Raw genomic sequence first — 65,948 nt, 5'->3', positions numbered from 1 at the left:
TTACTATAACTATATTTGTATAATTTTTTTTTCACTGTGTCCATTTTTTAGACAAGTGAGAGTGAGAGTTTTTGGTCATTAAAACATGTTAATAACTAAAAACATTTTTGTACAATGTATGTTTAATATCATATATTTAATATTATGAAGCTTCTGTATGATTTTAATTGACAGATATTTTTAAGAAGGTGAGGAGCACTGGGGCCAAATTGTTTTTACGTCTTTAAAAACTGTTATGTTAGATAATTGTTTATTTATATAATTGATAATTGTTAATGGGATTATTTGTGCATTAGTAACTTTAAAATTAGTAATGGGGTACCAAATTTGTACTTTCATTCTAGGAAACTGCTGTAAATTTAGGCATATTAATAGGCAGTTTTAATGAAATTGAACACTATTAAGTGAGAACTGTGTAAAGTAAACAAGCATCCACCAGCTCAATCAATAACACCAACAGCTGCATTTATCTTATTAAAATAAAAAAAACTTCATGCTGAAAGTTTACTGGATCATGGTGAGAGAATCTCACTCATGATGGGACACACAAGCAACAGGTTGCCGTTCACAAGGCAAGCGCGCCACCTATAGGCCAACAGCTATCATGACCAATGGAAAGCCGATGTTGCCTCATTGGCAATGCCTTTCTTACAGCCAAACAAAAGCAGCTAGATTTGTTTTTCCTAAAGAAAGTATCAGTGCTTGAAAGGCAGCAGAGGAATAATTAAAGATTTAGTTATGATTCCGAGAAGAAGGTAGAAATGAGACCCTGCTGTGCTGACATGACTGTGGTTGATTTAAATAAATTATTATTATTTCAATATTATAATCTCATCAATAATTATTTAGTATTATATTCAATATTATATCTGATAATTTAACCATTCTTATTCTATAATATAGGCCTAAATATAATATAATAAAAGTTGAGGAAAAGGAATCATTTAGAAACTTTTCCACCGATTTTTTTAATTTAAGAAGAAAAATTCATATAATAACAGTTATTTTAGAAATAGCTCAAACAGGATGTCACCTTTATAAATATAAAAAAAATAGTATTTAAACAATTCTGAAGTATTAAAGCAATATTACAAATAGCTATCCCTTACGTAGTTTTAAATTATTAGTTATATTTAATTAGTCATTATTTATCACCGATTCATATAAGCTGTTTTATGTAAATCCTTATAATAAATAACAAATAAGAATTAAAGGTGGAGTAAGTGATTTCTGGTAGCCAATGTTGACATTTGAAATCACCAAAACAAACACGCCCCTTCCCCAAAAGAGTCTCGCCCCTATTTTGATAGCTACGCCCCACATATAAGTATGGCAACGATTAGTTCTGTGAAACAAAGCAAAACTCATTATAATCAGTGATGCTGTCTACACTGGATGCCGCGCCGCGACACGACAAATCCCCGACAGTAAGCTGCTGCCACGTTCTATTTATGACATATTGACACAAATGATTTTCAGTGGTCGCTTTGTCACGTCCAGTGTAGTTCTCTTTTTTTCTAAAGTTTTCCTCTTTTGTTTTTTTATGCGCCATCTCTATCTTTCTGTTGTCGCTTGGCTAATGTCCGTTATGTGCATTGATGAGCGCTCTCTCCTCTGCATCATGAGTAGACACGCCGCTTACTGCTGATTGGCTACAAGTTTGTTTTGGTACTCAGCCCCGACTCGTTTTCTAAAGCGTTTTTGAAAAATTGCACATACCCCACCTTTAATAAGAGTTCTTTTTGTCAAATATTTCATATACAGGCTTACATTGCCATACAAATAGTGCATAAAGTCTGCTATAAATATTAATATACTAAAAATGAATATTAGAAATATTCAGAAGCATTAAAACAATGTTACAAATAGTCCTGTCGAACAACATTATGTAGTTTTAAATCATTATATTTAATCATTACCAATTTATATAAACAATAAAAAAGGCTTAAAATAAATTAACCAAATTTATTTATTAATAACAGCTTTTGACCATTTTTTTTGACAAATTATTAATTAATAATCCTTATTTCTGACAAACAGCTCATCAACAAGCTTCTATTGCAGTACAGAAAGTGTGAGTCTCCTTTCTAAAACCTGCCCTTCTGGCATCACCGAGTTTAGGTTTGTTTGCAAAGTGCAGTGAAGTCACTGAGGGGCCACTCGTATCTTCCAGGCTGCCCTGTCACATCGCGTCGCATCTTACAGCCCTGAATCTGACCCACCTCTTCCTCCCTCTCGCTCTGTTTTCTGTCACATTGAGATAACCCCGGCTCTTTATGTTGTAAAGCGCACAGCTGATATCGACTGATTTAATCAATGTTCGCTGTATGTTTGTGTTCGGATAAACAGTCGATAAATCGGACTCCTCACGTGGTATGATAATATGAGCCAATGACCCAGCCGTGACCCCCTATCAGTCAGCCTCTTTATGTCATGTTTAATCCTAAAGTACTCTCATTACTGTAATGGTGCATTCTGAGTGTGTGTGCTTTTGGGAACCTGGGGGCAAAATTTCAGAACGGATCACCAGTAGCACAGCCAAACCTGACAAAACCATGAACCAAGAAAACAAGGGTTCATAAAAGGCACTAAATAATGTCTTAATGAATAATTAGAAACACCTAAAGGTGTAGCTTGTTCTATGAACAAAAGATTTAAATAGGAAACCTAAAAAGGACATACATATTTGTGTCTCTGTCTCTGTGTGAATGACGTTAAAGAAGTGATGGTTAAGGGAGACCGGGGCAACTGCAACAAGATCTGTTCAGCATGCAGAGCGATAACACTTATTCAGTACATACTCAGTAGTGTTTTCTCAAAAAACATTTTACTTTGTGAGAAATTTAAGATTTCATATTTGTTTTGGATGTCAAGCATAGACATTGGATGAATTTAAACTGAAATGGCTTAATAATATTAAAAGTAAATATATACAATTAGTCCCAGTCTCCCCTGCTATGTAGTTGATTCTATGCTACAAAGATCCTGCATAAAGCATAAAAAATAATTATTATCCTCAATTATTCTTAGTATTATTCTTATATCATATGCTGTTTGTGCACATTGGACATCCACTATAGTCTTTCTAAATGGAAAAAAATAGATAGGCTTAAATTTTACTTTGTGAGACATTTAAAAATGTTTTGTTGTTGTAGTTGTTTTTTTTTTTTTTTTTGGGATGTCAAGCAAGTTTGAATGCATTTCAAATAAAACTGCTTAGTTATATTAAAAGTGAATATTAAAATAATCCCATTCTCCACTGGCTATAGTTTTTGAACTATATCTTGATCCTGGACCCTTCTATTTTAATAAATGACCAAAAAATCCTTTCAATAAATATCAAAAATAATAATTAGACTAAAACTAAATATTTTACACACTAGTCATGGGTACTCTATTTCAAATAATAGGCCCTAACTATTTAGTAATATAATATGAAATTTTCTGCCTGAAAAAGAAATTTAACAAATTATATATAGCCTATATTATATTATAAAAAATCTATGTATATATTTAAAATGTTTTTAATGTCAAGAATAAAGTTTTTCGATGAATTTCAACTGAAACTACTCAGTAATATTAAAAGTGAATAATAAATTAATCCCAGTCTCTTCTATGTTTGGTATGAAGATCATGCAAATAAAGCATAAAAATAATTATTATTCTCAATTATTCTAACTCTAAATATTTCCCACGCCAGTTATGGACACTCTAAATGACACCATACAATTGACTATTTTAAAAAATATGAAATAGTTTAACATTTTTAAGTTAAGTTTACGAGTTTAAGTTACTTTTTTTTTTTTCCTCAAGCAGACTATAGTTGATGTCCAATATGTACAAGCCGCTTGATTTTTTTTTCTCACAAAGTTAAATTAAGTTAACTTTGTGAAAAACATAACAAAATACTTTAAATTTGTTGAATGTCAAGCATCCACTATAGTCCATATATTTCAATGGCCTGCTGAATGCTATAGACTAGCTCTGGAATAATCAGATAATAAAGCTGGTTTTGTTCACGGAGACATAAGAGATCACCGGTTCTAGAAAAAGTGTGTATGAAGAAACAACGTCCATAATCCTGCAGCTCATCTCTCTATAACACTGAGCAAGCTATTATATACAGGTACATCTCAAAATTTGAATATCATGAAAAATGTCAATATTTTTTATCACTCATTTCAGAAAGTGAAGCCCATATATTATATAGATTCAGTACACAGAGTGAAATATTTCAAACCTTTATTTATTGAAATTGTGATGATTATGGCTTACAGATAATGAAAACCCAAAATTCAGTATCTCAGAAATTTAGAATATTACATAAGATCAATAAGAAAAAGGATCTTTTAAACAGAAATGTCAAGCTTCTGAAAAGTATATTCATTTCTATGTACTCAGTACTTGGTTGGGCCTCCTTTTGCATGAATTACTGCATCAATGCGGCGTGGCATGGAGGCAATCAGCCTGTGGCACTGCTCAGGTGTAATGGAAGCCCTGGTTGCTGTGATAGCAGCCTTCAGGTCATCTGCACTGTTGGGTCTGGTGTCTCTCATCTTCCTCTTGACAATACCCCATAGATTCTCTATGGGGTTCAGGCCAGGCGAGTTTGCTGGCCAATCAAGCACAGTAACACCATGGTCACTGAACCAGCTTTTGGTACCTTTGGCAGTGTGGGCAGGTGCCAAGTCCTGCTGGAAAATGAAATCAGCATCTCCATAAAGCTTGTCTGCAGAAGGAAGCATGAAGTGCTCTAACATTTCATGGTAGATGGCTGCGTTGACTGTGGACTTCAGAAAACACAGTGGACCAACACCAGCAGATGACACGGCAACCCAAATCATCACTGACTGTTGAAACTTCACACTGGACTTCAAGCAGCTTGGATTCTGTGCCTCTCCACTCTTCCTCCAGACTCTGGTACCTTGATTTCCAAATGAAATGCAAAATTTACTTTCATCTGAAAAGAGGACTTTGGACCACTGAGCAACAGTCCAGTTCTTCTTCTCCCAGGTAAGACGCTTCTGACGATGTCTCTGGTTCAGAAGTGGCTTGGTAGCCCTTTTCCTGAAGATGTCTGAGCGTGGTGACTCTTGATGCACTGACTCCAGCTTCAGTCCACTCCTTGTGAAACTCTCCCAAGTGTTTGAATCAGTTTTGCTTGACAGTATTCTCAAGCTTGCGGTCATCCCTGTTGCTTGTGCACCTTTTCCTATCCAAGTTCTTCCTTCCAGTCAACTTTGCATTTAATATGCTTTGATACAGCACTCCGTGAACAGCCACACCTTTCAGTAATGACCCTCTGTGACTTACCCTCTTTGTGGAGGGCGTCAATGTTCGTCTTCTGGATCATTGCCAAGTCAGCAGTCTTCCCCATTATTGTGGTTTCAAAGAACAAGAGATACCCGGAATTTATACTGCAGGGATGGTCATTTATTGAAACTCAAATGTAAATATTCTAATATTTTGAGATACTGATTTTTGACTTTCATGAGCTGTAAGCTCTAATCATCAAAATTAAAACAAAAAACCTTTGAAATGTTTTACTTTACATGTAATGAATCTAAAATATATGAAAGTTTCACTTTTTTGAAATCAGTTACAAGAACTTTTTCATGATATTAAATTTTTTTTAGATGTACCTATAGAATAGATCAAAACTAAATTAGATCCGTCTTTATGTACTGTCAATATTCACAAGGCATACTGAATGTGTAGACAGCCTTTCGATTGACTTTGTATAACTCTAAGACCAAACAAACTGAACAAGTTCATTTTTAATGTTACATGCCAGACTGCTGCCCTTTATATAGTTTTGCATTTATACACATTTCAAGGTCACAAAGTTTGACCACAGACAGTTTTCCAATGGAACAGACGATCAAAAGAATATGGATTTTTCAATGAAACAAAGTATATGAAGAACACAGGAACTGCTGTATTGTAAATGACCCAATAAGTAATTTCAATATATATTTGATATATTTGGGTACTGATGTGAAACAGCTCCACCATGAAACCATCAACACGTTCCAAGATACCAGAAAATTAACCACGATAAACCATAGCATTGGTACCGACATGAATTGTTGCCACTCTTTGCATTGCAACTGAATTCTTTAGTCAGTAATTTTGCAACTTCTATACTGTAAAATTCAATCATTTCAGGAAACTGCAACTGTAGTTTGCTTAAAAATTGCTTTTAATCATTTGTTCAGATAACTCTGTCACTAAACCAAGACTGCCCATGTTTTCACAAGGGCTGAGCACATCTACCGACAAATTATGATTGTTACTTTATCACATCCTTTCTAAACAGTCATTGTTGACTCATAAAGGGCAAAGCAGAATGAACTTTTGTATCAATTTACGTAACAAAATGGGAAGAATTAAAAGCACAGCTGTACACTAAAGTTAGTTTCAGTTCTTCCTCCCGAGTGCACTGTCAAACAGAGAGTGACAGACGCAGAAATAGAGGGATCTAGAAGAGCAGACATTAACAAGAAGCTTCAGAAATTATGTGGAATTTTGAAGCAGACGAAAAAATTTCAGGTTGGATACATTCACTTTTTTCTCGCTTTAAAAATTGCCAAAACATTCTAAACTCTCAAAATTGATTTTTAATCTACTGGATAAGCTGGGTAATAAAATATGTTAGATAAAAGTAAGCTGGTCAGTCCAGTGATACTAGCACAGTAATGTAGGAAATTAATTACCTGAAACAATGGTCATACAAAAACATGGCTGCCTTTTACTAATGCTGTAAATACAGTGTATGAAACAGAAGAACAACTTGAAAACTTCAGTTGTTGCCTCTTAGATTCTGAGGAGGAGAACACCCTGTCTTCAGAAGATGAAAGAGACATTGAGGTAATTTCTGCTTAAGTCTGAGAGCACTTCTTAATCTACATTATTAAAAGACAGTATGTAAAACAGCATGCAGCACGTATTGATAAGTGTTTTAAACATATTTATGATACGACACAGTGAGCTCTACTGTATGCCACACATTTTGGTTATCTGCTAATGCAAAACTTCTGCATTGTACAATATTTTCCTTACTGCATATTATAAAAATAGTAAGAGCTATATGTAAGTGAATCAAATCAACCTCTTTGGAGGCCCTCTCTTGTCACAACTACAAGATGCAATATGATAAATACATCTGCAATTGAGAGATCCTCAAAAACTATATAAAGTTGCACATAATGATTCAAAATATGTCCTGTTATGCTAGTATGCAATGATTTTCTGCAGCAACAACAACAACAAAAACTTGTTAAGTGCTTCACCCATGTGTCAGTTATGGATTTTGTTTATGCAATGAAGTTTTAAAATGTCTTTTTATCATTCCATAATCTGCTATACAGTGTGAGATTCTGGAGAAAGAGCGAGATGAGGCGAATGAAAAGCTGTCAAGGATGGAGGAGGGTGAGATATCAGTCTTTTGATATTGCAATACCCTCTTATTTCAACTCATTTACTGGAATGAGTCATTCACTATGAAATCCTTACCTTTTATTCTTTCAAAAACCTGATTTATGAAACTACTTTCAGCCTCTGCTCAACTGCTTAAGGAGCTGGATGTGTTAGAAACGCAGTTTCAGATTGAGCGATCGTGCAGGGAGACCGCAGAGGCCTTTGCACTGAAGGTAGGTTCACTTCCCTTTTCTCACAAGTCTAACGGCTTGTATTTGTTCTGTTGATTATTTCACATCCCCATATCGATTACAAGCTATGACGTTCTCCAAGTCATTAATCCAACACTCTAAATTAAGGCTTTTATTGGCATATGAAGAATCTTTAAAGGAATAGTTCACCCAAAAATGAAAATTTGCTAAAACTTTACTCACCCTCAGGTCATCAAATGTAGATGAGTTTGTTTCTTCATCGGTACAGATTTGAAGAAATTTAGCATTACATCATTCGCTCACTAATGGATGCTCTGCAGTGAATGGGTGCCGTCAGAATGAGAGTACAAACAGCTGATATTTCTACATCACAATGTTCCACAAGTAATGCACACCACTCCAGTCCATCAGTTAATGTCTTGTGAAGTGAAAAAAGTACATGTTTGTGAAAAACAAATCCACCATTAAGGCATTTTAACTTTAACTTTTAACTGCCCAAAATACAAGTCCATAGTCCAAAAATGACAGTTCCGCAGTGAAAAGTCACCCCTCGTTGTCCTCTCACATTAAAATCCATGCACATGTTTGTTTAGAGCTGCTTTGGACTTATAAAAGGTGCTTGATCTGTGCATATTTCTCTCCTGATTCAGACAAGATGATGTTTTCACTGGAGAAAGCAAAATTATTGATGGAGTATTTAACCCGGAAGCAGCAGTTTTAAGTTAAAAATGTATTGATGATAGATTTCTTTCTAACAAGCACACAGCCTTTTGCTTCACAAGATGTTAATTGATGGACTGGAGTGGTGTGGATTATTGTGATGTTTTTATCAGCTTTTATGACACCCATTCACTGCAGTGGATCCATTGGTGAGCAAGTGACGTAATGCTACATTTCTCCAAATCTGTTTCCATAAAGAAACAAACTCATCTTGGATGGCCTGAGGGTGTGTGCATTTTTACCAAATTGTCAGTTTATGTATTCTTTTAACATCCATGGAACCTTTCCATTCCACAAAAGGTTATTTTTCAGTGGAAAAATTAATTTAGATTTAAGAAAAAAAATGCTTCTTTTCAGAACTGCTCACTGAAAGGTACTTTAAGGAATCAAAAATGGTTCTACTATGGCATTGCTGGAGTCTTGATTTAAGAGTGAAGGACAGATTATGGGCCTGGCCAATGGTGCCATACACGGTTCACCTTTAAAAATGATATAGTATATTGTTCGTATTGGATTAATAAATAAAGGGGCAAGTGGTATTGAGGCTGATATTGGTAATAGGTATCATGCCACCCTTTCTCAATTTTTGAGACCTTTTAACCCACAGGTGAATAAAGATTTCAAGACATTAAAGAGGCAAAGCCAAGCTATACTTCCCCTGATTCCAGAAATGCCAGAAAACTTTTCCATCCTGAACCTGGACCCCGAGGCTGATCCCAGCTCTGAAACGATCCCTGAGGAAGAGAGCAGTGAAGATCTGCTACTCATGAGTCAGAATCAAATTAGAGGTAGCCTAATTTCTAAAGAACACAAGCATTGAAAGCAGTCAAAAATATGCTTTCCCATAAACATGTCCAAGAATAGAAAAAGTGAAGATTTTGGCTCATATAATTCTGCAATCTGTTTGTACAGAACTACAATCATCTGTAGACCGGTTACTTGGAGAAAAAATTCAACTCACTGCACAGGTGGAGCTTCTTAAGAAAGAGAAGGACAATTTGAAGGAGAAGGTATAATGGCCTAGTGCCTGCATATGAGACATGCATACAGTTGTGGTCATAATTTCTGATAAAACAATTAACTCTTTGCACCAAAATGGTAATGGCAACTATGTTAACAGTGTTTCTTCATTATAGGGATCTTTATGGGTCTCGTCAGTGCCCTACTTTAATTATATGTAGGTTAAAATACTCAAATATTGAATTTGATTAAACTTTAAACTCTTATTCCATTCTTAAGTTGGTGTTGGAGGTCGGAGAGAAAGAGGCCCTTCTGAGGAAGCTCAGTAAGCAGAGCAAGACTGTGAATAAAATTAAGAGAGGTGAGTCAGCCGAATATATTCTACCATTAATTAGCACCCACAGATCAAAAGATTCATGGTAGTTTCTCTGTGTTCATGCTCCAGTGTCCCTGCTGGTCACAGAAGAGTTTACAGAGATCTCTCAGAAGCTCGAAATGGAGCAAGGACTCAGGCAGCATGCCGAAGTGTTTGCACACCAGGTACTCTTTTGAATAGGTGCTTTCACTCGCACTGCTTCATCTGCAAATTTAACATTTGTTTTTGTTTAGTAGCCAAAATGCCAGCAAATCAGCTACAGCTCAAGTTTGATAACTGAAAAAAAGTCCTGTTTTATGTGTGAACAAAGCTATAAACGTTAACCGTTTGAGCATATACAAGTTTAGGATGCTCCGACATATGAGGTCCAACACAATCTCATGGCAACAATCTTAATCTTACATTTTTGTACAATCTGCTTACGTCCCCACTGATGGGTAGGTTTAGGGGTGGACATTCACGCTTGCATGCTTTTTTCTAAAATTATTTGTTTCTATATGAATCACATTATACGAATTTGCCACCACGTAAAATAGTAAAAACATTTTCAACATGAAAGCCAAACACAATGTTATGAAATAACTTGTGCAATGACTCCATGCAGTTTAGGTGTAAAGTATGAGTAGTCAACAGGTAATTCGAGTAACCAAATACAATGCTGAAAAATCTGTCATTTGCAGCAACAGCATTTAAACTGCAGTGCCTAAAAATCATCATAAGACTGTAAAAGAATCAAAAATCTGATGCAGAGTGCACAGTAAAAAGGTAACAAATCATAGAAAAACAGGCAGGTTTTGTGTGTGAAGAAACTCAGCTTACCATAAACTCAGCTACTGTACTGATAATCAAAAACCAACTAAAGTGTACTTTATTCATAACTAAGCAAATATTTAATGACTACAATGCTTATTTTTTCGCTATAAATGGAATAATAGATTAAAGACAGACGTTTATTAATTAATTTACTACTTTTCAAATGCCTTTAAGAGGCCATTTTATTCTTTCAAGCAACCACCAACCGCTCGCAGGGGTTCATGGGATATCAAAAGTGGCAGGAATCAGTTCAATAGACAAACATTGGACTGCCACATGTCTTGAAGCCTTTCTACTCTAGTCTACGAATATTAAGTCTCTTTTACGCATATCCTCTGTTTATCGCGGTGAAGACGCTGAACCCAACAGATAACACGGAAATACACTATAATCAATATATTTCACAATATAAACCGGCAAACAAATACTGGAGCGAACGACTCACCCATTGGCGGACGACTGTCAATTTCACATACAGTGAGAGGCAGAAAAACAGTAGCCTACTTTAGTCTGTAAATCTGACTTAATTCGCTTGACTTGAGTGGTTTGTCGATATACTTTGGGCTCATTTCCGTTTCGATGTAGCCTTAGTACGATCGCCTTTCCTCGTGTACATTAAGTTTTATGACGATAAAGTTTTAATAATTCTCAGTAATAACCGCTCTCCATAACAGTTTTATAATTGTGTCCGTTATCGAGAAAATGTTGCTGAAATCCCGGAGCCATAGTTTTACAGAGAAACACTTGGCGAAGTTTGAATTGGACCATTCAAAAGAGAGTGCAAAATTGGACACTATAACAATATCAATAAAAATTTTCATTATTTTTTTATTTTTTTTAAAGTTTGTTGCCTCAAGGCAACATTGTACCACAACGGACAAATTTTAAACATTTGACATTTGCATAAAACAATAAATATATTTATTGTTAACATAATTTTTCTTTAACTAAATACTTGAACAGTTAGTTTTATCTAGTTTTTAATGTATTGCATATCTCATATTTATTAAAATGCAATTTCATATCCAGCTGTTGCTCTCAGGCAACATTGTACCATCGTGGATCACAAGTATAACCAAACCATCATATCAGTTATCATTTACATTTACATTTAGTCATTTGGCAGACGCTTTTATCCAAAGCGACTTACAATTGGGGAATACAAAAAGCAATTCATCTTGAAGAGACAATCAGAGGAAGTGCTCGTAACACCAAGTCTCAGTCATTGTTCAAATAAGTACAAGCTAGTAAGGGAGGGAGAGAAAGATAGAGGGAAAGATTAAGTTTTTTTTCTTTTTTGAGTTTAGGATGAAGTCAAGTAGTGCCGAAAGAGATGAGTTTTCAGTTGTTGCTTGAAGATTGCCAGGGATCTGGCGTTCCGGATAGGGGTGGGAAGATTATTCCACCAGCCAGGAATGGTGAACAAGAATGTTCTGGAGAGTGATTTTGAGCCTCTCTGTGATGGTACCACAAGGCGTCGCTCACTAGCAGATCTCAGACTTCTGGAGGGGATGTAGGTTCGTAATAGTGAGTGGAAGTAGGAGGGTGCTGATCCTGTGGTCGTTCTGTATGCAAGAATCAGTGTCTTGGACTTGATGCGAGCTGCCACTGGTAGTGCAAGGAGATGAAGAGAGGTGTAACATGCACTCTTTTGGGCTCGTTGAAGATCAGTCGTGCCGCTGCATTCTGAATCATTTGTAGAGGTTTGATTGTGTTTGATGGCAGACCAGCCAGAAGAGCATTGCAGTAGTCCAGCCTAGAAACGACAAGGGCCTGGACAAGAAGTTCTGCAGCATGCTCTGTCAGAAAGGGCCTGATCTTTCTGATGTTGTGTAGTGCAAACCTGCAGGATTGAGCAGTCTTTGCAATGTGCTCTTTGAAGGTCAGCTGGTCATCAAAGATTACACCAAGATTTCTGACCGAAGTTGATGGGGTAATCATTGATGAGCCTAACTGAATCGTGAAGTCATGCTGTAGAGTCGGAGTAGCAGGGAAGACAAGAAGCTCTGTCTTTGCCAGGTTGAGCTGTAGGTAATGTTCTTTCATCCATGCCGAGATGTCCGCCAGGCAGCCTGAGATCCGTGCAGCTACCGTTGGGTCATCTGGTTGAAAAGAGAGAGAGAGCTGTGTGTCATCGGCGTAGCAGTGATAGGAGAAGCCATGTGCATGTATGATGGGACCCAGCGATGTAGTGTATGTGGAGAAGAGGAGGGGTCCAAGAACCGATCCTTGAGGAACTCCAGTGACCAGTTGATGTGGTTTGGATACCTCCCCTCCCCAGGCCACCCTGAAGGATCTACCGGTGAGATAGGATACAAACCAGCGAAGTGGAATCCCAGTGATGCCAAGTGATGAGAGGGTAGACAGGAGAATCTGTTGATTGACAGTGTCAAAAGCAGCAGAAAGATCCAGCAGAATGAGGACTGATGATATGGAATCAGCCTTTGCAATTCGCAGGGCTTCAGTGACTGAGAGTAGCGCAGTCTCTGTTGAATGGCTACTCCTGAAACCTGACTGTTTAGCATCCAGTTTGTTGTACTGTGAAAGAAACAGTGAGAGCTGGTTGAAGACAACTCGTTTGAGTGTTTTCGCTACGAATGGAAGGAGAGAGACAGGCCTGTAGTTTTCTAAAAGAGAAGTGTTTAATGTAGGTTTTTTTATCAGTGGGGTTACCCGAGCCTGCTTGAATGCTGTGGGGAAGATGCCTGTGAGGAGAGATGTGTTGATAATGTGTGTGAGTTATCATATCAAAACATTACAATCAGAGTTGTTTCAAGGTAAAAAATAAAAAATCTTATCCTAATATGCACCTTATCCTTAAAAGCATGCACATACACACAAGCACATGCATGTAAAATCTCTTTCTTCACTAATGACACCTCACTGCTTGTGAAAGCTGAGAAAACAATTCCTCTCAACAGAAAAATTTAATTATGTGCAGATATCTGAATTACTATTTTTTGCCAAAATGCAAATACATTTAGATCATTCTAACTCATTTCCTTACAAATATCATATACTTGTATTACAACCTGAATGGCCTCATGTGATTCCATAACGGTACAATGTCGCCTTGAGGCAATTTCCTAAAATAAATATTATACTATAATAATATTTATATAATAATTTACTAAAATTATATATAATGTAACATTTTTGAAAATACTTCGTTACTTAAAGGATTAGTTCACTTTTAAAAAAACTTTTGCTGATAATTTACTCACCCCCATGTCATCCAAGATGTCCATGTCTTTCTTTCTTCAGTCAAAAAGAAATTAAGGTTTTTGATGAAAACATTTCTCCATATAATAATAATAATAATAATTCATTACATTTATATAGCGCTTTTCTGCTTTTCTAAGCACTCAAAGCGCTCTACATTGTGAGGGGTGGTTTTCTCCTCGTCCACCACCAGTGTGCAGCATCCACCTGGATGATGCGACGGCAGCCAAAGTGCGCCAGAACGCCCACCACACACCAGCTTACTGGTGGAGAGGAGACAGAGTGATGAAGCCAATCAGTGCAAGGGGATGATTAGGAGGCCATGATGGTCAGAGACCAATGGGGAAATTTGGCCAGGATGCCGAGGTCACACCTCTACTCTTTTCGAAAGACATCCTGGGATTTTTAATGACCACAGAGAGTCAGGACCTCGGTTTAACGTCTCATCCGAAAGACGGTGCTTTTTGACAGTATAGTGTCCCCGTCACTATACTGGGGCGTTAGGACCCACACAGACCGCAGGGTGAGCACCCCCTGCTGGACTCACTAACACCTCTTCCAACAGCAACCTAGTTTTCCCAGGAGGTCTCCCATCCAGGTACTGACCAGGCTCAACCCTGCTTAGCTTCAGTGGGCAACCAGTCTTGGGCTGCAGGGTGATATGGCTGTGATAATGGACTTCATTGGGGCCCAAACGGTTCAAGGTCCAAATGACAGTTTCAGTGCAGCTTCAAAGGGCTTTAAACGATACCAGACGATGAATAAGGGTCTTATCTAGCGAAACGATCGGTCATTTAAAAAATAAATAAAAAAGTTTAAGTTTTATAAGCACAAATGCTCGCCTTGCTCTGTTCTGTGATGCGCGTTCGTGACGTCACGTAATATGCAATGACGTTGAAAAGGTCACGGTTGACTTAGGCGGAAGTACCAAGTCAGTGTTTACAAATGTGCGGAAGGAGGACCATATACACATATTCAAATGTCTTTGTGTCAGTTTATCGTTTAAAATGCCCATTTCGTGTGCGTATCCTGGGTGTTTTAATATTAAAAAGCCTACTGACTCGGTACTTCCGCCTAAGTCAACCGTGACCTTTTCCACGTAATTGCGTATTACGTGACGTCACGAACGCGCATCACAGAACAGAGCAAGGCGAGCATTTGTGCTTATAAAACTTAAACTTTTTTATTTATTTTTTAAATGACCGATCGTTTCGCTAGATAAGACCCTTATTCTTCGTCTGGTATCGTTTAAAGCCCTTTGAAGCTGCACTGAAACTGTCATTTGGACCTTGAACCGTTTGGGTCCCAATGAAGTCCATTATATGGAGAAATGTTTTCATCAAAAACCTTAATTTCTTTTCGACTGAAGAAAGAAAGACATGGACATCTTGGATGACATGGGGGTGAGCAAATTATCAGCAAAAGTTTTTTTAAAAGTGAACTAATCCTTTAATAATGAAGGTGACTTTTTGTAGGCAATTATATGGATGAAAATTGATGATAAATGCACTTTTCATTGGCGAAAATAGGGAGTCATGTGACATGTGCACATGTCCTGACATTGGAAGCAAAATGGACCCCTGTGGGTCATGTGACAACTTTTTTTGCATTTTCATTGGTTAGTGTTTGAGTTCTACTATACCCTGAGATAGCATTTACCAATTAAATGGGTGTCTCATTTTATTAAAAAACCCTGAAATAAAGTATGTTGCCTGGAGGCAACACGGTACAATAGAGGGTTATGGTTTATTGTGATAAATTATTTGCTATTTTTGCTTGAAAAAAAATCAATAACGACTCGACATTAGACTGGTTACCAGTGGCCTATTTAAAAATAAATTGAAAGGCGCGCTCAACTTGAACACAAGCAAAACTACAAGATAGACTCTTCACTTTCAACTCAACGGTCAACAGCATCGTAAATCCTGGAAAGTTGATTTTTATTTTTATTTATTTATTTATTTATTTTTTGTTTGTAGCCTACATTATAAAACTATACTTGGCATCCCCTTTGCATCAAATTACAAAAAATCTAGTTAACACTAATGCCATGGTGTTTCTAATTCAATGTCAATGGGAGGGATGGTAAATTTGACAATATTCTCTTTTCTGACTGTCGTTATCAGTCTCTCTGAATTATTTTCTTGGATTAAAAGTCGTGAAAAAACTATCGTGGCATTGTCTTTTGCAATTTGAGCAAATAGGAATGCAAATAAAAATATATAGGCCTATATTTTTGCAGTACTCCCATTCACTGCTCTCGAAGTTTACCCAACTATGACGACTTCTGCTGCTGAGAAACCCGGAAATGTGAAAAGGTCTATTCCTATTCAAATTAATGGATTTCACTGCGAAATTTCACCAAATGTGGCTGCACTTTAACTCTATTAACAAGTGACTTTATTCAAGTTTTTAGATTCAGGACAAGTTCATCTGTATAGCACATTTCATACTCAATGGTAATTCAAAGTTTGCTTTACATAAAAAAATAAAAAAATAAATAATTAAAACAGAAGCGTAAGACATTAAGTAAAAAAAACAAAAAAGGTTAATATTATGATAGCTACCCAACACCTCAGTTAAATAATCTGGACATAAAAACACACTTCTCGCTCAGAAGCCTACATGCCCTGGCAATATCTGAATCAATAGACAGTAGATGGGAGGAAGTATAGTGTCTTCCGATTTGTTCAAGTGTGTACAAGGGCCATGGGAGATTTGGGCTGGATCCGGTCAATTCACACAACTGTGAACCTGCATTAATGAAACAAACACGAAACAAAGAAGAAAAAACACTGGATTGAGATAACACTCTTTGACCATGCCAGTCCAGCTGGTGCTGTTAATTCCAGTAGGTTTAGCATTCATTCAGTCTAAATGAGCATCTTCGCTTAAAAGTTGCATCTGTCTTTGCATCCCTCGTCTCTTCCTGCGGTAATTATCACCCATCGAGATGGCAGTTTGAAAATCTGCAGCTCTTTAAACCCCTGTCCTTTGACACTTCCTTTTTGTCGGCTTTGTGTATATTGTGCCCCATTCGCATAATAGGGGTCCCAACAGGGGGCCTTCACCTGTGAAAGGGACCCCCGACGGTTCGCGCACCACTCAAACTCATTCTGAATGTGCGGCCACACACCACACAGCTTGAATGACATTCTTTATCACCACCCCTTCCATTTGTCTGTTTTCCCTGTGTTTTGAAAACACATTCATCTTTTTCTTGTTCAGTGTTTTATTCCAGTCACAGAGAGCCTAATGATGGACTAATTCGAAAGGGAGAAAATACAATCCGTCATCACACAAAGAGACGCTCCCGTTTACTCGTCAAGCACATGCTTTTCCCTGTAATTGCACCTCTGCAGGGGTCGCGTTTGGTGGTTTAGGCCTGTGCTTCTTGCGAGCCGAGCGAAAGGGCAGTGAATGGAGGTGAGAAGTGAGAGTTCAAACAGTGACACACATGACAAACTCACACTTCCCTTTCCTGCTCGCCGTTTCTGCTTTTCAACAAGTATGTTTCTTGTTATCTAAAATTTCAGGGATATAATGGATGGTTTGATTTTTGGTTTCCCAAACAGAACTGATTCTATTGAGGTTTTGTTCTGCTGAATGAAAGTCTTTCTGATAATTCGCTGCATGAGTAATTATCATGCCCACAGAGCTCAACAAATAAAATAAAATGTTGGAAAGGTCTTTAATGAACTTTGAATGTTGGCTTGTAAAAAAATTGAGTCTTAGACGTGCTATTCCTTGAAAACGTTGGACATTTGAAGAGAGATTTGAAGTTTGGTTTGGATAGATGGATGGATAGATTTACATTTACATTTATGCATTTAGCAGACGCTTTTATCCAAAGCGACTTACAGTGCATTCAGGCTATACATTTTTTATCAGTATGGATAGATAGATGTATCATTGATAGGCTGATTGATCAAGTGATTGGTTTTCCCTTACAGATGCTGGTGAAACAGCAGGAAACCCAGAGACAGATTCAGAATGCAGAGACTGAGAAACAACTACAACAGGCGCTGAGTCAAGTGACTGAAATCAGCAAAGCTCTGGAAGAGATACGACTCTGTTACCAAAACCAGGTGAGTGTGTCAGTGTGTCTAGTGTATTCAGGTGTTTGTGTCAGAGAGGTGGAGTTGTGATGCTTATGTGATTGGAAAACATTTGAATACATCACATAATTTCCAGATCCAGTTTCACCTGTTCTTTACTTCATTTCTTGTCTGTATAAATAAAAGTGGTGAACAAAAACTGTAAATAATATATATATATATATATATATATTATTTACACTGTAATTGTACCAAATGTTTTATTTGTACTTAAATAATTATTAGAATAATTAAAAAAAAATTTTTTTTTGTGGAGGTAGCTTGTGGATTTTCAATTGAAACAATTCTAAAATGTCAACCAGTGTCATGTGATATTTGAATCAGCTTTAACTGTATCTGTCTATACAGATGTCTCAGACAGCAGCTCAGGATCTCAACTCTCTGTCAGATCTGGCCGCAGTAAGAACAAAGCTGGAGATCAGTGAGAAAGAGAGGAGCGAGGCTGAGATTCAGCTGAGAGTCTCGCAACAATCTGTAACTGCACTTCAGGAGGAAAGTAGGTCTTATTAAAATATATATATATATATTCATATTTATATTTATCTAGATTATGATGCTGGAAAAGTGTTAGGACCTTATATTCTGTAAAGGAGCCCTTAATGGCAAGACAAAGCACACATGAGATCTCAGTTGTTTCATCAAGAGAAAAGATCTCAGATATGTCCATCTAGTCTTCAAGAAACATCTCAACAATGTCTCAAACTCATGTTGGCCAAGTCTACAATCAAAGTCTCCATATGAAATACAGTATTTTTCATCATGTTCTTCTAAGACCAATTGAACAAAGCTGCTTTTCACATTGATTTTATAGCACTATATTACATTTACTTAGGTTTTTATGTATGTTTTAGGAGAAATAGAGACAGTTTGAGTCATACAAGCTGATGCTTACATTAAACATGCTTAAGATCTCCATTATGTCTCGAGCTTTGAAAGAGCCATCACTGAAAATATTTTGTTATAAAATAAATGATATTTTGATTGCAATTTAATCATTTCGCAACTAGTCAAGCTGCTCAAGGATAAACCGAAAGATATGGAGCAATTTCCTTCCATCCAATCTAACCAAGTGAATGAGGCAAACGAAAATCCAGCTGATCCACCATCACTGGTGCCGCCAGCCCCCCCTCCTCCTCCTCCTCCTCCTCCTCCTCTTCCTCCTCCTCCTCCTCCATCTTCAGCTGTCACTGAGTGAGTCTTCAACACCTTTCAATGTTCAGATATTCTAACCATAAAAATAGATTACACATGCTAAGTCTTCAAAAGTTCTTTCAAATTAAATACATTGTATTTTTAGCCCATTAAAGGCTTTGAGGAACAGAAAGAAGGGAGAAAGCAACGCCACTCAAACTGCGAGTAAGACAATCATACCTTACATCCAACCTGTACTATGTGAAAGGCAAAATCAACACGGCAGACAGGAAGAAACAATACAATAATTTAAAAGTTGAAGTTAAATCAAAGAACGCAAGCACTGCTCTTCCATCCTCAATGAATACTGTGCTGATTTTCTCACAGAACCCGCAATTACGGAGGATATGAAGGCCAGAGCTGTGGATGAAATGATGGAAAGAATCAAGAAAGGCATTATTCTCAAACCTATTCTCAGACCGCCACAGGTGGGTCTGTCACTGGTGAATTATTATACGTTTTGCTGAACATAAATTGTACAGTGAGGCGCCAACACTGTCTGTATGAAAATAATCGAACGTGTGACGGGAAAAATCCTATGAGCATGTGTGCATCTCGTACGATTCACAAAGTAGGACATCGATTTTAATGAAATAACAAAATACACCTTTGATAATCTATGTTTTAGACATGCCTTAAATATATGCCTGTTTAAACCGAAAAAAATATCTGACATTTGGTTTCTTTTCAGGCTGTGTCAGAGGATGAAAATGCATGGAGGGTTAGTGATACTACACTATTTCATATGGGTTTTTTATTTACAATTACACATTACTGTGGTCTTTCAGGTCTTCCTGCAACCATGATTGCGGTTGCATTTTAATGTATGTGGAGGTTTCCTATTTTCCCTGACTGTGAGACTAGTTCATGTGTGTGTAGTGGCATGCCTAACTACTTTATACATTGCTTGCAAATGATGTGTTCAGAAAGTAACTGTTCAGAAATGACAAAATATTATTAATGAGAAATAATTTACATTTACAGGAGCAGAGGTCTGAGAACCGGAAATCAGCTGTGCTGGAATTGCAGGGGATGCTGGTAAAATAAGATCCCTTAAAATATGGACTACTGATTACTTTTATTACTCAAACTAGCTGTTTGCAATGTTGATATTAAAATATACTTAAGTGGCTATACATAGTACATATACTTTCATATAAGGAAATAAAATCTGGGTGCAAATACTTTGACGCCCATCAATTCAAAAATTTGGAGTCTCTAATGCCTGTCAAGCCTGCATTTATTTGACCGAAAATACAGTCAAATTTGTGAAATATTATTTCAATTTAAAATAACTATTTTTTATTTAAATATATTTTACATTTTAATTTACTCCTGTGATACAAATCCGAATTTTCAACATCATTACTCCAGTTTTTAGTGTTAACTGTCACTGTTAATTTTTTTTACTGTTTGCATCCATTTTATAATAAGGTCGTGTGTTAGTGATTTTACCATAATTAAGGTAGTTTTAGGGAAAACACCTCTTAACCACAGCAAAATGCATGACCTCTCATGGCTTATTGTATTAATGTAACTTTATTGGCTGGTTCACCTCAGGATTCCAAGAGGAGGCCTGGCCCTCGAAGGGTGGACTCTAAAAAACGCTTCAGCCGTAATGTTGGGGAGGCGGAGCTTCAGATGGTGCTCCAGAGAAGGAGGCGGGCCATGGGGGATGAAAAAGGGACCCCTCCTTCTCCATCCAAACCCAAAGGTACCATCTCTCTCTTTACTCTTTCAAAGGCCTGAAAACCATCATTTAATCAGCTGATGCATTTAAATGTGCTTCAGCTTATACAAAACTGGTCAACTCTAAAGTTTATTATTGAAAAAATAAGCACGCAGTAAAAAGCAAACAAAACTGAATTCTAAGTTTATTTGCAGATAATATTTATAATCTAACAATTATAAAATCACCAGGATTTTTACATTTATCCTTTATTTTCACTTATGTTTTATCCAAATTATTATTTCATTTATCCTTTATTTCATTTATCTTTTTTCCCCTGAGATATAATGTGTAATGAGAGAAATTAAATTTACTACATAGTCTTTTAATGGCCCTGTATTTATTGTTATTTCTCTAAATTCTGCAATTGCCTTCTAAAAATAAAATAAAGAGGATTAAGCTGCTAAAATATTTTTTTTTAAATTACAATAATTAATAAATATATTTTTTTTTATTATAATTTTTTTAACATTCGGTGCCGAAAGCCTTGTGGTTAGTGCACCGACATATAGCACAACTGTGCTTGCAGCGACCTGAGTTTGATTCCTGTTTCAAGGTTTGCCGATCCCATCCCATTCTCCCTCTACTGTCCTATCTAATAAAAAGGCATAAAAAAGCCCAAAAATATGTAATTTTATTTTTAATTTTTTAACTGACTAACTAACCTAAAAACAAGTACACAAAACATTAGAAAACTTAATTTATCTAGATTTCTACATTAAGTGTTCATCGGTAGGCTAAACCTCCAAATGGCAGAGCTGTCTATAAGTAAATAAGAAATAACATATTAGGCCAATATGCAGCAAGGTTTATGCACAATAATATGCATTTAATATGCAATTTTGCTTCTCAGTGGAAGTTATCTTACAATTTGCAGATATTTTTTTACTGTAAAAAGATACATTTTGGGATAAAAAGGTGCAAAATAATTTTTGATTAGTAGTTTAGTAGTGGCTTGTGGAAAATGAAACCTTTTTTAAAAAAATCATTTGCCAAATTGTTTTTTTCACAGTGGTGCTTAAAAGCAGCCTCTTCTTTTATTGATTGGTTATGAGTGTTTGTGCGAGCTGCGTTATAACGCAGCCACTTAACTAAAGCTCAAAGTCGATGTTTCCTCACCCACTCGCAGATTCACCTGCAGCCGTGTCCGTCTCAAGCTCTTCGCCCTGGGTGGGGGAGAGTGGAAGCGCTCCTGTGCTCCGGAGACTTCAGCAGAACCGTGAGAAGAGAATCTCTCGCATAAAGGCTTCTGAGTCCATTATATGGGAAGAAAAGTGAGTTTTGAGGCCTGTGAGTCTGACCTTCTGCACTTTTGAGAAACGCGATGTTGAACTAAGTATGATTTCAACACCTGTTTCCTCCTGCCAGATGCCTCTTGGAATTTGTTTAAAGTAAATGTCACAAAGCTGAAGAAAGCGTTTACCCTGTTAACAGTGCGATGAAAAAAACAAGGTCCCATGCATTCAAAAGTGAATTATGAAAGAAATAAAAGACATTCTTTCTGCACATACCCAGTCTGTCTTTTCTTTGCACTCAGTCTGCGTTTGCTGTTGTGTTGGACATTTTTGCTTTTGAGGTGTGAATTCTTCCATTAAAAGACTAGACTTTCTTGAATACTTGATTTGCACAAGTATTTGGACCTTTGATTGGTTCTCTCGTTTTGTTGAATTACAAATCTGACATTGACATTTTTTAAAGCTTTAAAACTCAAAATTATATTAATGTGACATTGTTTTATATTCATAAAACCAGCATTGCACCCTGCTGGGTTTTATTGTGTGTAAATCTACTGCAATGTTAATATAATGCCAGAGAATCTCATTTGGACTGAGATCAAGGCTTTGGCTTAATGTAATCAAGTCTTATTTTGTCATTTTGATCCACAACCTTGTTAATTTGACTCTGAATTTGGGATTATTCATTTGGAGAAAGGCAAAATAAGTTTTTGCCGTTCTCAGATGCTTTTTCATGTTTACCTTTGTGTCTTAAGTCAGTCTCCTGCAATAATAACTGAGGAGCATTTGTCCGAAAAGTAAAAACTGTCCATCTCTTCCAACACATGGGGGGAAAATACTGTATGTTAAGTTAATACATACTTATAACTTTAAATGAAGACTGTAAAATCATAATATTAGGCTAATATTAGGTGTAATTGTGTGTCATTCTTGGTAAATTGGTTCAGGTTAGTGAGATTTACTCTAATGATAGAAATAAAACCTGGGAATCTCATTTGGATTGAGATACAGGCTTCTAATCTAAATAGTCAAGCCCATCTTGTCATCGACCCATAAATTTGTTAAATAGAAAAAGGCGTACTAAAACAAAGTTACTGGGTTAATCTTTTTCACGTTTCCTGGTTGGTAAGATGCACTGGGGACCTGATTATAGCACTTAAAACCTGGAAAAGTCAGATTTTCATGATATGTCACCTTTAACACAGTGTCTGTGTAAATAAATTGTTATTGGTTTGATTATTTTTTAAAATGAAAACTGTAAAAAAAAAACAGCCATATTAGGTAAGTATCAGAATATATTTCTAAGTCGCTGTATTATGTCGCTGTATTTAGGTGAGTTTATCCGTCCATCTGGAAATACCTGGAATGAAAAGGGCAGCCTTTTCTCCTAACACCTCCACACTCCTATTCTTCGATAAAAGCATTTTAAATGGAGTACAATTATTTTCCACTCTCGCTCACTTTTGCCTCTCTCCTTTTAAAAAGAATTTCATTCTGTCAGGATTCCTCTCACCCAAGAGAACTTTTCATATAACAAACACTATAAAGAATTCACGTTTTTTCCCCAGAAACTGAAAGGTGTCCGATTTAGGTGTGTGTACATCTGTGTGTGTGTTTGTGTGAGGCAGAAGGTGAAGAGATGTGTAGATGTGGATGTAATATGCATGACCAAAACAAGTGTATGCAGGATGAAAAAATTCAAATTGGGTGAGGTCCTTGGAAAGCCCTTTTTTCTCTCTCTGAATGTCTGTCTGCCTGCCTGTTTATACACTTGACTGAATTTGTTTCTCATGGGAAAAAAATAATAAGAAGAATTCATTTTATTTTACACAAATGCACCTAATTGGTGTGTTAGCAAAGCTGGAATCTATCTAGAAATATTTTTAATTGAATTGAATTTATTTTATTTTATTTATTTATTTATTTATTTTACACCTAATTGGTGCATTAGCAGAGCTGGCATCTCTCCGGAGATTTTCTTATTTTGTTAATATTTTTTTAGAATCACTACATTATTAATTATTTAATTTAGTTTAACATTTTCTTCTTTTTATTTTTAAAAAATTTATTTAATTTAATTTATAAATGCACCTAATTGGTTCAGAAAATCTTCACAGTGTGCAGAGCTTGAATCTATATACACAGATTTTTATTTGATTTTGTTATTAATATTTTTAGAATTATTACATAATTCTCATAATTTATAAATGCACCTGCATGGAATCTATCTACAAATATTTTTAATTTAATTTAATTTAATTTAATATTATTTTATTATTTTATTTTATTTTGCACCTAATTGGTGCATTAGCAGAGCTGGCATCTCTCCTGACATTTTCTTATTTTGTTAAAAAATAAAATTAATTTATAAATGCACCTAATTGGTTCAGAAAATGTTCACAGTGAGCAGAGCTTGAATCTATATACACAGATTTTCTTTTCTTTTTTTAAATTTGATTAATATTTTCAGAATTACTACATAATTCTCATACATTTTATTTGAATTTAATTTATAAATGCACCTGGAATCTATCTTCGCTACAGAATTCTCATACTATCATTTGCGGTATTTTTTCACCAGTGCAATACCGCCTCCAGCCTGGGTGGCGCTGTTTGTGATCAGACTCCCACTTCAGCTGCGCCGCGCTACGTCTGAGGAAGCCTCAGAAGAAACTTTGACCACTTCAGTTGTTAGCCTAGCAGTGGAGACACACGTCTCCTTTTATTGTTTACCAGCCCCGTATTTATTCGACTGGCCCGTTCAAAAAGATGTGGTTTATTTATTTACTCAGCTGGTTGTCGCTGGTTGTGCAGATATGTTTCGTTACTCTCGCTATCGGTGAGTTTTATGTCGCCGCTGTTAGCCGCTAACTCCTTTTGCTGACGCGACCAAAGAAATCCCACCACTCCTATGCCTTATTATCTATTAAATATCTGTTTATTGTCAATTAATAGTAGCCTTCATCAAAAATAATGATGAAAAACAGAACAACAGTGGGCTGAGCTAAAACAAAACATTGGTAAAATCATTTGACATAATAATTGATAAGCTCGTTGTGTTTCAGGCTTGCATTAGTTTTTCGATTTCCCACTGTGGTGTTTTAGTTTTTATATTTCACACTGTGGTGTTGCAGAATACAGGATTGAATGGGCTCCGCCCATTTACATGACATGCATTCTGGAAAAGTTACATCCGTGGCATGACACTTCAGTTTAAATGAACTAATGTCTGTTGAAAATGTATGATGGCTAATTTTTGCTCTTGTTACTGGCTAATTGTCAACTCTCTTTTAGTGGTTGGCACATGCTGAGTGTGGACAGTGTCTTAAAAAGAGTGCAAATGTCTCTGTCCACGTAGGCAGATGTATTAATAATGGTGACTGAGAATTTTGTATTTATACACCTGTGTTTACTCTATGGATAGATAGATCCATATATGCTGTGAAAACATTTTAATGGATTAAGGTGTTTGTTGTCATGTTGCAGGTTTGTTGATCACATAATACACTACCTAAAGCCTTTAAATATAATGCATTACAAAAGCATTTATAATGCATTAATGAAGCCTTATAATGCACTCTAGGATCCCATGAATAATGGTAAAAATACATTAAAATACTTATCTAAACATTGATACACTTTTAGAAAGTATAATGCATTAAAACACATGACAAACCACCAGTTTCAGATGTAACAAGGAATCTGAAAATATAATGCATTTTAACTTTAGTTACAATTATTTATGAAAAATATAATGTCGATTATGAATACCTTTATAATGCATTATACATGAAGGCGTATACGTTCTGTTTGTAGTTTTTCTCAATTTACTATTTGTCTTCATAGCTGCAGGCCTTTATTACCTGGCGGAGTTAATAGAGGAGTACACAGTCGCCACCAGCCGAATTATAAAATATATGATTATGGTGAGTATTACCTTTGTAGTAAACTTTAGCTTGACATGCATTATTAGTAATACTTGCATACACTAATATTGTAGGAGCTTGAGGCATATCTGGTGACCAGAGTATCATACTGCCCACAAATCCAATTTGAATCAAATTCTGACTCTGTTCAGTGTAATATTTCAAGAGAGAATTGCATGCAATTTCCGTTGATTACTATATTGTCTGCTCTAACAATATTGCACATTTTTTAGGGATGTTATGTTACACGTCACGTCTCATCTAACTGGTACTCTTATCTCTCAGTTCTCCACAGCGGTGCTGGTGGGACTCTATCTGTTTGAGGGCTTCCCCACGCTCATGATAGGAGTGGGTCTCTTCACCAACCTGGTTTACTTCGGTCTGCTGCAGACGTTTCCATACATCATGCTGACCTCGCCAAACTTCATCCTGTCATGTGGTGCGTGATGAAGAGGCGTTTATATGTACTTTACCATGATCTCTGTGCTTGTGTTCTCCTCTCATCTGTATCTTTGCTCTCTTTTGCAGCACTGGTTGTGTTAAACCACTATATGGCCTTCCAGTACTTTGCGGAGGAGTACTATCCATTCTCTGAGGTAGGCTCTTTTTTATTTTACAGACTGAAACAGTACAAATGCTGCATAAATAATGTGAAAGTTTAATGTGTGTGTGTGTGTGTGTTTTCAGGTTCTAGCGTACTTCACTGTATGTCTGTGGGTGATTCCGTTCTCATTCTTCGTTTCTCTCTCTGCTGGAGAGAATGTTCTTCCATCCACTGTGCAGCAGGGAGGTGAGTGACTGTGATCTTAGCAAATGTGATTTCATACAGTCTATGACCACATGGATATGTTAAACTATGCTTATGTACTGTACTTACAGGGGTGAGTGATTTAACGGTGCATGTATTAAAATGGTAGAAATCTATATAAATGTTGAAGAAATGTTGTTTTTACAATCATAAAAAGTAGTAGGATCAAGTAAATCTATGTGTTTTGCGAGTGTTCCATATTATGATATCATCACCAATATTTAAAAAAATATTGTAATTTAAATCACCCACTTCTATCCAGACATTTACCATGGTCAAGTCTAAGCACTATCCATTATTTCCTCTGTTTTTTCAGACGATGTGGTGTCAAATTACTTCACTAAAGGCAAGCGGGGCAAGCGCTCAGGCATCCTGCTCATCTTCTCCTTCCTGAAGGAGGCCGTTTTGCCAAGCCGACAGAAGATGTACTGATGAAGTGGTTCAGATGCGCATCAAACAAAGGGGTTTGGGAGGGTTTGTTCAGGGCACCGGCCCCTTTCAATGGACAGCATATTTTTTAGGAGGAACGATAATAATGAGATTGAATCTGTAGCCGAGGGAGAGGACCAGATCAGAACAAACGCACACAAACTCTCAAATGAATTTACTGTCTGTTGATTCATGTCTTCTTAGGCGTCTAAAGCCATGAAAGGACTTGAAGTCTTTCATTCGTGAAGGCTTGATCTTTTGACGTGTCTGTACTAGATGATTGTGGAAGGGGCTTCGGCTTCTCTAGAGGCTCCTGCTGATTTTCTTCTAATCGCATCACTTTGAAAGCCAATGTTTGTGTTCGCTCATGAATGAATTGATATGTCTGGATTATTAGTTCACATTTTAAAGGAATGTTTTATCCTGAATCCAATGTTTGGTTTGCTTGCTCTTCGCCACATCTTACACTACAAGTATTTGTTCAAGATTAGACTTTTATGTAATGACCTGATGTCGAGTCAGTTTCAGTAAGGATTGTTTGTTAATTTATAAATCCATTTTATATCAGCCGTTGGTGTGACAAGCAAAGAAAAGATAGTTTTGGGGTAAAATGTTGCTTTAAATACTGCAGTCATGAGAGCCATATTGTTGGCCATGTTTAATTTGTGTGCTGTACAGAAATATAATAAAATTCAGTTGTATGAGTTTTTGAAAGGTAAACATTGTCATGTACAAATAAGATGCTCAAAGGGTGAATCTCAGAATCAGAAACATATCAGGTTACATTTCAGACCAAAATTACCTGAAAATCTTGCATTAGGAAAACTATCTTTTTTTAGGATTATTAATTTAATTAAGATTAGATTAAGCACTTTAAACATGGTTTTTCAGTTTAATTAAATATGAATAAATAATGTTATTAAATATAAATTGACTTTTGTAATTTACATGGCTTCAAAAATATTAATTTTAAAACAATATGGCAATATTAATTTTAATCTTTTTCTGAGGTATGTTTTCATAAAAAATTGTATATTATGATAGTAAATGTGCTTATCTATCAGCAAAAAGTGCTTAACGGAATGCTTATGCAATATATACAGGTCCTTTTCAAAAAATTAGCATATTGTGATAAAGTTCATTATTTTCTGTGATGTACTGATAAACATTAGACTTTCATATATTTTAGATTCATTACAACACAACTGAAGTAGTTCAAGCCTTTTATTGTTTTAATATTGATGATTTTGGCATACAGCTCATGAAAACCCAAAATTCCCATCTCAAAAAATTAGCATATTTCATCCGACCAATAAAAGAAAAGTGTTTTTAATACAAAAAAAGTCAACCTTCAAATAATTATGTTCAGTTATGCACTCAATACTTGGTCGGGAATCCTTTTGCAGAAATGACTGCTTCAATGCGGCGTGGCATGGAGGCAATCAGCCTGTGGCACTGCTGAGGTGTTATGGAGGCCCAGGATGCTTCGATAGCGGCCTTAAGCTCATCCAGAGTGTTGGGTCTTGCGTCTCTCAACTTTCTCTTCACAATATCCCACAGATTCTCTATGGGGTTCAGGTCAGGAGAGTTGGCAGGCCAATTGAGCACAGTAATACCATGGTCAGTAAACCATTTACCAGTGGTTTTGGCACTGTGAGCAGGTGCCAGGTCGTGCTGAAAAATGAAATCATCTCCATAAAGCTTTTCAGCAGATGGAAGCATGAAGTGCTCCAAAATCTCCTGATAGCTAGCTGCATTGACCCTGCCCTTGATAAAACACAGTGGACCAACACCAGCAGCTGACATGGCACCCCAGACCATCACTGACTGTGGGTACTTGACACTGGACTTCAGGCATTTTGGCATTTCCCTCTCCCCAGTCTTCCTCCAGACTCTGGCACCTTGATTTCCGAATGACATGCAAAATTTGCTTTCATCCGAAAAAAGTACTTTGGACCACTGAGCAACAGTCCAGTGCTGCTTCTCTGTTCAAAAGTGGCTTGACCTGGGGAATGCGGCACCTGTAGCCCATTTCCTGCACACGCCTGTACACGGTGGCTCTGGATGTTTCTACTCCAGACTCAGTCCACTGCTTCCGCAGGTCCCCCAAGGTCTGGAATCGGTCCTTCTCCACAATCTTCCTCAGGGTCCGGTCACCTCTTCTCGTTGTGCTGCGTTTTCTGCCACACTTTTTCCTTCCCACAGACTTCCCACTGAGGTGCCTTGATACAGCACTCTGGGAACAGCCTATTCGTTCAGAAATTTCTTTCTGTGTCTTACCCTCTTGCTTGAGGGTGTCAATGATGGCCTTCTGGACAGCAGTCAGGTCGGCAGTCTTACCCATGATTGCGGTTTTGAGTAATGAACCAGGCTGGGAGTTTTTAAAAGCCTCAGGAATCTTTTGCAGGTGTTTAGAGTTAATTAGTTGATTCAGATGATTAGGTTAATAGCTCGTTTAGAGAACCTTTTCATGATATGCTAATTTTTTGAGATAGGAATTTTGGGTTTTCATGAGCTGTATGCCAAAATCATCAATATTAAAACAATAAAAGGCTTGAACTACTTCAGTTGTGTTGTAATGAATCTAAAATATATGAAAGTCTAATGTTTATCAGTACATTACAGAAAATAATGAACTTTATCACAATATGCTAATTTTTTGAAAAGGACCTGTATATATATATTACTATACTATATAATATATTTGTAAGTCGCTTGGTGTGTGTGTGTGTCTGTCTGTCTGTCTGTCTGTGTGTGTGTGTGTCTGTCTGTCTGTTTGTCTGTATGTCTGTGTCTGTGTATAAATAATGTAATGTGACCTGGACATGTTCATATCTGGTGAACTTGTTTTGTGAGATTCACTCAAGCAGAACTGTGGTGTGTTTAATTTTTTGATTACATTTGGGTTGTGTAATATAGCTCTTTGACCAAAATGCAGATTTTCTTCATTTTCTTAAACAATAAATGTGAAGAATTTCTAATAAAATGTCCAAATAAATCGCAGTCTGTACTGACACGTATGTGCTCCTCTTTATTTGGCTGACGGATCTTACACTCAGAGTGTGAGGTTGAGGAAAGGTTAGCACACATTCACTTCATAAAGCTCTCGTCTGGGGTGCGAATCACTTAGGAGGGCGGAAGTTGCCCTTTGCTGGTGTTATCTGACTATTTTGTGGCGTGTTTCATAATGGCTGAGGTTAAAGTCGGCATACAGAAAACTGGTTCTAGGTCAATGTGAAAGGGCAGCGCTATTCTCGCATGTCAAAAATGAAGCCAAGCATCCTCTGGGATCGGATGATGACAGCAGAGCTGTGGTCCGGGTCACTGCGGTTTCGACCTTGACGCCTTCAGCCTCCAAACTGTATTCGCTCAGAGTTCAGCTTTCATTCACACCTACATAGTTCAGCACTGGGGAACTTTTCAGATTTGTTTTTTTTTGCATTTATGTTTTCTGCTCCCTTTTTCACACTTTGATGATGTGCATGCAGAGGCATGTTGCAGTTAAAAGCTACTCCACAAATTTTAGCCTTTGCTCAGATTTTTTGTGTTTTGGAAAAGCATTCGACTCTGTCAAGAACGTGTCGGAGCCATAGACTTAGACTAGAGCTTACATTCGAAGGCTTTTTTCCATTGCTTCCTGTCTTATCTACACTGCACCATCAGACAACGGCACAATTTTATATTCTACTGTAATGTGGGGAAAAAATCAATTCTGAAGTGTTTATACACTACCATTTAAAAGTTTTAAGATTTTTAAATGTTTATGAGCCTCTTCACCAAGGCTGCATTTATTTGATAAAAAAACAAAAACAGGAAAATTGTGAAAAATTATCACAATTTCAAATTACTGTTTTTTATTGCAGGGATGGAGATTTTACATTTTCACAACCCTAAAGATGATGCTGAACAGAACAAACTGTGACTTTACATGTCAGTCAGACAGTTATTGGCCAATGAAAGCTGCGATGGAGTCCAGACTTTCTATTGTCAACCAGAAATTTGTGAGACTATTCAAAACATGAATTTGGTGTCTATAGATGATACACTTTCTGAAAAAAATTTAAAAAAGTTGTTACTGGGGTGCACCTTTGTACCTTATTTACCCCTAAAGAGTGCATATTAGTACATTAAAATTACATTTTAGTGCCTTTTGTTAAGGTACCACCCCAGTGACGACTTTTGTACCTTTTTCTCTGAGTGTGTAATGTGTCTAATAGTGTCCTGGCTTCAGTTCCTCGGCCAGGTGCATGGCCACCTCAGTCCAAGGCGAGGCTTCTGGTTTTAGGGAGCGACCCAAGTGAGGCAGATCCAGCACACTGCAACACTGGAACTGCCTGGGATCATGGAGCTGTTTGTTTTTTCTGATCTCCTGTTGTCTGTCTCTTCGCCAAATGGCATCTTTCAGAAACCTGTTGCACAAACACATTTATGTTCATTTGCACATCTGACGTCATGCCATGAGTTTTTGAAATGTCATGCAATGTTATATAAATGAACCTAAATCACACACTGAAGAGTCTCTAACAGTGACTGCCAGTAGCATCTGATACCTGGCAGTGAGTCTGTGGCCCCAGATCCTAGCAAGTTCAAGAGGCGTGTGACCCCTCTTGTCTTGAGCGTGTATGTCTGCCCCGTTTCTCACTAGCGTTTCTGTACAGTCTGTCAGACCTTCAGCAGCAGCCAGGTGCAGTGGAGTCAGTCCTTCATCTGTGGAACTGAGGATATGACAGTACTGAGGAGTTTTACAACACAGAGGACACGGATCTGACACCATGGAAACTAAAAATTGTGATTATGCTGACAGTGTATCCTTTTTTTTCATTCACTGGTAACTTGAGTTCAGTATCTAACTATTTCTGGCATCATTTTGTACAATTCATTAGTTCATTTTAAAAATTAAATAAATCAAAATAAAAAATATTTTCATAATCTTTCATCAAAATAAAATATCATGCTCCACTTTCAAAATTACTTTCCTTTTCAGCTGATGTTACCAATTCTGGTCTAATTTTGCACAATTCATCAGTGCATATTATTAAAAAGTCAATCAATCTATCAATCATTAGTTTTCATCTTTCATCAAAATATGGTAACTTGCTTCACCTTGAAGATTAGTTTCCTTTTAGCTGATGTTGCCTATTCTGGTTTAATTGTGCAAAATTAGTGCATGTTATTCAATAAATAAAATCCATTGTCATTCAAATATAATAACATGGTCTGCCTTCAAAATGATCTTCCATTTCAGCTGATGTTACCAATAGGTCTATTGCACAATTCATCAGTGTAAGTAAGTAAATAAACAATTTTCCATTTTTCATTAAAATATAATAACTTGCTTTACCTCCAGAATGCCTTTTTCTTTTTTTGGATTATGTTGTCAGTTCTCGTAATTTTGCACAATTAATTAGTTCAAGTTATTAAAAGCATATAATCTAAAAAAAAAAAAAAAAAAAAAAAAATATATATATATATATATATATATATATATATATATATATTTAAAAACCATTCTAGTATGCTACACTCACCTTTCCTACTCCAATCAAATCCCGGTGGATAAAATTAAGTTTTTTTTTCTTGGTTCATTCCAAAATAATAACTAAAATTGATTGTAAATGCCGTTTCTTGCTGACTTTAATGCAAGAAACAAAGTAATCTGCATTTTAATATTCATATGTGTTTACCTACATTATTAAATATGAATCTTAATGATTACGAGTTCATACACATCAATCTGGGCTCCGTGTTCCAGCAGGTAAATGAGGCAGGCGTGTGTGTTGGGTCGGCTCTGAGCACTCAGCACCATATGTACAGGTCTGCGTCCATGAGGACAACTGCCATTCACATCCACAATCCCACCGGCCTCCAGCAGCAGCTCCATGCAGTCCAAGTGTCCATGTAGAGCTGCTATATGAAGCACACTGAGACCCTGACACACACACACACACACACGTTGGTTTTTGTGGATTATGGGGACTCTCCATAGGCGTAATGGTTTTTATACTGAACAAACTGTGTGTGCTATTGCCCTACACCAACCCTACACCTAAACTTAGCCCTCACAGGAGACTTTGTGCATTTTAAGATTTTCAAAAAAACACCATTTAGTATGTTTTATAAGCCTTTTGAATTACGGGGACATAGGCAGTGTCCTCATAAACCACCTTCATATTGTAATACCTCTGTCATACCCATGTCATTATACAAATTTGTGTCCTCATAAACCACATAAACATGCACACACACACACACACACACACTTATATCATACAGTCGCTTAAATCAATAGATGAACTGATAAGAAAACAAAAAGTATTAAAATACACTAAAAATCGGATCACTTGGTTAAAGTATGCAATAAATAAAACAACAAATAAATAATGCAAAAATGGCCTAATCCAATCAAATGCCTTTTTCAGCTGATGTTACCAGTCCTGGTCAAATTTGACACAATTCCAAGAGCAGGTTATTAAAACATAAAAACAAACATTTGTTTAACATTGTTTTCGTCATTAAAATGCCTCCAAAATCCTTCCAAAATAACAATCAAGATATAGATTTATGCAACATTAACATACTTGCTTATAATGTTATAAGCTCTAAAACATAAATATATAGGCTACTCTTGTAAAAGATGACAGGTAAGCTTGAAGTCATGTTTAAAGTCAAAAATTTGGTTTGGAGTCAGATAATTTCATTTTATAGATGTCAAATTATTCCATTAATATTAACAATTGTATAGATATGCCTTATCTTTATCAGTTCCATGGTCATTATCGACGTCTATAAATATGTCCAATCCACTCATTTGGAAATCAAGATTTTTTGCACCCTCAGATTCCAGATTTTCAAATGGTTGTATCTCAGCCAAATATTATTGTTATGGGTGATTGTAATTTAAATTGGGAAGACAAAATCGTGAGGAAGAAGCTTAAGCAAATCGTTGATGGTTTTAATCTGGTTCAAATGGCCAAAGGTCCAACATGAATAACAAATAGTACGAGTACTCAGATTGATTTAATATTTAGTAATAGACCGGAACGAATCACACAGTCTTATAATATACACACACAGGGTTGTCAGAACATAATATGGTGCTTATATCTAGAAAATTAACTAACAAGCGATTCAATATACATGCCAGTAATAAGGAATTCTTTAGTATTCCAAAAAATAAGCAAGATGATTTTAATGTAGCTATAAAAAATATGAACTGGGAAGATTTATTATATAAATCTGATTCAGCAACAGCAAGTCAAATCTTTACAGACCAGTTACAATCTATAATTAGTGATTTTTCAGTCAAGATGAAATATAGGTACAAGAAACAGTCCCTCCCCTGGGTGAATGATAATATTAAAAAATTAATGAAGGAACGCGATAACGCTTTAAAATAGCAACAAGATCAAAGATAGAAATAAATTTGTAATGCTAAGAAATACGGTAGTAAGAGTATTAAGGAAAGCAAAGGCAGATTTTTTTTATTATAATTACTATTTAATTATTCATAATTATTGAAAATGCTCATGGTAACTCAAAAACTATATGGAGACAGATTAAAAAATTAACATAATATCAAAGCAAGGCCAACTGAATTGAAGTTTAATGATACAATTTTACAGAGCCCAGTTGATGTGACACAGGCCATTAACCACTTTTTTATTGATTCAGTGGATAAAATTACTCAAAGCTTTAAAGTACAACAGCCACATTTACGAGTAAACAATGCTATTGAGACAGCTTTAGTATTAGGATCAGTAACTAAGTTAGATGTTGAAAAGGTAGTCATCTCTCTTAAGTCCTCAGGGCTAAAGATCTCTATGGTATAGACACACTTTTATTGAAACAAATTAGTTCCTCAGTAGTTAAGCCTGTAACGCATATCATTAATAGTTCGTTAGATCAAGGGAGATTCCCTAACTCTTGGAAGCCCACGGTTGTGGCCCCTATATTTAAGGGAGGTGATCCCCATTTAACCAGCAATTATAGGCCAATTAGTATCCTCCCCACAATATCAAAAGTTTTTGAAAAACTGGTGGCTAAACAAATTATTACTGACCATTTTAATAATAGTTCTTTTCAATTACATCTGATGCAGTTTGGCCTTAGGATAAATCATTCAACAGAAATGGCTACTTGTTATTTTTTTGAAAAGGTAAAGGCATTAATGGATAAAGGTGGAGTGGTAGGGGCTGTATTTCTGGATTTACAGAAGGCGTTTGATACGGTAAAACCATACATCAATGGAAAGCTTATTTGTTCAGCTTTCAGTTGCAAAAATTGACACTTTAGGCTGGTTTTGTGATCCAGGGTCACATATTAATCTGGAATATCTGTGCAGCCTAGGCTATATGCAATGGAAAATGTTTTCCTCGGATTCGATTAGAACTACAAACATGCATAAAAAGTGTTTATAAACTACAAACATGGCGGATATGCGAGACCGACGGACAGGCAGAGAAAGGGGTTTGAGTGATAGGTTAGAGCAGGGTTCCTCAAATCTTACCCTGTAGGTCCAATCTGCCACAGAGTTTAGCTCCAACCCTGATCAAACTCACCTACCTGTAATTTTCTAATGATCCTGAAGACTCTGATTAGCATGCACAGGTGTGTTTGATTAGGGTTAGAGCTAAACTCTGCAGAGTGGGCCAGATTTGAAGATGCCTGGGTTAGACTGAGTACATTTGAGACATGTGTTATACTTTTTAAGTGTATCGTTATGCAAACATATGAAGAAAGTTCTCGACCCGCGGTAGGAAATTAAATTAAACGAAATGTGGATTTTGTTAACTGTGACAAGATGATTGACAGGGCAGTTTAAACAGTGACAGTATGCATGTAACTAAGCAACAGAGCGTCCGTTAAAGTCCCAGTTATAACGAAGTAGTATGGCCCAAAGCTTGCCAACTATTCTTAGTTTTTCTTCACAAAAAGAGTGCATACTTATAGGGCATACAATAAGTAGGCGATGTGTGTGAGTATATAACACGCACGTGTTTGTCGATGCGCAGTGGTTTGCGCGCTCTCTTCAATACCAAACTCAACCACTCTCGCGCTCCGCACGCGGCCGCTTGAAACACTTCTCTCTCCGGCGGAAATGTACGAACCCTCCGAGCCAGAGATCCGGATTCACCCGACGGAGTAATGCTAGAAATAAACCAATGTAGTGAGTTTATTCATTTTTATGTTAATCATTATGGGGTATTAATATCACAGCTTATACAAAATATTACATAAAATGTGTTATTTTATTCAAACTATTTAAAAAAAACATTGAGTTGAAACTCACCTCATGACCGCTGAGTTTGTTGACGTTCTTTCTCCGTGTCCATGGAGTTTCTATCTCCTGTCAATCAAACTCAAGTGCGCGAGCTGAATTCAGTTCATTCCACGTCATTTGTGTGGAAACACACGTTCTGTCAACACTGCACTGGCTCCCTATTAAACATCGTAAAGATTTTAAGATCTTGCTAATTACCTATAAGGCCCTGAATGGTTTGGCACCTCAGTATTTGAGTGAGCTCTTATCGTATTATAGTCCTTCACATCCGCTGTGATCTCAAAACTCTGGCTGTTTGATAATACCTAGAATATCAAAATCAACTGCGGGCGGGAGGTCGTTTTCCTATTTAGCGCCCAAACTCTGTATCAATCTACCTAACACTGTTCTGGAAGCAGTCACACTCTGTCAGTTTAAATCTAGATTAAAGACCCATCTCTTTAACCTGTCTTACACATAATACACTATCACATTTCTATAATTCAGATCCGTTAAAGGATTGTTAGGCTGCATTAATTAGGTCAAGTTTAAGCTCATGGAAACCACATTTAGGTTATACATGTAATTACAGAAGAATTAGATAAATGTTGTGGGTTTTATGTAAACTGATCTCAGTATAAGCTCATGGAAACCACATTTATACCCGTAATAATTGCAGAAGAATTAGATAAATGTTTTCAATGAAGAATAGCATGTGACGCGGCTTGAAATGTCAGGTCAACTTCCAACATCTGATAAAATGTTGAACTGGACATGTACAATATTTATGCAGGATATGTGCATATATGATCAACTCAAATAATAAAGATCCCTAAAGGGGGAAGGTTATCAAATGCCCTTCAGAAGTTTAGCCTTTTGACATCATAATTGATGCAAAGTGCACATTGGTGCATCTAATGCTTTGTTGAGCAACCTGACAGCTGCTAGAAAATATGTATAGAATCTGCCAAAATAATTTTTACTTGCCTTTTGTTTGTGTGACTACATGCAGAGATTGATCTGTATTATTGATTTTGCTCATGGCATCCAAATGCATCTCTCATGAAGACATGATTTGGGATGATATGTGTCATGAATCATGTCCATGGAGTTCCATTCACTCGCCACCAGAGACCACTCCTCCATCACATTGACTTTCACACCACACAGACTGTTACATATTACCCTGGACTACATTTCCCGGCAGCCATTTCACTAACCACACACTCACACCTGAGAACTATCACACAATCACACACCCTACATAAACCACGGACTTCCTTTCACAGATCGCCGAGTATTGTTCTGTGTATAGCACTCTCATAGTGTTAGCTGCCTTACCGAGCCATTCTGGGTTTCTATTTAGTTCCAGTATTGTATAGCATATATCACTCTCCTAGCGATAGCTACTCTACAGAGCCCACTTAGTTGTCATAGTGTTGCTTTGCCTGTTTTCTCGTGTTTTGATTCTTGCCCGTGTTTCCTGGATTTACCCTTCGTCTTTCCGTTTGGACTCTGTTTGCCCCTGCTTGGACTATTGCTCATGTTCTCGGATTACCCCTCTTGTCTAAACCCTTTGGATATTGTTTGCCGATCGACGACCCACGCATGCCCTCAGAATACTCTTGTGTCTTGTCTTCAACATATCTGTTAACTGATGTTTGACCCTGCCTGTGTTTTGACCACGTCTCTGTATAATAAAAGCTTGCACATGGATCCGTATGCCTCACGTCTCGTTGGCTCCGTTACAATATGGGTCATATTTACGTTCTCTGTTTCTCTGTGGGTTCTCGGTGATCGATGCTTTCTGCTGAGAGGCGTCAGATGCTCAGAGGAAGTGCAGGTCTCATTTAAATATTAACGAATCAGTATCTCCTTTAGTCCTTACAAAATCAGATCTTATACTATAAATTATTTTTTATTACGGCTGTCAATTTGATATTAGTGCTACTGTAGCCACCTACATTAAAAACAACACAATATGAAAATGATGTAGAAATAAAACAAATAATATATTGACTTCTACTTTTTGTCTATTCAGTGCTTTTGTCTAACTAATTTAATAAATGTCTTTGAATTATATTTAAATTAGATTTATTTGAATTGTTTTTAAAAAATAAATAAGATATTAATACTTTTTTTAAGCAAGGACACATAAATTGATCACTAGTGACAGTAAAGACGTATAATGTTAGTAAAGATTTTTATTTCAATAAATGCAGTTTTCAACATTGATAATAATAAGCAGCATATTAGAATGATTTCTGAAGGATCATGTGATACTGAAGACTGGAGTAATGATGCTGAAAATTAAGCTTTGATCAAAGGAATAAAAACATTTTTTAAATTCAAATAGAAAACAGTTATTTTAAATTGTAATAATATTTCACAATTTTTCTATTTTTCCTGTATTTGCAGCTGAATAAATGCAGCCTTAGTGAGCAGAAAAGGCTTCTTTGAAAAACATTAAATCTACCGGTCTCAAATACATCAATTATATATTTATGTATATATACAGTATATCTATATAATGATACATTTATTTAATTAATCAGCATATCATATAATTTTTTTTGCATGCTTAAACTTTTGACTTGATTAGCAGCCTGAACAGGAAAAATAAACACTGTGAACTTCTGAACCACAGTGTTTCTGGGCCACTGTGAGCCTAAAGGCAGAGGAAGGGGTCACTCTGACTAAATGTCAATAGAAACTGATCCTAACTCCATCTTTAACTGCCCTCAAACTATGTCACATCTTTCGAAAGAGAGCCACCTCGCTGTGCTGTCATGAGGTCATGTACCGAGCACATAAGCTCAGGGCGCAGATGAGGGTCACGACCTTTGTGTGCTTCATCTCTGATCTGGGATCAGTTCTGTTGGAGGGCTGAAGGGAGCAAAGGGACACGGAAGAGAGCGAGACTCTGGTCACAGATTAAATGGGGGATAGAGTAAGTGAAGATTACAGACAAATGTTGGCTGATGAAACTTGCTCAAAGCTTCCCTGAAAATGAGATCATGAATTTCTCTTGCCAGCTGTTGTACATTACCATTGGCCACTGTCTAGACCAATAAGGATGCGACTACTCTGAAGTGGGTGGAGCTATGACACCAGCATACTTATGACCAAACACCAATAAAAACAAACACTGCAAAGGCCAAATGTGCCTGAGGCGAGTCTCTTTCTGACTCAAATGAACACTTAATTCAGTCAATAGCACTTTCCAATAAAGCTTTTTATGTTAACATAGTTGATGCAACAAAACTTTCAATGTGTTTAATGCTAATTTACCCCTATTGACACATTTTAAGTATAAATAAACGTGTTAACGTATACAAACTAAAGATAAATATAAGCTATATATAAAAAAAAAAGTATGATATTGCCAGGTTATTAAAACTAAAACCATAAATGTTTTTACTACTAGAAGTAAAACAGATGATAACATAAAAAATATATAAAAACCTATTTTTTTTTTTTATTTCAGTTGTATATTTTGTTTAACTTGTACTAAAATAACACAAAAGTAAAAGTGAAATAACAATGAATGAAAACTAAAAAGACATTTAAAAAAATAAAACTAATAAAAAATGGGGGGAAAAAACGCATCAAAATGACTAAAACTAAAATTAAAATCTAAAATCTTCTTAAGTAAATCTATAAAAGGTTCTCAATGATGCTAAAATAACACTGTCTATCACTGCCTGTGTAACTAAAGCTAAAACCATTCAAACTTTTTTTGTTGCTTTAAATAATTAACATTAACTGAAATAAAAATAAATTACATTAAAACAAGCTTATTTTATTTCAACTAGTTGCCAAGGTAACAATTTTTATTTTAATTTAGTTTAAAATAAAATACAAATGAATAAAATTATATAGAAAAAAAACATAAAAAAGACAAAAAATACTAAAACTATAATGGATTATATAAAAATAAAAACTCAAAATATTAATAAAAACGTGAGAATTGGCCTATAGTGCATTAACTAATTGGTGTTTTCACTTCTATTTTTCTTTTTTCTTTTTTATTATAAAATACTGTTTTTCTATTTCAGCAAAGTAAGAAAACAAAGTAAGATGACATCATTCGAAAAGTAAAAGATTGTGATACTTTTTTTTGGAATTTTTTTTTAGTGGAGCAGCATGAACTAACAAAAAAAATGCAGTAGGACCAAGACAATACATTTAGATAGTAAACAGGATCCATTTCGATTTCAAACTGAACTGAATGTGAAAATAATCTGAAGTGATGAATGGCTGTTCCTTGAACTTTAAAGGAAAGCGAGCAATAAAAAAGATCCGTACAAAGCTCATCCATATTTGATGAATCACATTTTGCAGGGCTCATTCTGAACTGAGTTCATGTAAGTGCGTTGATGTTGGCTCTCTGTCATAGTCTCCTTGAGTTTCTCATCCTCCTGTTTGTTTTATACTGCTCTCCCTCTCTCTCGCTCTCTCTGTTCAGCCCTACACTAATGCACACTGGCATATTCTGCAGCTCTGAGTCGCAGTGTAGCCTGGTGAAGCGCAGTGACCGTATGGCGACCCCACACACCCGCCACACCGAGAGAGAGAGAGAGAGAGGGAGAGAGAGAGAGAGATGGTGAGAGAAAGAGAGAGAGAGAGAGACAGAGAGAGAGAGAGAAAGAGAGAGAGAGAGAGACAGAGAGAGAGAGAGAAAGAGAGAGAGAGAGAGAGAGATGGTGACTGTAGACTGTAAGGCAAAAGAGGATGAGATCAATAAAGCTATTTAATGCAGTCTGCTTTATATAAAGCATGAAATGAAAGAAGAGGCAATCCTTTAAGGTCCAAAAATTGTGGTTCTGTGGCTTTTGGTACATGTGTGTTGGCCATCTCATCTGTAAGCTGAACATTGACAAAAATAACTTTTAAAAGAAGGTTACACTTGTTTTTTTCCCCTCTCTTTCAGGATAAATGGGGGAAAAAAAATTCACGGTTCTTCTTGACTGGCAGATTTTGTCCAATCAGATGCTTTCATGAATGAATTGCTTAAAAACAGGGTTTCTGCAGGTTTAAGGAAGGTACATTTAAGATGTTTTAAGGCCAAGAAAATTTAAGGGATAAGTTGAATGGAACTAAATGTCAATATGGTCTCTAAATATAAATGTCTTGTATTCGTAAGTTTGAAAATGAACTTCCAATAGATCTGCATCACTTGTTCTTTCATTTTACAAAACAAGCTGTACCCTCTGATCAGTGATGTTGTTCATCAGTATTTTGTCTTGTTTAAAGTGCAAAGTTTCTTAAATCAAGATGCATCAGAAAGCAAATTACATCAAATAAAAAGTCCGGTTTTCTGATAAATTGATCAAAATGAATTGATTTTGACTGAAACATATCTGCCAGTAGGCTATTAAAAAACTTAATTCAAGCAGAAAGCACATTTTCATTCCCCATTAAATTAATTTTGTTTAGTTTCTCAGAAAACAAAACTTTATATGTTTAATTTGCATCTCAAGTGAAGTGAATATGTTTAGATTTTTGTGTTGGAATATGGAGGAATATATTCTTTTTTTGTTGTTGTTGTTGTTGACTTTTGTAAATTTAAGATTCTCTGATCTGATTTAAGATCTTTGTAGGCCTTAATTTGTGGAAGGGCCGATTAAGAGCTTAAGACACTCAGAAACCCAGTAAGTAAAATCATGGTTTGTGGCAGGGTTATTAAATACCTAAAACTAAATCCATAAAATTTTTTTTACAAAATCTTTGATTACTTGAAACAAAATAACTGTCTAAAATAAAATAAAATCTACTTTTTTATGCTTATTTTATTTCAGCTAGCTGCAAAGGTGTATCTGATTTTTGTTTAGTTTAACTTGAAATAAAATAACTAAAACTTAATAGACCAAATGTAATAAATAAAAATTTTTATTAAAATATTAAAGAAAACTAATCAAAATGGCAAAAGAAACAAAATGACCAAATTTTAAAATTAAAGTTAACTAAAGTTTACTGGGAATTTAAATAAACATATAAATAAATAAATGTTCTGTATGTATTATCATTATGTCCCACTCAAACTTTGAACAAACATTCTGCACTCAACACCCAAGCAGCTGCAATGTGCCAAAAAACACAGACACCCTAGAAATCACCCACAGTAGCAATGCTGGTGCAAGCAACATCAACATCCTAGCATTGGTGAGTTTTGCATGTCATGAAGTAAAGAGAAGGAGATTCCTGCACGTGCACGGGATATATCTTTGATGTGTTTCTTTTAGGCGGCAGGACAAACATCCCATCTATGTCCCATCTTCCATAAAATCACGAAGGACTCTATAGCTCCAGCTATAATATAAATGAAGAAGCAGAAAGAGAGGGAGAGAAAATACTGTGGGAGAGAGGGAGGGAGGGAGGGAGGGAGAGAAAGATTATAATTTTGACCGTTTCATATCATGCCAAAAACGTTTAATGCATCCACCTTGTAGTTCCAGCTAAAAAAGAGGATGATGTATGTAGCTTCACAGCTCAAATATCAACCATTTTGCTGTAAAATTAGGAAAGAGAGTGATTTTAACAAATATAAAACAAGTCCAACATTCTTGCTTTTAAATTCAAGAAAACATCCTTATAAAATCAGAGGAATCGCCTTCAGATGAGGCTTAGAAAGAACGTAAATAGATCTAAACTCATTCTGAGTATACTTTATGCTAAATATATTAATAAAAAGTTAGCAATTTTATTAAATTATATACACTCACCTAAAGGATTATTAGGAACACCTGTTCAATTTCTCATTAATGCAATTATCTAATCAACCAATCACATGGCAGTTGCTTCAATGCATTTAGGGGTGTGGTCCTGGTCAAGACAATCTCCTGAACTCCAAACTGAATGTCAGAATGGGAAAGAAAGGTGATTTAAGCAATTTTGAGCGTGGCATGGTTGTTGGTGCCAGGCGGGCCGGTCTGAGTATTTCACAATCTGCTCAGTTACTGGGATTTTCACGCACAACCATTTCTAGGGTTTACAAAGAATGGTGTGAAAAGGGAAAAACATCCAGTATGCGGCAGTCCTGTGGGCGAAAATGCCTTGTTGATGCTAGAGGTCAGAGGAGAATAGGCCGACTGATTCTAGCTGATAGAAGAGCAACTTTGACTGAAATAACCACTCGTTACAACCGAGGTATGCAGCAAAGCATTTGTGAAGCCACAACACGCACAACCTTGAGGCGGATGGGCTACAACAGCAGAAGACCCCACCGGGTACCACTCATCTCCACTACAAATAGGAAAAAGAGGCTACAATTTGCACGAGCTCACCAAAATTGGACGGTTGAAGACTGGAAAAATGTTGCCTGGTCTGATGAGTCTCGGTTTCTGTTGAGACATTGAGATGGTAGAGTCATAATTTGGCGTAAACCAAATGAGAACATGGATCCATCATGCCTTGTTACCACTGTGCAGGCTGGTGGTGGTGGTGTAATGGTGTGGGGGATGTTTTCTTGGCACACTTTAGGCCCCTTAGTGCCAATTGGGCATTGTTTAAATGCCACGGCCTACCTGAGCATTGTTTCTGACCATGTCCATCCCTTTATGACCACCATGTACCCATCCTCTGATGGCTACTTCCAGCAGGATAATGCACCATGTCACAAAGCTCGAATCATTTCAAATTGGTTTCTTGAACATAACAATGAGTTCACTGTACTAAAATGGCCCCCACAGTCACCAGATCTCAACCCAATAGAGCATCTTTGGGATGTGGTGGAAGGGGAGCTTCGTGCCCTGGATGTGCATCCCACAAATCTCCATCAACTGCATGCTATCCTATCAATCCTAATAATCCTTTAGGTGAGTGTATATGGTAAGACTGTAATCTTTATATCTGATGCATATTTAATTTAATATTATTTTAAATATGTTTACATAAAACATACATTTAGTCTCCTGATTATGAAAACATGCAAGGCGATTAATTATTCTGAGCTTGTGCGATTGCTAAATATGTCTTGCTAACACAAAGACTACATTTGAACGAACCTGTAACCTTAAACATTTCAGCATGTTATAATATCAAAACCCCAGAACATCTTCATTTCCATATTTCCATATTTCATCACAATCTTGTGCATGTTGCCCCATGGAATTTGACCCTGATGGAAACATCCATTGAATTTTAATGAATCATACATTTTCAAAGCTGCTATTTAGTGCATTTTTAATTTGATTATTTATCTCTTTATCCTAACTCATTGCTAAAGCTTTAGGTGTGAGCACTAAAGATTACAGCCTTCATCTGATGTGACAAAATTCTGTGACATTGGCTGATGTATAGGCTAAAAATGCATGTTTTTGTAGGGGGGGGGAATGAACACGTTTTCACCAAATCATAATTATTATGTTAAAATATGTGGCATTAAAATATTTGGCTGTTCTGTGATATTTTCAAATATAAGCAGGCAAATGTGTGTTTCTAGGTTTATCCAGACTGATCTGAGCAAGTGTTGGTACATGGTGTGTGTCACAACATTTTGGAGCAGATGCATCTGAGAAGAAGAAAGAAGGTTAGTGTGAAGTCGCCCTGAGCTGCTTGTCTCTTGAGATTTATTTTTTGGGCGTGTCAAGGATGTCTGAATGGTGTGTGTGTTCCTGGTCTATATATTCAAATACACACTGCATACACAGTCTGGTGTGTATTAGCGAGTGTTCAGTGCTTAAAAGAAAATTTCAGCTCAAAAATGAAAATTTGCTGAAAATGTCTTCACCCTCAGATTTAGAGAAATGTTGCATTTCATCACTTGCTCAGCAATGGATGCTCTGCAGTGAATGGGTGCCGTCAGAATGAGAGTCCAAACAACTGATAAAAACATCACAATAATCCACAAGTAATCCACACCACTCCAGTCCATCAGTTAATGTCTTGTGAAGTAAAAAACTGCATGTCTGTAAGAAAAAAATCTGTCATTAAGAGGTATGCAAAAAGTAGGCTGAGTTCTAATGTTGCTTTCTCCAGTGAAAAAGTTGCCTTTTCTAAATCAGGGGAGAAATATCCACAGATCAAGCACAGTTTACAAGCAAAATCAGTTCTAAACAACACAAATATGTGAGTGGATGTTGATGTGAGATGACAACGGGAGATTAACTTTAGTGATAATATGGATTATGGACTCACATTTTAGCCAGAAGTGATGGTTTGAAGTTAAAAAGTTTCTTACAATCATGCAATTTTTCTCTTCACATGATGTTATTGGATGGACTGGAGTGGTGTGAATTATTGTGATGTTTTTATCATCTGTTTGGACTCTCATTCTGATGGCACCCATTCACTGCAGAGCATCTGTTGGTGAGCAAATGATGTAATGCTACATTTCTCCAAATCTCTTCTGATAAAACAACAAACTCATCGAGGATGGAGTACATTTTTGACATTTTCATTTTTAGGTGAACTATTCCTTTAATGCTTTCTTTTTTATGGCTATTTAAGTAAATGCACAGTAATATTTAAGTACACAGCAAATATTCAACTTTAGTAGAGATTGCTAATGAAAAGCAATTGCTTGGCCAATAAAATATAACCCTTATATCATCCAAGGCAGTGAACGGCTACGACAGGAAGCAGAGATGACAATAACACCTGTGAGAAATAAATCACACTCCTGCCCAGCCGAACTCTCAGCAGCCAGTCCAGATTACTGTCCTGCCCTCACCAGGACCGATTGGCTTCAGACGTGTGAACACTGTCACCGTCGTCAGAGAACATTAGCACTGAGGCTACCACTCAGGTCAGAGAGCATGAATTGTAAGGTCAGCATGAGGTCAACCAACAGGAAATGCCATGAACATTGTGCCGTGAGTCAGTCAATGTGAAAGTATAATCAGCTATGACAGAAACATGCTGATCTATTGACTCTGCATGACAAAATTACAGTGGGGTTTTCAGCTGATTGATAGATAGCTACTATCATGATGGTTTATTCGTAGGTAGAACTGGCCATTCAAAAAGTCATTCACAAATGATTTTATTGAATTGCAAAAAAAAAAAAATATATATATATATATTTATTTTTTATATATATTTATATATATATATTTATATTTATATATATTATAAATATATATATTTATATATATTATATATAAAATATATATATATTTTATCAAGAGCTGATAAAATGTAAAACAAAAACTGTAACTTGAATGCAATGTAAGTCGCTTTGGATACAAGCGTCTGCTAAATGCATAAATGTTAATGTTAATATTGTAACGTGCTGAAGAATCACACAACAGGTTGCAGTGCAATAAAGACCCCGGAGGGTGTGTATATTGAATAAACAAGGAAGGAAAAATGAATAGTGAAGGTGCCAACGTGTCTGTCGTGCGTCTTCCGTGCACCGTGATCCTCTTTGCCGGCCGGCTGAGTGCAGGGTGGTTTGGTGTCCTGTGCTCAGGTGGCGGGCTGGTCGATCAGCTGCTCTCTGGAAGGGCAAGAGACACAACATTAAACGGCTGCCTTCTGGAGACCTTGCTCCCCCGTATGTGTTTGGTTGCTGCTTTTGTAGCCTTCTCCTAATCCTCCTCAGCTGGGATTGATCAGCCCGTGGTGATTGTGCGCAGGTGGTTCTCCTCCGTTGCCAGGGCGACGCTGATAGGCGCCCGGGACACGTGTCACACTACCCCCCCTAAGCGTCGTCCTGGTCCCCCGAGTGAGGGGGGAGGTGGGGGCTGGGGGAGGTAAAACCCCTGACAGACCTGCGAAAGCTGCCCACAGGCGGGAGAGTCCATTCGCATTGGCGTTGGCGGTTCCGGCCCGATGTCGCACGTCAAAGTGGAAGTCCTGGAGCGCTAGGAACCACCGGGTCACCCGAGCGTTCGTGTCCTTGGCCCGGGCCATCCACTGTAGAGGGGCATGATCGGTGATGAGGGAGAATTTCCGGCCCAGGAGATAGTACTTCAGCTCCAGGACTGCCCACTTGACGGCCAACGCCTCCTTTTCCACCGTCGCGTATCGTTGTTCAGTCGTGGATAGCTTCCGACTGATGTAGACTACCGGGTGTTCCTCACCGTACTGTATCTGGGATAGCACGGCTCCCAACCCGGTGTCGGACGCGTTCGTCTGCAACAAGAAGCGACAGTTAAAGTCAGGAGCGCGCAGTACTGGCTCAGGCGTGAGCGCTGCCTTCACCCTTTTAAATGCATCCTCTTCGTTAGGTCCCCACTTCACCTTCTCTGGCTGTCCCTTCTTGGTCAGGTCTGTCAGGGCAGCTGCTAAGGAGGAGAAGTTAGGTATAAAACATCTATAGTAACCAACCAACCCCAAAAAGGCCCGTACCTGTCTTTTGGAGGTGGGCCTCGGGGCCGAGAGGATTGCTGCCACTTTCTTCTCCTGCGGACGGATCAAGCCCCGGCCCACCTGGAAACCGAGGTATTTCGCTTCAGGCAGGGCGAGGTGGCATTTCTTGGGGTTGGCGGTGAGCCCAGCCCGCCGCAGCTCGAGAAGCACCCTCCGGAGCCACTCCAGGTGGTCCTCCCAGGTCTCCGAGTGGATGACGACATCATCGATGTAGGCTGCTGCGTACGCCTGATGGGGCCTCAGCAGGATGTCCATCATCCGCTGGAAGGTAGCTGGAGCCCCGTGCAGCCCGAAGCGGAGAACCCGGTACTGCCAGTGGCCACTGGGTGTGGAGAAGGCGGTCTTCGGTTTGGCGGCTTCAGTCAATGGCACCTGCCAGTAGCCTTTGGTGAGGTCGAGCGTGGATATGAACCGGGCTCTCCCCAGCCGCTCCAGCAGCTCGCCGACGCGGGGCATTGGGTATCCATCGAACTCGGAGACCTCGTTCAGGCGGCGAAAGTCGTTACAGAACCGGAGGGTGCCATCCGGTTTCGGGACCATGACTATGGGACTGGACCAGGGACTGCGGGAGGGCTCGATGACTCCTAACTTCAGCATCTCCTGAACCTCCTCCTCGACAGCGTGTCACCGGGCCTCCGGAATTCGGTAGGGCCGCTGTCGCACAATGGTCCCTGGCTGTGTGCGAATGTCATGCTGGAGCACACAGGTCCACCCGGGGAGTGGGGAGAACACATCAGAGAATTGACCAACCAAATGTTGGAGCCCCGTCTTCTGGGCGGCCGATAAGTGGGGGCTGATGTCAACAACCACGGGAGACCATGGCGGCTAGTGCAGCAACCTGGGCTCTCGTTCCCTCCCAGCGCTTCAGGAGGTTAATGTGGTACAGTTGGCTCTCCTTCCGACGTCCGGGCTGGCGTACCCGGTAGGTCACGGGCCCCACCTTCTCCGTGACAATATAGGGACCTTGCCACTTGGCGAGAAATTTGCATGCTGCGGTTGGGACGAGGACTAGCACGTGATCGCCTGGATGGAACTCCCGTGGTTGGGCCGCCCGGTCGTACCGACGACGTTGCGCTTCTTGGGCTGCGGCCAGGTGTACCCGGACGAGTGGCATGACGCGATCGATCCTTTCCCTCATTTCTCTCACGTGCTCGATCGGTCAATATCTCTCGGGGTATGCCGACCCGGCTGCACAGCAGGAAGAGCTCCTGGGCGATGGCCTTGGACGTGGCTTTGCGCAATGGAATGGCTTCGGGGTACCGGGTCGCATAATCCACGATGACTAATATGTGCTCGTGTCCCTGGGCGAATTTTGGCAGCGGCCCTACTAAATCCATCCCTATCAGCTCAAAGGGCACCTCAATGATGGGCAGCGGAATTAGCGGAGCTGGGGGAGGGGTTTGTGGCGATGTCCGCTGGCACTCCAGGCATGCCTGACAAAACCGTTTAACCTCCGCGTCCATCCCGGGCCAGTGGAACCTATCTCGGATGCGTTGGGTAGTGTTCTGCGCCCCCAGGTGGCCAGCCAAGGGATGGGAATGGGCGAGCCCCATAATGATTCCTGTCCTTGCACGGGGCACTACCAGCAGTTTGACCTCCTCCCCTCTCCGCTGTGCGACACAGTACAGCAGGCCATTCTGGACAATGAAGTGAGGGGTCGGATGTGGTGGTGGCTGGACATCCTTTCCCTCGACCACCCTCACTTGCTTCCAGCAATGCTTCGTCCGATCGTCCTCGAGCTGTTCCTTTGCCAAATTTCCCCCACCCCTAACCTGCTGGAAGACATCATAAAAAAGGTTAGAATTTTGGGAGGGGGGGACTCACCATCTCTGGTGCTGTCCGACGCTACGAGGACGGGGCACCATTGAGGACCTCGGTTGGGCTTCTTCCCCTTTCAGCGGGGCTGGCAGGCTGTGTGACCTCGGCGAGCAGTTGTTCGAAGCCCGGCCAGTCTCTTCCCAGGAGCACAGGTACCGGCAAATCCTTTACTATGCCCACTTCAAGGGGCCAGGTGCCCGGGCTCGCGGTGACAGTAACCTGTCGGGTGGGTACGCTCCGGGTGTCGCCGTGCACACAAGTGATGGGTAGGCGGGCCTTAGTACCCGCTCGTGGGGGAAACAGGGGGGACTGGACCAGGCTCACCGCACTGGCAGAGTCCAGTAGGGCTGGATACGGTCGGCCATTGACGAAAACTTCAGCCTGGGGTGCCTCTCGCAGTGGTTCTTGATGCACAACACAGCCTGCCAGCCAGGCGCGATTGGGCGAGCGGGGTGGCTAGGAGGGCATGGGCTCATCTTGCGTGCCGGGAACCGCTGGTCTGCAGGCTGTGCGCTGGGTGCCCTCTGGCGTGCGTCGCTCCTGGTACACCCTCCGGGGAAACGGCGGTGCTCGCTGCCCAGCCTCTCGTCGCTGCGTCGTCTCCGCCAGCTCAATGGCCTCGACCAGTTCTCCCACGGTCTGCGGGTTCCGCATACCGGCTGCCTGCCGAAGGGGTGGTGGTAGGGCGTGTAGGTACCGGTCCACGATGACGCGTTCTGCCACTTAGGCCGCGCTGGGGTTCCCGGCGAGCAACCAGTGGTGGGCGAGGCGAAGGAGTTCGGCACCTTGGGCGCGGGCTGGCAACCGGCCGTTGTACTCCCATGCTCAGAATAGTTGGGCCGCGGCGATGGGGGACAGGCCGACGCAGGCCAGGATTTCTTTGCGGAGTTCATTGTAGGAGTCTTTCTGGCTCGCGGACAAGGAGAAATAGGCCTGCTGAGGCTCCCCGGTTAGCAGCGGTGCCAGTATCCGCGCCCAATCCTCGCGTGGCCAGTCTTCTCGCGTGGCGATGGTTTCGAACATGCTTAAATAGTGTTCCACGTCGTCGTGGACGGTCATCTTCGGCAACAGTTGGGAGGCCTGAACGCGGGGGTCCGGTAGCGGTAGGTTTCTCTCCTTGCCGAGTGGCCATGTGTTCGACGAGTTGTTGCTGTCGCATGCTTATCTCCGTCAGGTGTTTCAAGAGCTCTTCCATGGCTGGGGAGGAGTCTCCACCTGACGAAAGACCCAAAAAGAGAGGAAAAAGGGGGGAAAAAAAAATTGGTGATTCAGTTTTAGTGATGTTGTCTGTGATCCTTCAGCAATATGCCCGCATTCTCCACCAGTTTAACGGGCTGAATAATCACACGACAGGTTGCAGTGCAATAAAGACCCCGGAGGGTGTGTTTATTGAATAAACAAGGAAGGAAAAACTAATAGTGAAGGTGCCAACGTGTCTGTCGTGCGTTTTCCGTGGTCCGTGATCCTCTTCGCTGGCCGGCTGAGTGCAGGGTGGTTTGGTGTCCTGTGCTCGGGTGGCGGGCTGGTCGATCAGCTGCTCTCTGGAAGGGCAAGAGACACAACATTAAACGTCTGCCTTCTGGAGACCTTGCTCACCCGTGTGTGTTTGGTTGCTGCTTTTGTAGCCCTCTCCTAATCCTCCTCAGCTGGGATTGATCAGTCCGTGGTGATTGTGCGCAGGTGGTTCTCCTCCGTTGCCAGGGCAACGCTGATAGGCGCCCGGGACACGTGTCACAATATATATATATATATATATATATATATTCTAAATACATTAAATACACACGTACAGTGGGTACGGAAAGTATTCAGACCCCCTTAAATTTTTCACTCTTTGTTATATTTCAGCCATTTGCTAAAATCATTTAAGTTCATTTTTTTTTCCTCATTAATGTACACACAGCACCCCAATTGTTGACATTGTTGGAGATTTATTAAAAAAGAAAAACTGAAATATCACATACATGGTCCTAAGTATTCAGACCCTTTGCTCAGTATTTAGTAGAAGCACCCTTTTGATCTAATACAGCCATGAGTCTTTTTGGGAAAGATGCAACAAGTTTTTCACACCTGGATTTGGGGTTCCTCTGCCATTCCTCCTTGCAGATCCTCTCCAGTTCTGTCAGGTTGGATGGTAAACGTTGGTGGACAGCCATTTTTAGGTCTCTCCGGAGATGCTCAATTGGGTTTAAGTCAGGGCTCTGGCTGGGCCATTCAAGAACAGTCACGGAGTTGTTGTGAAGCCACTCCTTCGTTATTTTAGCTGTGTGCTTAGGGTCATTGTCTTTTTGGAATGTAAACCTTCGGCCCAGTCTGAGGTCCTGAGCACTCTGGAGAAGGTTTTCGTCCAGGATATCCCTGTACTTGGCCGCATTCATCTTTCCTTCAATTGCAACCAGTCGTCCTGTCCCTGCAGCTGAAAAACACCCCCACAGCATGATGCTGCCACCACCATGCTTCACTGTTGGGACTGTATTGGACAGGTGATGAGCAGTGCCTGGTTTTCTCCACACATACCGCTTAGAATTAAGGCCAAAAAGTTCTATCTTGGTCTCATCAGACCAGAGAATCTTATTTCTCACCATCTTGTGGTCCTTCAGGTGTTTTTTTGTGTCTTGCACTGAGGAGAGGCTTCCGTCGGGCCACTCTGCCATAAAGCCCCGACTGATGGAGGGCTGCAGTGATGGTTGACTTTCTACAACTTTCTCCCATCTCCCGACTGCATCTCTGGAGCTCAGCCACAGTGATCTTTGGGTTCTTCTTTACCTCTCTCACCAAGGCTCTTCTCCCCCGATAGCTCAGTTTGGCCGGACGGCCAGCTCTAAGAAGGGTTCTGGTCGTCCCAAACGTCATCCATTTAAGGATTATGGAGGCCACTGTGCTCTTAGGAACCTTAAGTACAGCAGAATTTTTTTTTTTGTAACCTTGGCCAGATCTGTGCCTTGCCACAATTCTGTCTCTGAGCTCTTCAGGCAGTTCCTTTGACCTCATGATTCTCATTTGCTCTGACATGCACTGTGAGCTGTAAGGTCTTATATAGACAGGTGTGTGGCTTTCCTAATTAAGTCCAATCAGTATAATCAAACACAGCTGGACTCAAATGAAGGTGTAGAACCATCTCAAGGATGATCCGAATGAAATGGACAGCACCTGAGTTAAATATATAAGTGTCACAGCAAAGGGTCTGAATACTTAGGACCATGTGATATTTCAGTTTTTCTTTTTTAATAAATCTTCAAAAATGTCAACAATTCTGTGTTTTTCTGTCAATATGGGGTGCTGTGTGTACATTAATGAGGAAAAAAAATTACTTAAATGATTTTAGCAAATGGCTGCATTATAACAAAGAGTGAAAAATTTAAGGGGGTCTGAATACTTTCCGTACCCACTGTATATATATATATATATATATATAGTTACTAATATTACTAATTTTGTGCATATGTAAACAGGTTTGGTCATCAAGTCTGACACTCTGAAGGCTATTGGCTGAAAAAAAGAAAACCGAAGGCAAAAAATCTGAGCCAAAACTAAGAGTCTCAGTTGAAATCGAGAGAGAATCCACTCACGGATCCACAGTCACATCTGTCCCTGGAGTCTGTGGAAGATCAGGCCAAACACTCATCTTATTATCTAATTAATTATTTACTCAGCTACATCTGCTTTATCAGCAAGACCGATGCTGACAGATGGGCCATGATATGAAATCAATGATGGATACTAATGGTACAGTTCTTCTTTACATCCACACATTAATCGACGAGAAGTTCAGACATAGTATTTTGCATTCTAAAAAGTGAATTGACAGTCATTAAAATTATGCAAAAACAGAGAAACTGTCTTGGAAAATTTTTATTTTTTTAAAATGTAATTTTTAAAAAATACTTTATTTAGTTAGATGTACCATTTGGACTCCATTTTGGGGGAAAATTGTTTTCTTGTCCCGATTTAGGGGTAAAGGACCTGACAACTGCTAGACATCCATCATCTCCCCGCAGGCTCTGGAGGTAATTTGGTTTGGTTTCTGCTGTGAGGATAGCCAACATGATTGGTGGAGAACAGATGTAGGAGAAGATGATTGGATCAGAGGGAGAGTGAGAGGAGGGATGTCTGACACTGCTGTTATGATTATAATTGTACCTGGCCCTCATAGGCACACTTAGCATTTATGACTAATAATGCATGCATGCATTCAAATCAGCACATTTATGCATACATTTTCTCTCTCTCTAGGGCTGTAGATAAAACACTGTTTGCTGTTTAACCCACATTAGATACAGACACACATCCAAGCTCATGAGGCTTGTGCAGAATTCAGGACTGAATTGGGCCTGAATTGAAGTTGCAGACAGGATGCAGAAAATTCTTTTAAATTTAAAGTAGAATTCAAATGGATTATGTACATTACCATTCAGGTCTGGTCAGATTTTTTAAACAATTTTTTCAAAAGAAGTCTCATCAAGATGAAAAAACAAACAAAACAAAAAACAAGAAAAACAGGAAAATTTTGAAATATTGCAATTTAAGATAACTTGCTTCTATTTTAATATACTGTAAAATATCATTTATTCCTGTGATGCAAAGCTGAATTTTCAGCATCATTACTCCAATCGTCAGTGTCACATCATTCTAGAAATCATTCTAATATGCTGATTTACTGCTCAGGAAACATTTCTGATTATTATCAATGATGAAAAAGGTTTTGCTACTTCATTTTTGAGGAAACCTTTTTCATCAGGATTTTTTGATGAATAGAAAGTTCAGATGAACACCATTTATTTGCAATAATAACATGTAACATTATCAATGTATTTACTGTCACTTTTGATTAATTTAATGCGTCCTTGCTGAATAAAAGTATACATTTCTTTAAAACCCCAAACTGACCCCAAACTTTTGAACTTTATTTTAAATGAACATTCCAATTTGCCCCAAATTATTCTGAAAACAATGTAATGTAACATTCTAGTACTGCAAGGCAAATGCAACATCTGTTTTGCTGACTGTTAATTGTGTTGACAGTCTTCTACATATCAGAATAAATTGGCATAATTAGTAATAATAATAATAATATATATATATATATATATATATATATATATATATATATATAGCTGATATCCACTATGCAGTTAAAGAAAGGTGATAAATTTAAATTTTTCCACATGCTGAGGTAAACACACACTAAAATTATGCAGTAAACATTAGGCCTAATTAAACATCATAAGATACATAAAACACAAATCTATAACTACTAATGAAAAAAAAAAAACTTACAAAATTATAATTATTTACATTTTAAAGAAATACAGTCAATTGTAAGTGTCACGCAAGGAGTTATGGGAATGTCAGTTAATGGTTTCCCACAGTAAATATAACTTGCCATTAACCAGTCAGCGTTTTACAGTCTTTTACCGTTGGCCTTAATACGATATGCACGTGTTTGACGGGCATGTAGTTTTTGGCGTGCATCCTTACCCCTGTCGCCTCTGGCTTGCTCAGCGATTATCGTCAATTTGATTTCGCAGATACTATTTAAACTAAACTGATCTAGACAATGACATCTCTGAACTCAATAATGAAATGCCTTTAACTGAAAATTGAGTGTTTAATCTTATTATTATACATTACTGACACTCTATCCTCCAGTTTGATACTGTTAAGTGCTTTGACACAATCTGTATTGTTAAAAGCGCTATATAAATAAAGGTGACATTTAAAACGCATTTGCGTCCATATAATACGCACCTATCCCACACCCTTAAAGCACGCCAAAGTCCATTTCTGTGTATAAATAGTATACCAAATAGAAACAAAATCGTGCCATTCAAACGCTCATTCATGTGATATTCTCTCTAGATAAGACTTTCTCAATTGGATTGAAGCCGGGTGATATTTGAAAAAAAAGTCAAATGTTGTAGCCGCCTCGTTTTCATACGCTTAGTGCTGTATGATCTCGTTATACAAAGGAGTTATGATCTGTAAGCAACATTTTCTGCTAATATGTGAAGTGTTGAAGGTTTAGCTGTCCCGAGCCAGAGGTCCGTGTGAGTTCAGGAGGTAAGATGTGCTCGGCTCAAACGCGCACTGACATCTCACCTTCCGATAGTCAGCAGAGTCTTTTAAGATCCTCCCCAACCCGTCACACCGCTCTGCCTTCACTTAATGGACTGCTTTTCTTCAAAGCATCTGCCTGTCTGCCCGTCGCTATCTCTATTTCATTACTAGCCCTCTGATCGCTCTCCCTTCGCCGAAGCGTCACGCGCTGTATTTCAAGCGCAACGCGCTCGATCTCGTTAAAATCATGCCTTGGTTTTTGGAGGCTGAGCATGTAGTTTTTCTGTCATGCCAGCTTGAACCACCTGCTATTTGTGCGTCAGTATTTTCTCTATACATTTCATGAGCCGTTCGCGATGAATAAGACAAATAAATAAATGTGTAAATTGCGCGTAAATAAAAGTTTTATTGGTGTCCTCAAATAAATGGCTCAAAAGTCACATCTTAATAGGCACACATTCCTAGTCTTGTTGGCAAACAAACAATTGCAGAAAGAGATTCGAGGGAATTTAATACACAAATGGGCTATAAGACGTGTAACCTTTTTAAGGCATTTAAAACATTTTGTTAAATAAGACTTAAATAATGTTTACAGACACCTTCACTCCTAACAAAACCCATTTAAAACTAGGTTTAAAACTTTCAAGGTTTTGACCAAGATTTTTATTAATCTAGCATCGCAACAACGTTTCCTGAAACACTTTCACTTTAAGTGAACGGGCCAAAAAAGGAAAAAACAAACAAACAATAGAAACCGTACTCCTAAAAATTTAAGAAATACAATTTTAAATAATTAGGTCTCTGTGGACCATAAACTATGATTATTATTATAATTTTTTTAGCAATTTGTATATCTGTTACAAATATATACATATACAAAAGTATATGTTTGGTCCATTTACAGAAAAAGCTAAAACATTTTTTTTTTTTTTTTAGAATTTTTTGAGGTCTTAAAGTTATCTGACAAGGACTAACTCAAGGCATAAAACTCAAATTGTATTTGTCAAACTTACACACTGCTCTGAGAACATGCATGCATCTATAGCAAATCGATTGGTTCTGGTTCCCGGATCATCCAGGTCTAATGTCGTGACCCGGGGCCACCTGCTCGGGTAAGCGGGGGAATTTGCTATGCATCCCCGCGCAAAGACGAGCTGACACCGCGGGCTGCATTTGCTGCTTCGCACATAAGCGATCTGAAAACGCAGCGCTATTTTTGTTGTTAATTTGCTCCGTGTTAGGGCAGCCGTTCACGTCTCGGTCAGCCTTCCCTGATACTATACTCCCGTTTGTTGCTCTAAAGGTTCCCCTGTCTCATCGCGTTAGCGTCCAGATGCCCGTGAACTGTGAATGCACCGCGCAAGGGGAGATGAAGCTCTGCCGCTCTGGTCCTATAATCTTACTGACAGAGGAGAACAGCACAATGATACATTTATGATTCTATTAAAATAAAGCTTAAAGACAAATGTAAAATAATAACAACAAAAAAAAAAATAAAAAAAAATCATACACTCGTTTTATTTAAATAATATTTATTATAATAATAACATTTGCCAAATCAAGTCAAACTAAATATTGTTACTGCAAATAGCCCTACATATAGCACAAATATTACTGCACGTCTTTACCTCGTTTTCCTCCAGCTTCCCGCGTGTCCCGAGATTCTGTGAGAAGCAAGTGGATGCGTCTGGAAACTCAAATGGGCGTAAAGCCTCTCTGGCCGTCTAAAAAAATCATCTCTTCTTTTTCTAGATTCCGAGATCCCATGAATAATTAATACACGCGGACAAAGGTATTAGAAGCTATTTTAATGCAATCCATATTTAGATCTAAATAACAAAAACTGTCCAGAATATAGTCTTAAAATTGGACTGACAACGCTGTGTGCTATTTTTGATTTGCACACTGTACATTTTACATTTTATTATGCTTGGTTTAATTATTATGCTTAGCCTAAGGCATATTTTATAAATCAATTTATCTTTTAAACAAATGCTTTAACAAAAAATAAGTTTCAACACAGGTAAGTCTTGATTTTAGCCTAATTGCCCATGTTTAACTTAATTACTCACACTTTTAAGGAAAAGTGTGAATTTGAGTTCAAACTTGATATTTGAAATGAAGACATGTTATGGGTTGCATGACGCAACCAAAGCCATTTTTATGTTTTCAAGTAAGATTTCCGGACTTTAATCTTGTAAGGGTTGTTATTTTAAATAAAACAGACACCGGCTGCCCTTATGAACTTTTATTTAGGCCTAATAATGTTTGGAGTCTTCGATCTTAACTTTTTCTGCGTTTTCTAATCCTAAGATTGATTGTGTATTTAATCATTCTTTACTAATTTAATGACAATGAGAACGCGTAAACTCGCAACGAGTCTTTGTTTGTCTTTTTGGTAACATAAGAGCATATAATAAAAACATATAATGACATGACATAAGCATTAAGTAACATATTTTAACCGATTTGAGTGAAACATCTAGAAACAGCAAGAAGTTTAGCAAACGGAGGACAGGTGTGATAGTTCACTCATGGTCAGGACGCATTAACCAAGAGCAGAAGTCTGTTGGCGGATTCTGCGGCTAGTAAAGGGTTTCTATAGCAAAAGCAGCAGATGCTGGGGTTCAGGTGATGCGATGTGAACTATTCAACCTGCGAGAAAATCGCAGTAATGGATCGGACAACTTTGTGTGCGCGTCCTCTTTGCAGGTTTTGTTTTAATCAGATCAGTCTTGTTCAGACGCGCTGACGGCAAACAAGCTTTGCCTAAATCTATGGCAGAGGATCATGCAATTGCCATTTTTGTGTTCAACATGTTGCGCATTTATTTGCCAGGATGTTCCATACGCACATCCACTTTTTAAAATCTTGTCGCCTATATTTAAAAGACTGCATGCAATGTAACATTAAAAAGTTGACTCCAGCTCCGTAATTCGTGGTCCATGCATGCCTGTTCTCTCTGCGTAATTAGTCCATTTTCACTGAGAGCATGTGTTGTGAAATCACTCCTAAAATCCACCGCGCATCGGGCACTGCCAGGAGACATTTTGTGCCCTGGTCGGGCTCCTCTGCCCAGGCGGGCACACGTGAAAGCGCTGCCACTGATACATCAAAACAAAAGCAATCTGAGCAGACGTCCCGGAGATGCACCGTCACAGGCCTCCACAGAGCCAATGAGTTTCCAGTGTAACTCCATTCTTCCCCTCCGCTTCCGGCACACTGCGCTCTACAATTCTCATGGAATATTAATGCTCTGCCTTGTTGATGCGTAATTTTTCTTATTCATAAACTTTCCCTGTGCAATTCAGTTGTCATAAACAAGCAAGAGTTCTTTCTTGATCTGAATAATCTAATTCCACACTGAAACAATTAGGAAAAATACTAAAACGTAACCCTCAGGTTGTATTTGACAGAGCCCCAAGAATCAAGAATTTCAGAATCAACTCTTAAAATATTTGGGCAAAGGTTCTTTGCTGGCACTGATGATTCCACAAAGAACCTTTAACATCCACATAATCTTTGCATTCCACGAAAGTTTCTTTAGATTTTTAAAACGTTTCCCCGACTAATAAAAAATTGTCTTTTTAAGAACTGTTCACTGAAAGGTTCTTTGTGAAACAAAAATATTTCTTCTATGGAACTGTTGCGAAAACCCTTCTTTGGAAATTCTATTTATTCTTTATATTAAGAGTGTATATAAGACATGATGAATAATATCTCTATGTTGGGTTGTGAAAACGTCAAAATAAAACATACAAAACAATTAAAGCAAACATTAAGAAAATGTTAATGTTAAAACTTTAATATTATACATGTTAAACATTAAGAAAAACATTTACAATAGGACAATACCTAGGTCACTTTTTCAGAACTCTTCACTCAATTCTTCTCACCAACTTTCATTTTGCCACAGCAGTTAATTTTGTATACAAAATGCATGAAAACTTCCAAAATGCTTCATATGCGTCTCAAATAATCTTCTTTCCATAAAACTAGTCAAGGTTGTCACCCAACAAACACACACTGTCACTAATAAAACAATGACCTAAAACATAATAACAGATAGCATTAAAATGTTTTCTTTTGTAAAATCTCTTTACAAAACAAGAATAACAGCTCTGTATAGAATTCACTGCTTTATGTTATATGGTTCATGTTTACAGCATTATTCCTAAACTGAGACTAACACCTGTGTAGACGTTCAGCTACATCTAATTGTTTTGATAGTACTTCATTTTTTGGATTTTAAATATATTTCAATAAGGTATTGCTGTAGAAATGTAGCAGATTAAAGTCTAATATTATGTTATGTATTGAGAAATAGACCCTATTGTAGCAAGAACTGTAATATGGTTATACTGATCTAGATATAGGCCCTCTAAGATCATGCAGACACTGAGTACATGTCTATTGTGTCTTTTTGGGAGTGTGTTTGGTCGCAGCACGAACACACGCATTCACGCTCCCACCTCCAGCACGCTTGCAGGCGAGACCTCATTATATATACATGATCAATTTTTAATCTGCTCCATAGAAACTGAATTGCTACCATGCACTCTCAAAGCCAACATCTAAATTTCATGCAGGTAATTGAGATAAAACCAAAATGCAGGGCGGTTCGTCTCCGTTACCCTCCGCTCGTCAAAAATACATTTCCGTGTGGCAGAAACGAGGATGGGTGTTAGATAGTGCTAGACTGTGATTTTTAAGAAGAGACCAGTCATACCTGCCATCAAACACAGCGAAAGCTGAATTTGAGACAATAACCGGCCCTACTGGTAATAAAATAGCGTAGGCCTAGTTTGATTACAGTCATTTTATAAATGCACACAACAGATAGTTAAATCTAAATTTTAGGATGCATAATGTTCTACAGCAGTGTGCAAAATAAACTCTAATCTGTTTCATGCACAGCTCTTTTTGAGCAAAACTAGCTTGTATTTGTAGCACTGGACAAAATCCAGTCAGAATGATCAAGAGTAATCAGATCCGAGACAAATATTAAACAAACAGATGGAGAATATTTGAGTTTGTGTGCACAAAGCTGTAATTATACATATCATGATCATATTATTTGCATAATAATAGGCTGAATTCTTCCACTAGAGGGTGCAGGTGCAGTTGAACTTTTGACTTCTGCACTAATATGCTAAAGGCGCTCTATACTTAAGATCTTGGTTACTACTTAAGACGATTAAATCAAAGCCGTGCATTAATAATATTCCAAATAAACTGAATTTGAATGCAAGCTCACAGTGAAAAACGTCAGACACATCTGTTTCCGTCAAGTGATGACAGACTCTGCGTTGTTTACAGGCCCTGAGGCGGTGTTCACTTCCCACACACACACACACACACACACACACACACACACACTGCATGTCGAAGTCACTTAGAGGTCATGTGATTCTGGTTGTTTTGGGCACCTCACCTGAGCCCAGTGAGTTTGCCATTATGCATAACCGCATACACACACATTTTTTAAAACCATGTATCTGACCTTACTTTTGACCTGTAGCGGGTGATGCCTCACCGACTGACAGCAAGTGATAATCAAAGAAAGAGAAAGTGAACGAGACAAATAGAAATGAAGAGAACAGTGTCACCTAGTGTTCACTGGACTGCAGTTCAATAAACGAGCGCAATAAATAAGGTTAGTGCACCCATATGAAATTTTTCATTTTTTAAATTCCAAACCTGATATTTTTTTTCCTGTAGATTTTTTTATTATTATTATTGCCTTGCAATAAGCAGACATGAAATCATTATAAAAAATATAAAGGCTTTTACAGCAAAAAATAAACACTGATGTTTTGATGATTTCAGTATGATTTGCATTTTTGCCCTTAACCATATAAAGCTTTATCATATTTGATACACAGATTTCTATAGTCTCTAAATTATCAACATGATCAAAACTTTGGTGAACAAGATTGTTGAACACAATCTACTACATGCCTCCTGTCATCTGATTGATACTTTTTTTTTTTTAAGCAAATAAAAGGCCTTATAATCACCTTCAGGTCGTGGATGGATGGTGGTAATTTTTATAAAGTAAACATAGAATAACCTTTATATTGTTAGTTAAAAAAACTCCAAGACTGAACATATTAAAGTCTTATTAGTGCGTCATCTTGTGCTTGTCCTGCAACAACCTCCTTCAAAATATCAAGCCGTTTGCTACATGAGTGGGTATCACTGGAAAAATACTCACAGATGACTGTAGTCTGAAAAATATATAAATGTGTGTGTTGTCTGTAACTTCACATCTCCTCCAGACAGATTTAATTTTTCCAGGTTCGTTAGTTTTAAAAAAATAGTAGCAAAAACCTTCTGTATGTTTTATTATATATATATATATATATATATATATATATATATATATATATATATGGGAATGCATTTTTAATGAAAGCAGTTCTCTTAGCTGTAAATGTCAATGCAAATGGTCACTGGGACATTTCACTGTCATTGAAATTGATTAAAAATGATTAACTAATGAACTTTTGATTTACTTCTCACATCATTAACATTTGAGCCCCCTCATATTTTCTGCATATATTTTACGGTGAATGTGGGTGTATTGCAGTGACTTTTCACATCTTAATTCACTCCTAAGAATATCTGCATCATGACATTTTCATCACCTGCTGAACTGAAATGAGTGTGTCAGATAAAGGAGACATACAAAATGTGCAGAGCAGTATAGGACCACGATTAAAAGGGTGATTCTCTGAATTGGGTGCCTTTTGGGTAATACCTTTTTTTTTTATATACCGTAAATAGTTATATTTCTGATCATTTCATGTGATAGTGGATTAGTCAAACCTTTAAGAAAATACATTTTCCCACCTCAGGCATGAAATTCTAATCGATATTGAGTGTTTTTTCTTACTGAAAGTTGTTTTGGAGTTCAACCCCGTCACAGACCACTTGGACCCTGTTTAAATATTATTTAAAAAGATTTTTCAAGTTAATTTTTGTAGAAGCTTTTCAATGAGATGTCCCTTGTTTGATATCATTTATTGCATGTAGAATTTTATTTTTAAATACTCACCATTTGAATACCAAATCAGGTCATGAAAACTGCATCTAACATTGGTCTTCATATCTTATCACAAAATATGCATTAACATTAGGATTTAATTAGGCTTTCATATTTTTTCCGACTGTCCTGTAAATTCTGCACACAGCAAAACAAACATTGACCTAATTTGTCTTCTTATCACGAAAATATTAATAAAAACTGTCAAATAACAGGGTTGAACTCTGCATAACGGGGTTGAAAATGATAACAGGGTTGAAGTGATGATCATTATTTCAATATAGTATGGATTTCTTACCTGTAAAATTAATGATATCACATTCAATAACATTTTATTTTATTAAAGTTGGCAAAAACAAACAAACATTTTAGTAAGTATTTAACATTAAATCAAAAGCATTAAGCATTAATTAATCACTAACATCAATCGATCTTTCCATTTGGTCCAAAAAATCATAAAATACCATAATTGATTATTTCTGACAGTTCACATTACAATACAACAAGTCTACAATTGAGTAATCTACTAAGAAGTGTCAAACTTTCAACCCTGTCACAACGATTCAACCCTGTTATAATAAAAAATGTGACGGGGTTGAAGTTTTTGGCTAACAGTAGCTAAAACAGTTAGCTTAGCTAAGACAGTAGTACCACATGGCATTTAGGACATCATAAAATTTTAATGTTTTGCAAAACTATTATTTAATTCTTCTTAAACCGTTGTTTACTATCATTTAGTCATATAACAGAGTTGAAATGTTGAGCCTGACAATCTTAATCTGACAGTGAAAAACATGAAATATAGGTAAGAAAAGATACTGACACTTGCCTTTCTTTGCAGCATGTTCTTCAAGAGACTTGTGTGATGTCACTGCCTGGATGTGATGCCACAGGGATTGATCCATTATTTTTATAGGGGGGTAAATAGTATGGCGTGACGGGGTTGAAAACAAACTGGAGGACATGTATAAATATTGCAATTTCATATATAATTAATGCATTTTTATATATATATGTATATTTTAGTCAAAGTAGACCAACATATGATTATATTAGCAGCAACATTTTGGTATAAATTGCACTTTTTATTTGTTTGATATTCAATGAAAATGTAATGATGGTTAGTGAGGACATGCAAACATGCTTGTTGTCTACTACTTAGGCAACCCATTATATTTAAAAAACAAACAAAAAAAAAGCAATTGTGTTGCATTATAATGCAAAGGCACCTGGTTCTATTAATTGACAGCGTTAAAATACATTTTGTGATTTCCTTCAATTGAAAATCTTTGAAGTAAGTTTGGGGGACTTGAAGGGCACCCAATTCAGAGAATCACCCAAAACCCACTGACATAAAACATTGATCAATACATTGAGGACCTTTCACATGCTTGGTCATTAGGAAGTGTAATTTTCACATGAAAATGATTCAGAATGATTGTGAATAACTGAAACTTGGAACCCAGCATTTTTTTCCTCACATATTTCAACACTAGAAAAATGTGCTTAGGACTTGTCTCTCAGGTCCCTTAGGACTTGTCTCTCAGACGCCAGCGCATTTAGATCAATGCATTTTATACAGAGCGGAGGAAACCTTGTTTTGAGGAAACCTCGCTTGTAGCTCGTTTTCTACATTACTAAAAAAGAAAAGAGGCGTCATTTGTGTATTAAAAACGATTTGCTCGCGAGTTATTGATCCGGAAAAGTCGAATCTGTCAATATCTTGCCAACTTTACCGAACTCCGAGTCCATTCTCTCTCTCAACAATTACTTCCTGTATCTCTCTACTAAAGCTGAATAACAAAGGAAAATAGCCTTAAGTTTAAAAAAAATTTTCAGCTTGACATTTCTCTCTCTGTAGTCCCTTCCTATCAATTTTGCTCCTCCATTTTGACCCCTTCCCACTCTCTCACTTGGCTGTCTGTCACGGCTGGTGGAGCCTCCCTCAGGACGATTGCCACGGTTGCGACGGCGGCGGCTTCTATTGCGGCGCTGGGGCCTGCCCTCCTCTTCTGAGAGAAATGAGCGAAGACAAAGAGAGCATCAGATGCAATGGGACCAATTTATTTTAAATTCATCTTCTGAGGCAGTTCTACGAAATTCCCATCAAGCAAATTTCCTTTGACGATTCTTTATGACCCCAAGGCTTTCCTAATCTTTTCTGATAATGCTCTCCAAGTATACACACACCCCTGTTTTACAAATGTAACTTTTTGCTTAAAATCTGATCAAAGGTTCTGTTGTACAAGAGTAGCTTTCAGTTGCCATTACCTTGGAAATAAATGTGATGTTTTCTCTATTCCTGAGACAATTTTAGCTCATTGAGTGACTAAACGACAAAATAAATCTTTAAAGAGAAAGATGTATTACTACGGTTCAAATGTTTGGGGCTTGTAAAATTTTAAATGAATGATGCATTAAATTGATCAAAAGTGACAGTAAATACTTTTATAATAATATTTTACTTCAAATAAATTGTTCTTTTTAAAGATGCAATAGGTGATTGTCTTCAGAAACATTTTGTGTTATTCTGGTTGAAAGTCTCTTCACATCCTGATAGCAATCATTAAGTTAAGTAGTCTAAATGTATTTATATATTCCGTGGAAGGTGTAGGATTACGAAATGATCGTCCAATTGAAACATTCGGTCCGAGCGATTTAATTGGCTTTAAATGTGTGGCTACCTGCCTGTCAAAGTATGTATTTGCATACCTCTGCGCACCCTGTTCGCGCAGACAGGATACGTCATCAGCACGTTCACGCACGCTGTGCAGACAGAGCGAGAATGGCAGGCAAACATCAACAACCCAATCTTCCTTCCTGGTATTGTAGTACTTTTACTAACTGTGCTATAAAGTTCTCTCACCGGTGAATGACACATGATGTAGCCCAGCGGTTCCCAATTCCAGTCCAGTAAGGGTCCAGTGATGTCCTTCAGATAAGCCAAAACTAGTCTTTCAAATGATTTCATGGCTACAGACGTTAGGGCCACAGGTCTGTAGTCATTAAGTCCAGTAATTTTGGGTTTCTTTGGGACGTGTTCAGGGCGGGTGTGGGGTGATCTTTCAAAACGACAAAAGAACTCGTTTAAGTCGTCTGCCAGGTGTTGATTCTCCAGAGCGCTGGGGGATGGTGTCTTGTAGCTCGTGATGTCCTTCAATCCTAACCACACTGAAGCAGGATCACTGGAAGATAATTTGTTCCTGAGCTTGTCAGAATAATTCCTCTTTGCCGCTCTGATGTTCTTTTCCAGTGTGTATTTGGCCTGTTTGTACAAGACTTTATCCCCCTT

General features: G+C 38.0%; 3 protein-coding genes across 3 annotated transcripts; 2 read left to right on the top strand and 1 right to left on the bottom strand.

Moving 5' to 3' along the window:
* The first annotated feature begins 6,435 nt into the window (after positions 1-6,435).
* On the top strand, positions 6,436-22,269 carry LOC306880262 (shootin-1-like). The gene is made up of 17 exons (XM_079433691.1): positions 6,436-6,552; positions 6,821-6,870; positions 7,371-7,431; positions 7,558-7,652; positions 8,959-9,139; positions 9,264-9,361; positions 9,591-9,672; positions 9,757-9,851; positions 17,676-17,810; positions 18,189-18,336; positions 18,848-19,031; positions 19,138-19,196; positions 19,359-19,459; positions 19,723-19,752; positions 20,016-20,069; positions 20,592-20,745; positions 21,890-22,269. The coding sequence occupies exons 1-17, from the start codon at positions 6,519-6,521 to the stop codon at positions 22,036-22,038; spliced, it is 1,710 nt and encodes a 569-aa protein (XP_079289817.1). The 5' UTR covers positions 6,436-6,518; the 3' UTR covers positions 22,039-22,269.
* Positions 22,270-24,638: 2,369 nt separating this feature from the next.
* On the top strand, positions 24,639-28,494 carry LOC306870524 (protein TEX261-like). Its single transcript, XM_079417828.1, has 6 exons — positions 24,639-24,834; positions 25,842-25,921; positions 26,207-26,360; positions 26,450-26,517; positions 26,609-26,711; positions 27,046-28,494. Exons 1-6 carry the CDS (start codon positions 24,765-24,767, stop codon positions 27,159-27,161), a joined length of 591 nt encoding a protein of 196 aa, XP_079273954.1. The 5' UTR covers positions 24,639-24,764; the 3' UTR covers positions 27,162-28,494.
* Positions 28,495-30,913: 2,419 nt separating this feature from the next.
* LOC306866100 (ankyrin repeat domain-containing protein 53-like) lies at positions 30,914-36,750 on the bottom strand. The gene is made up of 5 exons (XM_079411112.1): positions 36,448-36,750; positions 36,152-36,305; positions 32,885-33,087; positions 31,709-31,873; positions 30,914-31,567 (listed from the first exon to the last, which is right to left on the bottom strand). The coding sequence occupies exons 1-5, from the start codon at positions 36,450-36,452 to the stop codon at positions 31,369-31,371; spliced, it is 726 nt and encodes a 241-aa protein (XP_079267238.1). The 5' UTR covers positions 36,453-36,750; the 3' UTR covers positions 30,914-31,368.
* Between the last annotated feature and the right edge of the window lie 29,198 nt (positions 36,751-65,948).

This window comes from Barbus barbus, assembly GCF_936440315.1.
Source record: "Barbus barbus genome assembly, chromosome: 1".
Taxonomy (NCBI): domain Eukaryota; kingdom Metazoa; phylum Chordata; class Actinopteri; order Cypriniformes; family Cyprinidae; genus Barbus; species Barbus barbus.
The sequence above is the reverse complement of the archived record's forward strand: the minus strand, read 5'-3'. Positions and strand labels throughout refer to the sequence as shown.

Bases quoted from the DNA above. Each gene is read 5' to 3' on its own strand.
- LOC306866100 (XM_079411112.1), bottom strand. The intron at 31,874-32,884 runs GTATGAACTCGT...TCATATCCTCAG, and splicing joins CACGGAGCCCAGATTGATGT to TTCCACAGATGAAGGACTGA. The intron at 31,568-31,708 runs GTATCAGATGCT...TTTGTGCAACAG, and splicing joins GGCCACAGACTCACTGCCAG to GTTTCTGAAAGATGCCATTT.
- LOC306880262 (XM_079433691.1), top strand. From the start codon at position 6,519: ATGTGGAATTTTGAAGCAGACGAAAAAATTTCAG. The intron at 9,852-17,675 runs GTACTCTTTTGA...TTTCCCTTACAG, and splicing joins CCGAAGTGTTTGCACACCAG to ATGCTGGTGAAACAGCAGGA. The intron at 19,753-20,015 runs GTTAGTGATACT...TTACATTTACAG, and splicing joins AGGATGAAAATGCATGGAGG to GAGCAGAGGTCTGAGAACCG.
- LOC306870524 (XM_079417828.1), top strand. From the start codon at position 24,765: ATGTGGTTTATTTATTTACTCAGCTGGTTGTCGCTGGTTGTGCAGATA. The intron at 25,922-26,206 runs GTGAGTATTACC...CTTATCTCTCAG, and splicing joins TTATAAAATATATGATTATG to TTCTCCACAGCGGTGCTGGT. The intron at 26,361-26,449 runs GTGCGTGATGAA...TCTCTTTTGCAG, and splicing joins AAACTTCATCCTGTCATGTG to CACTGGTTGTGTTAAACCAC.